General features: G+C 42.1%; 1 protein-coding gene across 1 annotated transcript; it reads left to right on the top strand.

The window, feature by feature from the left end:
- The first annotated feature begins 17,616 nt into the window (after positions 1-17,616).
- On the top strand, positions 17,617-57,442 carry ARL8B (ARF like GTPase 8B). Its single transcript, XM_075004812.1, has 7 exons — positions 17,617-17,760; positions 32,488-32,568; positions 37,387-37,460; positions 37,898-37,991; positions 42,549-42,616; positions 42,891-42,961; positions 45,973-57,442. The coding sequence occupies exons 1-7, from the start codon at positions 17,638-17,640 to the stop codon at positions 46,020-46,022; spliced, it is 561 nt and encodes a 186-aa protein (XP_074860913.1). The 5' UTR covers positions 17,617-17,637; the 3' UTR covers positions 46,023-57,442.
- The last annotated feature ends 269 nt before the right edge of the window (positions 57,443-57,711 follow it).

The following is a 57,711-nucleotide window of genomic DNA, read 5'->3' as shown; positions in this document are numbered from 1 at the left end:
TTCTTGTTTGTTTGGGTGTGCGTTTGTGCTCATGACCTGCATTGGGCGCAGCCCATAAGGGAAGCCAGTATGGATAAGATATGGGTGAGCTAAGTGCTTGGAAACCACTCCCAGCACAAGTTGAAGCAGTTTTAAATCAAGGTGGAGTGATGTACACAGGGCTAAGTGCTTGGCAGCTACACCCAGAATGAAGAAAGGGATTTAAATTCAAGGTGGTTCTGTAGGCAGAGCATCAAGCATACTGATTTGGAAGTAAATAGGTCCGTGGTTTGCCAATTCTTTTGTCCTCTGTCATGAGAGAGAACCAAGTAGGGTTTACTCACGCTCCAAATCCTCCCACCTTCTGCACAACATTTTCTTTCTGTTTTGTGGCTCACAAGATAGACCATTGGTGGTCCCAGGACCATCTGTTGAGAAACTCTGACACGTGTGATGCCCACATCACTAGTTCTGCTCTGCCTTCTAGTTCTAAAGCCATCCTCCACAGCAATCACACACCATCTGTGGCCACCCTGAAATTTTCTTGATAGCAAGTGGGTCTTTTTAAAGATGAAAAAGAGAGTAGAAAAATCCTGAAATGACAGCTCTGGCTCCAGCATTTATCGTCTCTATCCCCAGAATTAATTTCCCTCCACACAACAGAAGCATAGACAGGTGCTTTTTCAATCTATGCCTCAGCAACATGCCACAAAATTGTTCTTGCTGGACCTCAAGAATAAGAGAATAGTTCATGTGCTCATGCCAGTTCAGTTGTTGGCCTGCCTAGAACTGAGATAATAGGTACCAACTGCACAAGCAGCTTTGATGATACAGACACTTGTACATCAGGAACTGAACTGAGGCCATCTGCTGAGTGCATACAGGCCATCAAACAGGCAAACATATTCAGTCACTATGGGTCTGAGCCACATCTGAACTAGTGATCAAGGGGTGAGAGGTTCAGTGCTCCTGTTTCAAATCCCCTGGTATGTCCAGTTCTCCTGATAACGTACTGGAGTTGCCATATTGTGTTTGGCCCAGGATATTAGAGATATATGGGGGAATGTAGAAATACACTTTATTGGACCAACTACTCTTGATGACAGAAGCAAGCTTTCAAGCTGAGGCCTGTGGTGTATGTTACCACAGGAAAGCAATCTAAATTACACAACTTCAACTACATGAATAGTGCAGCTGAAGTCAACGTACTTAGATCTGCTTACTGAGGCATTGTCGCTGTGGTGCGTCAACAGGAGATGTTCTCCTATCGACCCCCCTTGTGCTTCTCGTCAGGGCCATCCTGAGGTGGAGCTGGGCTCTGGGGCAACTCCCCTCCAGTGCCCCAGACGAAGGGCCCAGGGCAATCCCCCAACCCCCGATGTTCCCCTGGCCCTGACCCTCTCCTGCCCTGTGCTGTCCTGTTCCCTAGCCTCCTCCCCCAGCAACAGGGCTGGTGGATTACCTGGGGCTGTGGGGTTGCGTGTGGCAGTGGTAGCAGCTCCTGCCACTTATGCAGTGAGTGCAGGGGGAAGCTGACCCCCTGCTGCAACCAGTGCCATGCTCAAGCCCTAGGTAATTCCGCAGCCCAGCCTGGCCCCAGGGTCAGGTAATCCTTCCTCCCTCCTATCCGTAGGATGGCTGAGGCCACCCCTGCCAGGCCCCCAAAAGGCTCTGCTTCTCGTTCTGTTGAAGAAACTAGATGGGAGAGAGATCAGTGGTTGATTTATTATGTCTGCACTGTATGTGACAAATCAAGCCCTGTTGGCTCCTTGATCCAGCTGGTAGCATAGCTATTCCCAGAGAGCCCTTCTTCCCCTGAAGAAGACCTGAAGAAGAGCTTTGTGTAAGATTCTCACCCACCTTGTCCCTCTAACACACTGATGTGTCACTACCACGCTTACAGAGCAATGTGCTGTTGTGCACTGCCCCTATCAAAGAGGGGATAAAAATCAGTGAAATGTTCTAGAAACACCCTTCTGCATCAGAGAAAGAGGCATCTTGTCTTATTTTCAGTCTAAAGTTGAAGTTCCTGTTAGTAAAGCCAGACGGGTTACAGGAAAGTATAAGTCATTTATTGCTGTTTTTGTCTTTGCGTGTCCATTCTTCCTTCCTCTGGCCAGGGAAGTAGAAACTAGAATATAGTTAATCCAGTTGGCAATATTTGTGAACAGTGAAGCAGGACTTGATTTGATCCCACTAAACAGCTGCATTAGGCTTTGGGTAACAAAGACAGACATCTCCCTGCTAATGCCAATTACTCTCCAGTTCTAGTTGCAACATGCTCTGAAAGGAAGGTGCCTATCTGATGCAAATTCAATGCTGCTTAGCACTGGCTCTTGACTCTTACTTCCCTTCTCTTTCATCAGACTTCAGGGCTGCCCCTGCAACACTGGGGTCAAGGGTGGGTCAGGTTAGACTTGAGACAAGAAATTGTGAGAATGGTTTAGATCTGCCTAATCCCTTTCTACCTTGTAACTAATGAAATGTCCTAGTGATAGGGTGGCCTGAGCAAACATTTATTTGATTGGAGCAGGTCACCTAAATTAATCTTTCTGACTAGCAGAGGCTAAGTACTAATTAGTCTGTTGTTTAATTTGTTGAAATAGGTTCCAGGCTGTGTATTTTTCCTGAAAGAGGAGGCTCATTACATTTTGTGGAAGGAAAATTCTAGGGATGACTCCTGGCAGGTGCCTAAAATACATCCCTTATCATTTCCCAAAAGGAAGGCATAATTGTAAGTTGGCAAGGGGGAAATCAAGATCTGCTGGTGGGAGCTGTTAACTGAGGCCCTTGGAAGTGGCTCTGGTATAGGGATTCAGCTGCTGATGGTTATGTGATGTACATGCTCAGTGAAACATGCAGTTTTACTAGTACCTTTGCATTAAAGACTAACAAGGTAGGATTTATCTGGTGGAAAGTGTGCTGGTGGGTGGGTTTTAAGCAGTGTAGTTCATATGCCTGGTGATGTACGGCTGAGTGGGAGGAAGAAATGCTGCTGCTAAGGTTGATTGTACCCCATGTGCTTGTTATTCAAAATGTATGTTGAGGGCATTCAGAGCTGTGTATGTGTTCCCTTAGCGATGGAATTTGTTTTAGACCACAGTCTAAATAAATAAATAGCTGCACAAGTGGACCAGGTGTTTTCAGAACTATCATGCTACTTTGCATGTCACATCTCAGTAGCTGCACATGGAGCCAACCAACTCTGAGAATAACTAGCCAATGGAGTTTGCCAATACTATGATTGCATGAGCCACCAAGTAATTAGACAGTAACTGTGCATCCATGTGAGGGTTTGCCCAGGTGCACATGCAGTTCTAAATTTGGGGGGGGGGTGTCTTCCTCACAGCCATTGATAACAAGGAATAATGGATCAAACTGTGCTCTTGTTTACAACCCCAGTATTTGCAACCCTACTGAGTCTAATGCAGCAGTTCAATTCTCATGTCTGTTATGGGCTTCCTGTGTAACCTTGGAGGAGTACTTTATCTACTTTGATCCTTATCTGTAAAATGGAGATGGCATTTTGCTGTCTCACAGAGCCTGTGGAAGGATGAAAACCAGTAATGAGTGAGAGAGGCTTAAATACTCCAGCAATTAAGTTCATATAATTTCCTTGGTGGATAGAACTTGTGAAGAGATTGATGCAGCGTGGTGTAAAGTAGGTATGCACTATGTTGTCTCATAGAGACTTTACTTTTGTTCTTTTGTTGTTTCCATTAATCTGAAATAAAAACAAGCAGGCTGAAAGGATATGGCTGCTCTTTGTTCATGTGTAAGTACACCCAATGTCCCTGTGCTGACACAGCATACGTAAGGTATCATGAAAAAACAGAATGTCAGTGAGATGGCCTCTCTTTTCACTTGTTAGCCGAGAAGGAGAGATTTGTGTCAACAGCGGAATAATCACAGAGAGGGAGCCGTGCTATTCTACATACTAGCAAAACAAAAAAGCAGGCAAGTAGCACTTTAAAGACTAACAAAATAATTTATTAGGTGAGCTTTCGTGGGACAGACCCACTTCTTCAGACCGTACCCATACCAGAACAGACAATATTTAAAGCACAAATATTTAAGGCACGTGGTTTGAACCGAGATTGGAATTTTCTGGGTCACTATAGGGGCTTGTTTGCATACTTAGCTTAATCTAAGTCTTGACTCCCCCCTTCCCCACCCCTTCTGCCCCTCTACTCTCTGATTTGCTCACCTTGATAATTTTTTTTCTGATTTGCCCACCTTGATTACTGTTTTTGGTTCTCTGTGCCTTGAGTTTGTTCTGGTATGGCTATGGTCTGAAGAAGTGGGTCTGTCCCATGCAAGCTCATCACCTAATAAATTATTTTGTTAGTCTTTAAAGTGTTACTTGACTGCTTTTTTGCTTTGAGCGGAATAATCATTTGCCATGAAAGTAGAATTTAAGATGCAATTCTTCAGCAAAAAATTAATTGTTCAAAATGGTGTGGTAGGGCTCTTGAGAATACTGCTCGCTGTAAAAGAACTAGGAACACAAAGGTACTGAGAAACTTCCGACAGGCTATATGCTGCAAAGAATCAGAGATTAGAGGTTTCCTCCTAATGATGGTTTCATGTGTAGCTTTAGATATTAGGCATGTCCCAAGAAGAACGCTATTCACACACTCAGCGGTGGGGTGCTTACGTTGGGTTTGAGGTAGTGGTCCAGATCTTTGACTGGTGCAAATTAGAATAGCATCGTTTTCACTACCATGATTGCAGTGGAGCTAGGCAGATTCACATGGCTGAGGTTTTGGCCAGAATGTTCCTATCTGTAATGCACGCTGTGGTACAGTTGTGTGGGTGGGGGTGGGCTGGCATCAGGGAGCAGATGACTGACCCAACCCTCAGGTGGAACAGCCAAAGGGACCTTTGCTCACAGAAGGACTGATGGAGTACAATTAGGGTGACCATCTGTCCTGTCCAGTCCCTTATTTAAGTTGCCTCACAGGTATCCCGGCTTTTTTTAAGAAAATGAGCAAATTGTCCTGGATTTTGGGGGGCACTTGTTCCCCATTACCCAGTTTCTCGGGGCAGCAGCCTCTGCTGCAGGCAGCTTCCCAGTTCCCTGGTGCCCTATGCCTTGGGGAAGCAGCTCCTGCTGCAGAGAAGCTCCTCCACGAGGCAGCTACTCCATTCCCCAGCATGCCAGTAACAGCCCTCTCTGCCAGTAAGCTCCAACACAAGGTGGCTGCCTCATTCCCCAGCATCCTGTGCCTTGGAGAGACAGCTCCTGCTGTGGGAAAGCTCTGCCATGGGCAGCTACCCTGTTCCCCAGCAAGGCCAGGAGGCTGCTGAGCCCCTATTTTTGGCACCCCCTCCCCTACTGCCAGGAGCTTGTGGTGCCCCCATCCTCTACTCCCAGTCATTAGAAGGCTGTGGTGCTCCCATCTCCAGCGACTCAGTATGGAGCAGTAGCCCCCATTACCAAGGAGCCCTGACATGGGACAGCAGCTCCCCATCCTTGGAACCTGGTGTCCCCCATTGGCCATAGGGCAGTGTAGTCACCCTAAGTACAAGTTGCTTCTACCCTTAGCCATGCAGTGGTGGCTGGTGCAGCAACTGCCTCTGCTTGGTTTATGCCAAATGGGAGAAGGCGTAGGTCAGTGCTTGAGCATTGCCCTTATAAACCTAGAGTTAGAAGCTCAGTCCTTGAGGACGCTATTTAGGGGTCTGAGGCACATAGATTTAAAAACACAACCACACAAAACTGTCAGGAGTGGTGCTTGGTCCTCCTGAAAGGACAGGGGCTGGACTCTGTGACCTCTCAAGGTCCCTTCCAGCTGTAGGAGACGTGCTTGTATCTAATGGAGTGTTCTTTGAATCCACACCCTTTCTGCATCATCAGAGTGGCAACTGTGACTCAGGGGTAGATCCATCCCCACGTTCAATGACTACTTTTAATAGTGCCCCATGTGCTTTTCCCTTGAGAAGCTAGTCTGGAAAGTAAGTACATCTCGTGATCAGGATGTTTTCCCTCATGATCAGCCTAACTTTCCCACTTATTAGCTTTATTCCCATTCTATATACAGGTGGGATCACGTGAGCCTTGGGCTGCATGCCTGAAGTAAGGCTCATACCTGTAATAAACAGTTTATTATTATTGGGGTTATAGGCCAATAATCCACCTTTGGCTTTGCATGAGAAGGCTTTATAAACTTTATGGGTCTCAGGCTCATTCATCTAATTAAAAATGTTGAAATATGTTACTGTTTTTATGTCTATGTATTTCCATTCATATACCGATTAAGAAAGTTTTTACATTCTACATATTTTCTTACACATGCTAAAAGATTTTTTTTCATATGAATATAACCAAACTTTGCATTGGTTTGGATTACATAAGACAGGTGGCAGGGGTGGGGGGGAAAGAGGGGCTGCTAATTGCAGGGATGAAAAGTGGGGCCTGACATAAAAAACTTGCTCAGTCCTGGTCCAGTGGCTAGAGCAATGGGCTTTGGATCAAAAAAGCTGTTCTGCTAATCTAGCTTGCTGAGTGACATTGGGGAAATTTATGTGCCTTATTTTCCTCCTCTGTAAAACAAGGATAATGAAATGTCCTTTGTAAAGCATTTTGAGATCTACTGATGAGAAGCGCTATATAGCAGCTTAAGATAAACTGTAAATCTAGTAGTATGTGGAATAAATGTCTCTCTGTTTCTTTCCCTTGTGTCTGAGCAACAATCGTTTTTAAGAATTACCTCCCCACCTGCTTGTATGCTGCCTTGTCACAAATAGAAAGGTCACGCTGGGACTGGAATTGGCACCTAGAAAAAATGTTACCATTGTATTCATTCCTCATTTGTTACCAACTCTTGTAGAGCAAATAATGTAGTTTGCATTTATTATGTGCATTAAAAGATAAGATTTATTGAAGCACATGCTGGCCCAGTGTCAGGGTGGCAGCAGTATATTGAACTGGGAGCCTGGGAGTTCCAAAGTCACAAGTGAACCACATTTCCGGATGAGAATGAGGTGGTTTGTTTATGAGCTGGGGGAGGGGGATGAAAGGGCTGGAGGTAGGGGAACAGAAAGGTGGAAATGTGTGATGGACTGTAGCTCCCTCTGCTGCACAACCCATGCAAAAACAGAAAGCCACTTGGTGCATAATACAGAGAGGGAGCCGTGTTAGTCTGTATCTTCACAAAACAAAAAAGCAGTCCTGTAGCACTTTAAAGGATAACAAAATAATTTACTTGGTGTTGCGCTTTTGTAGGGCAGACCCACTTCCGCAGATCTGGAAATAGTGCTGAACGTGAACTGGCATGTCAGATAGATACTGGAGAAATAGGAAACAAACAAATGAAATGGAAACTGACAAATGAGCTGGGGGTGGGCATGAAGAGTGGGGAAAAGAAGAAAATTATTTACTCCAAGTGTCTAATAAATTAAGTGACTTGCCTGAGATCACTACAAATATTTTTGATATTCCCCAATTTTGAAATTTGTAGTAATATCAGGCAAGTCACTTAATAGACACCTGGTATAAGTAATTTTCTTCCTTTCCTCCTCACCTTTTGCGCCTTTCTCCCAGATGATCTGTCAGTGAAGGCCATGCCCGATATGCTAGGACAAGTAGTTTCACCTAGAGAAGGTCTAGTGTGGCATCTACATCAGTGTCATAACCAGTTGTTTCCCAGCTGGGCTCCTCTGTGGGAGAGTGTTCACCTCTTCCTGGATTGAATACAGTGCACAGTGCAATAACAACAAGTCCTGTGGCACCTTATGGACTGACAGATATTTTGGAGCATAAGCTTTCATGGGCAAAGACCTGCTTCATCAGATGCATGAAGCAAGTCTTTGCCCATGAAAGCTTATGCTCCAAAATATCTGTTAGTCTATAAGGTGCCACAGGACTTGTTGTTGTTCTCAAAGATACAGACTAATATGGCTGCCTCTGCTATACTTGCCACAGTGCAATATGTACCTGCCCATTTCACCAGCCCCTCACCTAAATATGTAGATGAGCAGTGGCACAATCTCCCAAATCCCAGGAGTACTTGTATGAATCCCATCTCCATGTTTGAAAATCACCTAGCAGTGTGCAGTCATCTGTGAGAGGACAACTACAGAGTTCTAGTGAACACAGCCTGTGCTTTGAGGTCAAAGGAATACATCTCAGCAGCAGAGAAGCAAACACAAACATCAAAAACAGTAAGTTCAGAAAGAGTGCAGTGAAATCCATCTGCCCTTACTGCTAGTGTGTGTTTATATTGTGTCAGTTACACACTCCCGCTACCAATGAGAGTAGTTTTGTTGCACTAGGTGCTGTACAAATCATTGGAAGGCATGTCCCTACCCTGAGTTGTGCCACAATAAGAAAAATGTTACTTGTGATTTTAGTTTCAGGTTCTCCTACCATTGTTTCCACGCTGTCCACCATTCCAAGTATTTAAAACTCTCAGATATAATCTTTGGTGATGGGAGGTGGTGTGGAAAGAAAAATAAACTTTTGGCTCTTCCCAGATAAAGGCAGGAGAACAATACCTGCCCTGTGTACAGTCCTGTAGTGGGAGGAGGAAAATTGTATGATTGGCTTTGCTTTGCCTTATGCCACCTATGGCAATCTGAATAGCATGAAATCATATGAGGAAAAAAGATTTGGAAACCTAAACTTGAGGCCAGAAATGAGCTTAAGTCAGCATGGCTTGGCAGGACCTGTAGGTGTGACTGAACAGGACTCACCCATCTGTAGGCTCACATTGCTGCTGCATCCTGCTTTGAGCTGTGACCTAGGGTGTAGGCAATGGGAAAGGCGGTGGATGTGATATACCCGCAAAGCTTTTGATACAATCTCTCATGGCACTCTTGCCAGCAACTTAAAGAAGTATGAGTTGGATAAATGGACTGTAAGGTAGATAAAAAGATAGTTAGATCAGCGGGCTCAACAGGTTGTGATCAACGGCTCAGTGTCTGGTTGGTGATCGATATCAAGTGGAATCCCCCAAGGGTCGGTCCTGGGGCCAGTTTTGTTCAACATCTTCACTAGTGACCTGGATGAGAGGCTGGATTGCACCATCAGCAAGTTTGTGGATGACACTGTGCTGGGGGAGAGGTTGATACACTGGAGTGTAGGGATAAGGTCCAGAGTGACTTAGACAAATTGGGAAATTGAGCCAAGAGAAAGCTGATGAAGTGTAACAAGAACAAGTTCAGAATCCTTCACTTAGGACATAAGAATCCCAAACACGGCTACAGGCTGGGGACAAATTGGCTAAGTAGCAGTTCTTCAGAAAAGGATCTGGGGATTACAGTGGATGAAAAGCTGGATCTGAGTAAAAAATGTGCCCTTGTAGCCAAGAAGGCTAATGGCATATTAGGGTGCATTAGTAGGAGCATTGCCAGCCAATCAAGGGACGTGATTATTTCCCTTAGCTCAATATTGGTGAGGTCACATCTGGAGTATTGCATTCAGTTCTGGGGACAACCCTCCAGTATAGAAAGGGTGTGGATGCATTGGAGAGGGGCCAGTGGAGGGGAATGAAAATGGATAGGGGGCTGGAGGACATGGCCAAGAGGAGAGTCTGAGAAATAGACTTATTGGGTCTACAGCAGAAAAGACTGGGGAGGAGGGGGAATTTGATAGCACCCTTCAGCTACTTGAAGGGGGATTACAAAGAGGATGGAGAGAGGCTGTTTTCAGTGGTGACAGACAACAGGAGGAGCAATGGTCCCAAGTTGCAGTGGGAGAGATCTATGTTGGATATTAGGAAAATTATTTCCCATAGTGAAGCATGGGAATAGGTTACTTGGAGAGGTGGTGGAATCTTGTTTCCTAGAGGTTTTTTACGTCCTTGCTTTACAAAGACCTGGCTGGGATGATTTAGTTGGGATTGGTCCTGCTTTGAGTATGGGGGTTGGATTTGATGACCTCCTGAGGTCTCTTCCAACTCCATGATTCTATAATTCTATAGGCAATCATGAAGCTCAGACCTTCCCATCATCATGTCAGTGTCCCTGTGGAACTTTGTTAGAAAATGTAGGAAAGCAGCTATCTAGTGTAAGCCATTGGTATCAAACGGGAAAAGGTGAGGGGTGGGAAGAAAGAAAAGCCGCTTCAAACTTTGGCTTTAAATTGCAAACTTGGATAGGGACACCACCTGGTGGACATGAGAAGTAACCTCCCACATCAAGGCACAACTCACATTCTAATATTCATTTAGCATCACAGGTGTAAGTTGTTCATGTCTGTGTTGATGGACAAGGATGTCAACCGTGAATATAGCTCAGCTTGTACCTCCCGAACCCTGAATATCCCAGGTTTTATACAGCACCATAATTTATCTCACGTGCTGCAAATTGAGGAGGCCATAAAAACTGCCCTTCAAAGCTGGATTGGAGTCACACATGAGACACTCAGAAGGGTGTAATGCAAATAAGCAGCAGCTCTTGGGATAATATTGATGTTTTTGCTTAGTGTTACAAAAAATGATGGCATGATTGTCACAAGGCAGATTTTAATGAATAATTAAATCAATTAGTCTATGTCTCTGCATTAGCTCATGGCAGGCTTTAGCCAATCACAAATCAAAGAACAGTCCAGTGAGCAGATGCATTGTTTTGAGAAGAGCTGTTACTTCATCCCAACACCCACACAATGAGAAACCTGTGCACAGTTTAGTGTTATATTAGGACTAATTGGTGACAATCATTTCACCCTCTTTGAAGCAGCTAATTTTGGGTATGAAATTATCTGAATTAATGAACCACAAGATGGATTAATACTTTCTAAAGTACAAGCCCTGGGTTCATGTTATGCCTGTGTCGAGGGTGGGATGTTAGCTTTATTTCCTGATATAAAGAGAAGCTACACTGCAACATTAAAAAATAGGTATCTATCTTCCCTCTCCACTGCTGAGGAGTGGAGAGGGAAGTCTAATTCCACTACTACCTGGGAGTGTCACTTCATCATAGGCATCTGCTGTAATTCATAATATACCACACTATAACTCATCTCATCATGACTGCTGAAGCAGAGATTTGTGGAAACAGGCATTTTTCCCTCCATGTAATGCCTATAATCCCTTGTGTGTGGATGGGAATCAGTTCAGAACTGCCAACAAAAGGAGTGGGATTGCTGGCATGTCTGGGACAACTGATTCAGAGCTTTTATGCCTGATGGTGCGTTACTTAAAAATGAAAGCCTAGATTAACACTAAAGAAGTGTTGGAGTACTAGTCAGGGTGGGCTGATGAGAGTCAGGGTCCTATAATGCTACTTTTAGCTTTCTGTCTTACCTCTAACAATATCAGTCCCCAGTAAGCATGCACAGTATAAAATAGCCTTCGGCACTGGCCCTTCATAGAGACTTTCTACAGTCCCCAAGTGCCAAATGGACTTGTATGTTCGAGCTGAGAATACTACAGGACTACCCTGTGCTGTATTATTATAGGGAGTTAGCAATATAACAGGCTCAATAGACTTAAACGAAATCTAAGTGTTCTGGACCTAGTTAGTGTTATTGTGTTAGCCTAGTGATTCTCAACTTGCAATTTGTAACCTCCAGGGAATTTGCAGCAAAAGTCTTAGGATGATCAGTAGTGATCTTATTCCTGTTTTTTGTTTCCTGTCTTCTCCTAAAGCAGCAGTAGGAAACAGATCCTTCTCAGATACCTGAAGCATCTTGTAAACCATTCTACCCTTGACACTTCTGCCATGCCAAGGTAACCAGTGCATGGGATTTCTGTGGATGGCTGAAATTGCAAAGGTCTGCATGTGGGATCACGGTCCAAAAAGCTAAGAACCACTGTTAGTCTATTGAATAGTCAATTAAATTGTTTATCTAAGCCAAAGGTGAGCAAATTTTTTACGTCAAGCTCCAATTTTCATCAGCTTCCCCTGCATCCTCTCTAATATAATCCAAACTGATGGAAATTTTGGTTATGTTCATAAGAAAAAAAAACCCTTTCAGCACATATAAGAAAATAAGTATATGGAAGGTAAACCTTTATTAATTGGCAGATAAATGTGAACACATATATATAAAAACAGTAACATTTCAACATTTTTAATGAGATGGATGATCCTGAGACCAAGCAGCCGATTGTGCTGTGCCCCCTGCTTTTGAAATTTTTTGACCCCCCCCCCCGAGGGGGGCCTGCTCTCCCACTTTGCACACCCCTGATCTAAGTTATTGTCCAGGTCTGTCTTTCCTACTTTTGAATGCACTATAAACAGAGCAATGCCTAATGTGTTATTAAGGTAATATAATGAGCTTTAATAGTGGAGTTAAATCACTGCGTCCAAACCTGCTACACTGGCCTTCAGATAACGCTTTGCAGCAGGATTTTATATTTAGTGTTCAAACACAGGCTTTGGAGAAGCTGTTAGTGTCTGAAGTACTTTATTATGGTGCTAAACTTGAGAGAGAAATTGCATCATCCACAGTCCATATCCTGGCACTGGAAGCAGCTTGTGGTCAGTCCCCCAAGCCTATTGCCTGGAATCATGGAACAGAACATTTCTTGTCGACATGGAAAGCCTTTGTGAAGCTTTTACTATCTCAAGACAGATGAGAATTTTGTGTTCTTCCAAGTATTAACGTGGTTGTTTTCCAGTACAAAATGCCCTGTATCTTTGGCTCTCTCCCTCTCTCTGCTTTTTTTTTTTTCCTTGAGCGGTTGTTAGTAAATTTTACTTGCTTCCAGAAAAAAAAAAGAAGCCCATTTTATCTCATTTTTGGGGGAAATGTGCACAATGTGTGTCTGCTTGTCTCTTTTCAGCTTGTACAAAGATATATATCTTACAAAATTGTTTATTAAGCCAGTAATGATCTACAGCAACTGAGAGAAATCGCCGCTGAGATTAGCTCTGCCATGTCATAAATGTGAGTTTCTGCATGCACAGACTGTACTGTTGCTTTTGGCTCTTGCGATATCTTGTCCAGTGTTCCTACACAAATCACCAAGCAGAGGGTATTGCTGTGTATATTCTTCAGAGATCCAGGACATAATGCCAAACAATAGAGTTGCTGTTACTTGCTTCAAGAGCCTTGTATGAAGGCTACCATATTAGACTATTAAGCATCATTTACCTGATCCTGAGAGGTGCTGAGCATTCCCAATTCACTTTGAGTGAAATGGGAGCTGTAAGTGGTCATTACTTCTTAAGATGAGATCTGATTATGATGATTTTATTGGGAATATGCTAATCATTATGTAATAAAATAAATACAACTGTGTATTTCTATTAAATATGTGACATCTGGTGACACATTGGAATGAAAATGTTCAGTCAAGTATTGCCACAGTATTTAGTTAACAGTTAAAGAGAGACAGGGCCAACAATGCAGGAGTGACATAAGCCCAAACAAAAGGTTGAGAAACTGCAAACCTTTGAGAAAGACTTACAGAAACTGGAGCCCAGAACAAAGGAAATGGATAGGACTGAAATATGCGGTGGTCTCCTTGCATGCTCATGGTCCACTTGTGTCATTCAGTCACTGGTTGGGGCAATGGGGAATGTGTGGAGCTGCCCTGCTACCCCAGAAGTTCAGATAGGGCTTCTGCATAGGGGCTAGTACTGCACAATACAGCAATCACAGAATCTCAGCGCCTTTGTGAGGTCACCTGTGCAATGGGTCTACAGCCTAGCTGACAGTATTGTTAATGAACTAAGAGCCTGCACATGGCTGGCTTAGGACACAACAGACAAAAAGGGTATAGAAACCTTCTTCTCCCTACAGTGGAAGCTCCTGCATAGGGATCTGCCCCAGCTGGGTCAGGGCACAGGCAATACCAGGAAGTGTTGAGCCTGCTCCTGCTGAAGTCCCCATTGCTTTTGATGGGAGTGGGGCAGGCACCAGGCTAGCTAAGCTGGTATCTTTCCCATAAAGAACGGCACTGTATGGAGTGAGCACTAGGCTATCAGCCTGTTTCATTCCTCACACAGATAACCCAGTGCAATGGGGAATGTGTACTTTGTTCTTTCAAAGGATGCCAGAGCTCCTGTTTCTGTGGATTGTCCTGAGGAATTCTGGCTGAGTCAGAGGTCACCTGGTGCTGTGCGGCTTATTCATAGCCTTTCATCCCCATTGTGACTCACTCCCTCTGGAAATCTGAACGGGGGAGGGGAAATTGATAAAATTTCTGTGGTACACTTAGACAGTTCTCGCAGCACACCGCTTGAAAACCACTGCTCTAGATCGGGGTGAGCACACTTTTTACCCTGGGCCACGTTTTTCATCCCCACAATTAGCAGGGGCTCTCCTGCTGGCCCTGGAAATGAGCAGCCATCTCCTGGAAGTAATGTACTGTGCGCCCTTTGTGGCAGAGGTTGGGTGGAGAAAGTGGAAGCAGAGGCCGTAGCCAGAGGTGGGGATAGAAATGATTATGGGGAACATCCATCTGGGCCAGATTTAAAAAGTCCCCATAAAACACACAAGCCCAATGCTGGGGAGCCAAGGTAAAAGGGCTTTTTTCCTCCCCACTGTGCACGCAGACCTCCCTGGCTCAGTGTCATGCTGAGGGGGCTCCCTAGAGTAGTAGCAGCAGTGCGGGTAGGGGCAGGAGCAGTCCTGCTGGCACACCACTGGCTACCTCAGTGTGGTCAGGTGGTATGGAGGGGAGAGGGCAGAGGAGGCAGCCCCCCTGCCCAGCAAATGCAACTGGAGGACTCGCAGGAGCAGGCTGTACACTGGGCTTTGTCTGTACACGGGACAGGAGTGGGGTCAGGTGCCAGGCTGGGAAGAGGTGGTGATGGTGCAGGTGCCTCCTGGCGTGGAGGGGAGTGTCCCATTGCGAGTGTGCCTCACCTGCACGCTGTCCTGCAGAGCCAGCTTGTCATGTTAATGACATTGCAGCTGCAGGGAGCAGGACTTTGCTGTGCCCCCCATAAAAAATTTCAACCCCTCCGGGGGGCACACCCCCACTTTGCACACCCCTGGTCAAGATAACTGACATAATTTACAAAAAGCAAATCAGCTCGAACTAGCGGATAACAGCTCCCAAGAGTCCAGAACTTGACGTATCCGAGAACTATAAAATTCTCCACACAAACCTCAGCATATTTCATGTTCATGCCTCCCCCAAGGCCCAAACAAATAGATATGCCTTATACTGCAGTGTTCAACAGATGGAATATTTTGGATCAATGGGCGCTCAGGGGAGCAGGCACCAAATCCAGAGACCCCTCCTTCAATACAGTTCACTCCAGACCATTCTTTTCACATTTCTTTACAAATAAATTCGGCAAGTTAAACTGCAGATTCTTGCCTAGACCTATACTGAAACCAACCTAAGTCTGAACAGTTACTCTGGTTTCCCCTAGTGACACAGTGGCTGCATCTACACTAGCAAGTTGTTTCAAAAGATTTTTTGAAAGAAGGGGGCTCTTTTGAACAATTCTGCGGAGCATCTAACACCAAAAGTGTTCTTTTGAAAGTAAATCAAAAGAATGCAGCGCTTCTTTTGAGAGCGCTCTTCCAGCCCCATTTCAGGAAGAGCATCTTCTTTCTGAATAAAACATATGTAGATGCTCTGTGGTCCTTTTTTTTTTGAAAGCGCAGTCCTCCTGGCACCTGATTTTTCACTCTCTCATCCATTATTTCAAAAGAGTGGGTACTGTGTGGCCACTCTCTTTTGAAAGAGCAGATTGCTCTTTTGCTCTGCTTTTTGGGTGTGGACACACTCTTTCGAAGTTAGTTCTTTTGGAAGAGATCTTCTGGAAGGGCTTCTTTTGAAAGCTCTCTGTAGTGTAGACATAGTCTATTTGTTTGCTTCCTTTATATATGTCACTCATTTTGGCCAGGGATGCCAAGCTGATCAATTTTACTTTTTCATTTTCAAACATTAGCACTGGGCTCCAAGGGTAAGTAAGTTTCAATGCAATAAGCAATCTCTTTCCAAGGGGTAAAGTTACCAGGGATAATGTCTGCAGTACTGCAGCAGGTGCAGGGTTCTTTGCTGGAGGAAGTGTATGGGGAGGAGTGGGCAATATAGGAGGTAGGATTAGAGGATTCACTGCCGGAGCTGGGGTGTTAACAGGGCAGTGGGACTGAAGAAAGGAAAGTAGAGATATAGGGAGCAACATGGAAGAGTAGAGGGGAGCAGAGTTGGGAGCATTGGAGAGGTTGTGGGGCAATGTGTGTGTGTGAGGTTTGAGGGCAGCACAGGGCCAATTGTGCGGCAGGTTTAAGAAGGGATATCACAGGGCAGGGGGTTTTGCAGTGAAGATAACAGTGGATAGTAGATGGCGGCAGTATGAGACATCAGAATGTGATGGGATATTAGAACAGTGGAAGTATTGGGAATATTGAGAACAGTGAGGTGGGCAAGTAGTATGGGAGACGGGTGGGTAGGAGAGTTGGCAACTCTGCTGTGCCATGCTCAAGATTTATCATAAATCTTCTGAAATTTTATGTTTAAAACCCTGGTTCCTGGGGTAAGTGCCTGTGTAAAAATCTTAGCTTTCATTTTTTGGGAAAAAAAGTTTCTATCCCTAATGATTCTGGAAAACAGCTGGGAAAAAAATGACCCAAGTGCACCCTAAAGGCACAAAATACAAATAAAAATAATGAACTAGGTATATTTCGTTTTTAAAAATCACATGATTTTTAAGCCAGTTGCATAATTGGAAGGGGTCTGAACACCTGAAATTGCCTGGGCAAAATTCAGTGTTTATATCTTTAGAATTCTGACAGATTAAATCAGTCTATTTTTAAGCATTTTATTTTTTATTTAAATTTTCACAGTTGTGGGTGTCAGACAGTGGGGGGAATGAGTCAATAATTATTTAATGATAGCAAACAGCGTGATTTCCAAAAGTTAAACCTTACAGCATTAAAACACCAGTGGTAAAAACAGAAAGTAAATATCCCTAAACCAATTCTCAAAAGTTCTTAAGAAGCATTTTTCCTACCTTGCTTCTCTATAAATTTCCATGATCACCCCGGAAATATTTAACTGACATCAACCAATAAAAATCGAACCCTTCCAATCCCAAATATGGGGTGGGGTGGGGTGGGGGGCGATGGGGTCAATAGAGGCAGTGGAGCCCTGTGGGTGCTTTTGGGGGACAGCAGGCTGAGGGGGACTAGGGAAGAGGGTGGCAATGGGGTGCAAAAAAGGCACTGCTCAGAACCCAACTTTCACTTGTCCTAGCCCCTCTAAGCCCTCTGTCCCTTTATCCCTGCCCCTGGACAGCCCCTTTCCCTGCCTTAGGCCTTAACCCCATCACTGCCCTAGCTCGAACTCTCAGGGCCCACGCATAAGTTTTGGGGCCCAGCACAAACCTGTAGCCCCCCGCCATACTATAACACAATGTGCAACCTGCGCGGGCTCCAGTGCACTCCGCCCACTCATGTGGGGGCCCTGCCTATCCCCTACGCTGCCCCAGCCCCCTCACTGCCCCTACCCCAGCCGGGCAGGTACGCAAGAGCGAGTCCTCCCCGGCCGCAGGGCGAGCACCCCGCCGGCAGGGGACGCCGTGGGTTGGGCTTGCGGCGGCTGCCAGCTCGGCCGCTCTTGCTCGCCCGGCCGGCGCGTGGGTCGGGAGCCGAGCCGTCATATGACCGTGGCACGGCGAGTACGGCAGCGTTGGCCTTGGCCGGAGCTGCAGCTGCAGCCTGCGAGTCCGCGCCCGAAGGCTCCTCTTGCCCGTTCGCTAGTCTCGTAGTGCCGGAGAGTCTCGGCCCGCTTCGCCGCCGCCATGCTGGCGCTGCTCTCCCGCCTGCTGGACTGGTTCCGCTCGCTCTTCTGGAAGGAGGAGATGGAGCTCACCCTGGTGGGGCTGCAGTACTCGGGCAAGACCACCTTCGTCAACGTCATCGCGGTGAGCTCGGGCGGGCAGGGGGTGTCTTGGCGGGAGGGCGCCCATGGGGGCGGGGTGGGGCTCTCTGGGCCCGGGGGAAAGGGCGCAGTGGTCAGGTCCATTGCTTATGGTTACCATATTAAGAAAAAGGCTGCCCCTGAGAGAGACTGTATCTGTCTCTACCAGCCCACGTTGTATTAATGGGGTCTAGTATATGCAATACACTAATACAACCTGAGCTGGTAGATACAGATATAGCCTTTTTTAAAGGCTTCATATTTTTTTGACAGTTCAAATATAGTAACTCTGCCCTTGGCCAGTTTCCCACGGGGCCTCGGGGGATGGGTGTGGAGTGTGAGGGTGTAGGGGTGACCAGTTCTCTTGGCCCACCTCCCATTAGGTGAGGTGAGGGTGGGGCTCTCTTTGCCCTGGAGGGTGGGTCCTGGGGTAAGTGGAGTAGGAGTCATTCAGGTCCTTTGGCCTGTCTCCTACTGGGCCTGTGCGTGGAGTTCTCTGGCTTTTTGGGGTGGGTACTGGTGTGAGGAGGTAGGAGCCATCTAAGTTCTTTGGTTTCCCTCCCACTGGGCTCGGGGGTGGGGGTGCCTCTCTGTAGCATGTAGGTAATGAAGGGAGAGAGTGTGTAAGAAGGAGTTCAGGTTCCTAGGTCTGTCACCTAGTGGTTTGGAGGGATGGTAAAGGAGGTGTGTTGGGATATGGTTTTTCTTTAGATTGCGTGAAGAAGGTTTCTGGCAGTGGTTGGGGGAAGATTTGTTGCTTTGTCTATGGGATTGGTGGGTGGCGAAGGAGAGGGCCATCTGTTTGAGCAATCTTTGGGCAGGTCTGGGAACCTAATCCTCAAAACAGGAGGTTGCAGGAGAATAGCAACCTGGTTGCTGCATTATTGCCAATGGAAATCTCCACTCAATCGGGTACGGAGAGCACTGCTTCTTACCTGCTGCTCTAAAGGCTATGGTACAACTCCGTTATTGAGTAATGAGAGGTTGATAGTTATCTCTGAGTGCGATTTGGTACCCACCTGTCTGAGCTTTCATTTGGTTTGTAATTAGTGATAGTCTATGACCTCTCCAAATCTCTGTAATAAACAGTTCTTGTTGCATTTTACAGTGTCCTACCTTGCATCCTTGCAGTTGGAACACACAAGTACAATTGCATTAAATGGATATTTTGTATTGTGTTTGGGGGGCTAAAATACTGTATGTAATAATGGTGTCTCTATAGCTGATGATCCTTTCACACACTTCCTTTAAACCTAAGGTTGTTGTGAGGGCATCTCCAGATTAGAACTATAACTACAGAAGGGTGCTTTGTGTACTAACAAATATAGCATGGCTTCCTTGGTGTGTCCACAGACCCTCCTATTGACAGACACATGCTTGAGTTAGCCATAGCTTTTTCCCATAATTTTAGGGTGTCTTCCCATGTTAGTATGTCTAGGTAAACTATACGAACAACCACAGAATGTGAAGAGTGCTTTCAGTCACTTCTATTTTATTTCTATTAGTCTGCCAATAAACTGCTTAAAGCTGCTTTCTTTGCCTGTCATGAAAGTCTTGCTACTGACTGTGCATTTGCCCATTTCTCCACTCTGTTGCTTATTCTCAGCTGTTAAAAGCATTCTGATTCCAAAAATCTGTACCTTTTTCTTGTTAATAGAACATTTCAGGACATACACTTTCTGAACAGCTGAAGAGAAGTCTCTGCGTGGTTCATTATTGTGCTTTGATGAATTCACTAAACCAGTTAAAAGTTTGTCTATCTGATGTTTTTGTGACTCTCACTGAGCAAGGGACAAATTGAATGAGTTGCCTGGATTACTAAATTGCATCCGTTTACTTCCACTCAACTGTTGGTACCCAATACTGCAGTTAGGAAGGATCATATGACTTGGTTAGTTTTCCTTCACATGCAATAACGGGCGTAACATAGTTAAAAGCACTTACAGGGGAGCTGAGGCAGGAAACCAGTTTTGATCTGAGGTGGATGTGGCAATTGCTTGATATATTCAATAGCTGAGTGCAAGGTGAAGAAGCTTATCTTGGAATAGAGACAAGACAACTTTTTGGCTGCACAACAGTGGGTACGGTGGTTCTTGTATCGTTGCACAGATTACATTGTGTGCGCCATTAAACTTGGACAGTCCTCACTACTTAAACTACTTGCATCACCCTTCTGCGAAAAAGAATTTTCATTGGCACTGTAGCTGTTTTTAAAAAAAAAAAAAAAAATGTATTGGGACTTTCAGATAGCATATTCACCAGTTCCAGTAAACCAGATTGTCCCTGTCTGTACAAGCCTTAGTACTCAGCTGTTGGGCACTTCCACAGTCTTGGTGCATTTCAGTGTTTTGTTTACAGTTCACTGATTGTGGAAGGCTTTGCTCAAATCCATGTTTATATTTTACTCTGTGTGTGCATACCACCTGATCAAAGCTTTATTTGACCAACACATTGGAAAAGAGATTTTATCAACTTTTCAACTTGCAGATGTTATTGAAGAATTTAGGTCTTTATATTAAAGTGATTGTGACTTTCTCATGTTTTGACAGTTTTATGTTGCCTAATCAGGAATGTCACTTTACACAGTATTAGCATGACACCAAGTTAAATAGGACACTCCTGTTGTTGGGTAACACTTCCTCTTTAAATTCAGCCTCTGTCCTGTTGGTTAAGCACATCATGGGACGAAACTTAGTGTTTGGGGAGAGAGGCTTCTTTTTTTCTTGGTCAGGAAGGTGGCGGTTCTAAAAGTGAAGCTCTCAGCTTTAGCCTGCTGAAAGCAAAAATATTAAAATGATTGAACAGATTAAGACAGACCCTGCAGTGCTTGTTTTTTTTTTCCCCGTGTGTCAGAATCCTCTCTGCAGAAGGCCAGAACAACCAAACTTTGAGCAACAGGATTAACCTCCCGAAAGTGGTAGCTTGGTGACTTTTTATTTGGGAGATATTTGACCCACTAGGCAGAGTGGCAGTTCTCTTTTGAGCCAGTGCTGGCCAATTGGTGATTTATTTTTAATTTTCTTTCCCTCCTACGAACTTTCGAAAAGAACAATCCTGTGAACAAGTAGTGCTCTAAGGTGTACTGTGGCAGGAGTTCGTGATGATTGAAAGGACAAATAGTGTGTAACTGGCTGAAGTGGTAGAAGTACCCCTTACTGGGAGAAGAAATGTTAAGTAAACACTTTCCATCTCTAGGGCAAAAGGGTGTACCCTGTGTGTCTAATAGTCAAAGATCAAAAGAATGTAAATCTTAATGAACAGTTGCTTAATCTTTGGCTTTTAAGTGCTGAAACTTATAGGAGTGAACACTATGACATTGCTGGCACAACTGGGAGTACTGAGAGAATCAGAAACAGTTGGGCTGTGCCAGAACTGCTCCATGTTTCCTTCTTTATCTGACCAGGTAGAGGTCAGCTTGCTCTTTTTCCAGCAGTGCTACACACAAGTTTTGAGATTGGTTGAAGCATTTGAATAACTCTTCATTACTTTGGGATGCCATGGTAAAGCCACAGTCTAAAATATAACAGCCTGTTGTGATCTGTGGTTTGTTTTGTAGATATGGGGTCTTAGCACTGATTGCATATCCAGTGTTTTTTGCATGGCTTTGAGAAGAGGGTGCATCTTCCATATTCTCTGCAAATGTGATCATGTTTGTAACCAGGTCCCTCATAATTCTTTGTAATGTGGGTAATGCATGAAGGTTTCTCATACCAAACAGGTTCCTATAATTTCATTAGGTGAAATGTTTGGTGACAGTTAGTATTCTGCTTATGAGTCGATGGCTAATCATGCTTAACCTGGAAAGTGCATCAAATAAAATAGGTCCTGTACCAAAGCAATATAATGGAAAAGGAGGGATGTTTCTTATAGTTAACAGCTTCTGTCAGTGCTACTTAGTCTTTTGGTACAGTGGCTCAGTGGGTCTTCCTCACTAGGTGTATAAACTCAGATTCAACCTGTTTAGTCACAAGAGTTTATAGCTAGGCTTTACTATAAAATCCTTTTTTTTCCCTCCGATTCCACTTTACATTTTCTGCTTCACATGGTAGTTAAGAAGCAGACAACTTCTACGAAGGTTCCGCTTAAGCCCCTTTAGTTAGATACTAACATAATGAATATAGTTTTCCGTGTATATGAGTAAACCTCACAGGGGAGGGAGTCATTCCATCATGGGGCCCATACTTTCCAGAATCTGAAGAGGCTTATGGTTTTTAGATGTAACATCTGCTGTGGCTGTGTAATCAGATACAATCTAACTGAACTGGCCTTGGATTTTAATTGGAGTCTACTGTTTTCTGTTCCCGAGACACAGAAGCCTCTTTTGCACTAACTCCTGCTGACTTCATCACTGCAGCAAGTGTTTGTCAACAGTTTATCAGGCTTACTGTCAAAAAGCTGCAAGTCATACTGCTATTATAACTGAGTGGGCAACCAATCTCTTTAATCATGTGACACAGTTGAAACAGAAATATTTCAAGTGAGCTGTTTGGATTCTTATTGAGCAAAGCCTGAAAGTCTTGAACTAATTTATGGTAAATATAGGTTCTACACTTCAGCTTCCAGAAGCTAATCTATGCATTGCATTTTACAATAAAATCAAACTCTTGTCTGAAGCCTGACTGATATATGATCCAGCTTGTTAATACCAGACATACTTGTCAAATATTCGGGTCCTTGCCTAATAGTAACCAACTGTTAATAAAAGTATGTACTGTCCTCTTGCTAATGGTGTAGTTTAAAGTATATTCAGGCACTGAAAATCTTTCTCTTATGGGCCACGTTTACACGAGCATCTTCTCCCATCAAAGCTAGACTTTTGCCAGGAAACAAAAGCATCTACGCAGCAAGTGCACTTTGTCAACAAAACCTGGCATGTCCGCCAATAGCTTGATACTGCTCCCTGTTCAGGTCTAACACCTCTCTCAACAGTGTTCTGTCTACAAAACAGATTTGTAGATGCTCAAGGATCCTTTTGACAGACAGGACTTTTGGTTCACCAGGCAGCCCTGTTTGGAGAGCTTCCGGTCAGCCGTTCTGTCAAGAGAAGGCTGGGCAGTCTGACTGCTCTTTGCCAACAGAGTGGATTGCCCTTTTGATCTGCTTTTATGTGTGGATACGATCTGTTGACAGATGTTTTGCTGGGTAATCCCTTCCAACAGTTACTTCTGTCTACGCAGGCTTCTCATGTAGATGTGGCCATGTTTCTGCTGTCAGTGCAGAATGAAGATTACTAAACAGACTATCCCTTTTTTTTCCCCTCTTCCTCCTTTTGTGTTATATCCAAAAGATAGCAGCCTTATGAGAAGACTTAAACTTGTAATAGATTAAAGTCCTCTTGCAAACATAAATGTTAAATTATTTGACGGTGTTACTTAATGAGACTCTTAAGCTTCAGTTTCTGGACACTTTAAACTTTTTAGACTTCCTTTGAACAAAACCCAAATAAATAGAGATAATATTCCACAGTGTCTCACTCACCCAGTGAGTTGATCGTACCTTGAATGTTCTACAACAGGGCTGGACAAAACATGGCCCCTAGGCTGTATGTGGCCTGTGCATGCAGCAGGAACCTCCAGGCAGGCTTCCTGCTTGCCCTGCACACTGCTCAGAAAAGGCGCTCTGGTGCCCTTTTATGTCCTAGAGCAGTTGTGAGCCTGGAAGGAGAATGCTGGCTGTGGGCGCCCCCCCAGCATGGGACACAAACAATGTCATTGGCTTGCTTCTGGCTAATGGAAGCTTCATTTTTGAAGCACAGGCGGCCTGCAAAGCACCCTTTCCCCTTCCCTCAGGCTCATAGCTATTCAGAGGGCACATGGTCCCTGTTTGTGGCCTGGCAGGCAGGAAGCCTGATGGGGAAGGCTGGGACTTGCCCATGTAAGTTTCCTGGCCAGAGCCTGCCCCTGGCATCTCAGCCTTTTTCCTTTTGTCCAATACCCTCCCCCCCACTTCTGCCTTCCTACCCCACATAATCCAAAACCCCTGCCCCTCCTCCTGCACCCATACTCCCTCCCAGACCCTGTACTACAATCCCCTGCCCTAGATCACAACCCTCTCCTGCTGCTCCCCATCACAGCCCAAACCCCCCTGCACCTCAGTCTTATGCCCCAGGCCACAGTCTGCTGCACCCAAACTCTCTCCAAGACTCTGTCCCCTGTACACCAATCTCTTATCTCAAGCAACTTTCTGCACCCAGCCTCTGTCCTAGACCCTGTGCCTGCTCCATTAATATCATTGAAGGGTGTGGCCCTTGGCCACTTTCCAAATTCTTGGAGTGACCCCCCCCATCAAGAATTATTGCTCACTCCTGTTGTACGGAGAATGGTAGTAACCATGAGAGAGTCCCAGTTTGTGTGGCTCTTGGATAAAATGCATATCCAGGCTTCATTATGTCATTCCTTTGAGTTGTACTACTTCTAAATTTGTTTAGAAGACAGTTTATGAGCACTTTCTAAATCCCTTGAGGTTTCTGCTTGTTTCATCTCAAGGAGCTGCTTTGCAGCCACGTGCAAATATTGCTGAGCCACAGAGAGAATCTCTGCACTGTTCTCCTTTTGCTCAGTTTTTCTATCTGTTACATGTTGGTCATGCCAATTCATTTTCAGCACTGCTTCCAGAGCTGAAGAAATGGATCTGCCCCATGAAAGCTCATCCTAATAAATTATTTTGTTAGTCTTTAAAGTGCTACATGACTGGCTGTTTTGTTCAATGGTAAAAGTTAGTGAATAAAACCAGCTGTAGCTGTGTCAATCAGTAGCTTCACAAAGCAGTTCTCTAGCAGCTTAAAGACTAACAGTATTATTTATTGGGTGATAATCTTTCATGGAACATACCCACTTCAGATCTGGAGAATTACTGAGAGAAAAACATCTAAATTATCTTACACATTTTAAGGACAGTTTCCCCACCTTTTGATATTTGTGGTGATGGCAGACATCCCACTCAATAGACCCCTGCAGAGGTTTTTTACCTCACCCCCTATTTAGCTTATTCCTCATTTTTTTTTTTTCTCTCAGTAATTTTCCAGATCTGAAGAAGTGGGTTTTTCCCACAAAAGCTCATCTAATAAATAAGATTATTAGTTTTTAAGGTGCTGCAGGACTGCTTGCTTTATTTTGTAACTAAAACCAGCCCAGCTTGATTGCCAAGTGTCATTACTATGGCCTCATGTAAAGATCACTTGCCAAGTGTTTGCTTGGATGGGGGTTGTACTCTGCTGTTTTGAATAAAAGCAGAAAATTGTAGGGTGCGATCTAAATGTCAGAAAACGACCAAAGCAAGAATAAATGGCCTTGGTACCATCCTAATGTTACCCTTCCTTCAGCTTCTGGACAGTGCAGTAGTTTACCTTCAGAACCAAGTGTTCCTAGCGATGAAGCAAGTGTCCACACTTAAGCATGTGGCAGCTACAGTTACCTATTCAAATATCTGAAATGTGTTGTGCATACTATCACTAAGTCTGCTAGCTGATACTGGTCAAGCATTCAAGATTTCTTTAAAGTGTTCCAATTGATACTACATAAAGTAGTGTGTTACTTTAAAAGGCAATGATAAAACTGTAATGGCATTGCCAAAAGAGATCTGCTAAGTTTCTGTAGTCTACAACAAAGTAAAAATATTTTAGAGAGTGCTTCAAACTTGAATACAAGTATTGTAGATTGACATTTATTTTTATTAATACTACAAATCACCTATCAAAAATTAAAATGAGCTGTTGAAGCAGATGCACGGAAAAGCAGCTCTAGAGCTATACGCTATTAAGATGCTATGCTGGAGTTTTACGTGACATATAAGAGTGATCTTCAGACAAAACACGGCATATCTAACAGGAAGCCAATGTTCTGCATGCAGTCTGCTGCCTGTCGTTCTGTTGTTAACAGCACTGCATATTATGGAGGCTTCCAGCCCTTAATTGGTGATGGAAGTGTTTAGTAAATGGCTTGCTTAACACACAGGCTATGTCTACACTAGCCCCCTTCTTTGAAGGGGGCATGGTAATCATTAGTATTCTCCATTCAGGCTGAAGTGCTGCAATGAATATGCAGCATCTCATTAGGATAACTTTTTCCCACAGCAACTTCGAAGTGCTGCCATGCTGTGTAGCCATGGGCACTTTGAAATACCCATGCAACTTCAAAGTGCCCTTACTCCTCAGAATTTTTAGTAGGATTCAACTTAACTAATACCTGTGAGACTCTCAAGTGTAAAATAGTGTAGTGCTATGGCAAGTAACATGAATCTCTCTTCGCAGTTAATATGTCTGATTATATAGTATAAACCAAACTTTTATTTCACTGTGTTTCAGTAATTAAGCATACAATCATCATATTTTCCTTGCTGTGGTAAGGAGCACCTCAAAGTCCCAGCTTTCAGAGAAAAAAATTGTTCTAAATATCAATTTCCTTTTGACACTTTTTCCTTTCCCCATCAGATAACACCAGCATTTTTTTTTCTTTAGTTCATGGAGCAGCTGTACAGTGAGACTGAAAAAGAAATTGAAACTGCAGGCTACCTCCTGTGTATCCTGTACAGTTTTCTCCAAGTTCTGATTTAGTTTGTGGGATAAAAACTTATTTGTTTGGGAGACGCTCGTTGGCTAACTAGATGCTCAGTTGTAGTAAAAGTGATGTTTTGAGAAGCCTTGCTGAAGGACAAAATGTCTAACAAGTGTGGTGTTAATGAGCACTGAAAACAAACACTAGTGTTAGACTCAAGGCAGCATATCGTGCCTGCTGTCCTCCAAGTGATACAGCATTCATCAGGCTATATAAATGCCACATTACGCAGCAGCCAGATCCTCCTGCCTCAATACTGAAACCTTAGATCACACATTGCAGAACATGTCACCTGCTTTGCATTATGGGCTTAGAACATGATCTTGCCAATTAAAACTACTTCTCTATTGCCATCCAAACAAAATTCACTGCAAGTATGAAGTAAAAGGCAATTTTTTTGTTGCCAAGAGGGTGTCTGGTGCAGGAGTGGGAATGATAATGAGCAGCCCAAAAAACACTTCAGAACAAAAGGCATTTTTTCAAAAATTCACACAAGCTTGCACTGTCAGAATGATTAAGCTACAATTAGTTTCTTACATGTTCTGTTAAACATCAACATATATATATAATCTCCAGTTTTTTAAAAACAAATCTATTTGGTATTTTTGAATTCCTTAAACAGAAGGTGCCATATGCCTCTGACAAACAATATTGTCATCCCTCAAGGCAGGTGTGTAAATTCAAGGTCCTGTTTTCTAATCTCAGCATTAGAATGTGATGTTCGCTCTAGAAGGTGCAGCAAATTCATGCCAGTTGTCTTTCAAGAGAAAGTTGAGGTCTTACGGTAACCTTTTCTTTCATTCTTGTGCCTAGATGTATATATTGAAGGTCTGTGATTGATGGCCACTTCTGGTGGAGAAGGACCCAGGCATTGGCAGTAGCTCATATGTTCAATCAGCCCTGTGTAGCGGTGATTGGCTTTCCCCAGTTTGGGGAAACGCCTATAAAAGAGGCTAAAAGAAGCACCCTTCATGTCTTCTGTCATGGCTCTGTTAATCATTGCTTATTGGAATGTTTGCGCTGTTTTCACAAGACTTGAACTGAAAGACCATGAACTGCATAAAGAAGCCATAATTGTTTTGAGTGGGTCTAGCAAACTAGTGTTGATATTGCAGTTCTCGGGAGATGTCTTGGAAACCAGGTTACTAAATAGCAGTACACTACTGCCTTTGCTGAAAAGGAACCAGTGCTACAAGTTGTCAGATTTGCTGTCAAGAAGTTTGTCCTCTGTGCATGTACCCCACCAATATTTCAGTGAGACAAGCAGGCTGACGAATATTAACTTAGGAGCCATCTTCAGAACTTTTTTTGGTCAATCTACAGAAGTTTTTGCTGTTTGGAGTAGTCAGGTGTCGTTCTATAATCAACTGGTACAAATATTTAAGAATGCTCCCATAAGGAGCAGAGGTGCGGACTTGCTGGCCTTGGTGATTTCAGTGCCAGCATGGGTAAGGACTGGCAACATTGGGGTGACACCTTTGGCCAATATAGCACAGGTAGTTTCAGTGAAAATGGCCAGCATATCCTTGAGCTGTGAGCTGAAAGTCTTGAATACCTATTTGTGGGCAGCAGCAGCAGGATTACAAGGAGGTATCCCTGCTCAGGACACTGGCCGCAGCTTGACCTTATCCTGATCATGGCAGTATACTGTTCTCAATCACTGATTGCAACACTGCTAGGTCCAAGTTCATTAAGGTCAAACTCCACTTGTATCTTAAAGATTCCTCCTGAGAAGACAAAAGGCAGGCTTTGCCTGAACATTCCTAACATGAAGGACTCTGAATCTTGTCCAGAGTTGCAGTGTGCACTAGTGTGTTTCTGAAGACTATTAACTTGATTCGCCGGAATCTGACACCTTATGGGAAAATTTAAGAATACAATACTACAGTCAAAAATGTCTGGGACAACCAGTCAACAACAACTGGCTGGAAGCAACTGAACATCTGCTGCTTCCGTGCATAGAAAACAAAATATAAGCTTGCCTAATTTTACTTCAGTCAACTAAGTCCATGCTTTACTTCAGTCCTTTATGCTTTATTCAAAGAGGCTAAGGCTGTGGTCCACAAAGCCACCAGAGAATGTGCCCAAATGTACTTGTCAAGTGGGACCTTTGTGGGACGTATGAGGGACGAAGGATCTCTTTGATACCCATTTAAAAAAAAATAAATAAAACTACTGCAAACATGAAAGCAAAAAGATGGTCATGACTGACAGGTAAGAAACTTGACCAGTGGCCCACACTGTTATAAAAATGGCTACTCAAAGGATACCATTATTTGTGATCCTGCCTTAGCTGTTATCCCTCCAGCTTGCAAAAATGGCCCAAACATCAAGGCCAGGAAAAAAAAATTTGGGGGGGAATCAGAAAGATGGATCACCATGCCTAGGAAAATATCAGATACTTCCAGAGCTACTGAAAGGCTGGTGGAGGGGGAAGCATGCAAGCAACATCCCCACACTTCTGAGCTTGCACAGATGAAAGCAACATATCAGAGACAGATGGCAGATTATACTAAAGAGAACCTGTTCTTTGACATTGCATTTATCTCTAAGTTACTGGATTTACAGATCATAAGTTTAGCAAAATATCAAGAAAACAGTTGCAATGTCACAGGTGATCAGTTGGTCATGTCACCAGTATCCCATCTAAAATCTACAAATATAATGAAGATCTCGAGGGTGTGGGTCACTTCTATCTTAAGTTGAACCCATTCACTTAGCCTTGAAAAGGCAACAATGTCAAGCAAGGTCTCAAATTTGGTACTCCCACTTGACACATGGGAGAGTGAGTGGTTGTGAGCAATAATATTGAGAAGCTGGTGCAGTCATTGAAGAGAGCCCAGACTGATGCCCATAAGTCAGCCAGAAAACCGCTTATGCTTCAAGTCCACACAGCAATGGATGTTGTACTCGTTTTGGAAAGGTCTGCCACTTACATATGAGCTTCACTGTTGTGTTACTGTCCAACGCCATTGACTGACTTTTGTGTTTCCTTTCCCCTGCAAGGGACTAGATGGCCATAGTAAAGTATCAGTGTGGTGTGTTTTTTTAATCTTCAGATAGTTCTTACTTTGAGTACGTTTGCCTGACTACTTACTTCATTTAACGTCTGCTTTATGTGGATTATGTAACTGTATTCTGCAGCCGTAAACTCAAACCAACCATTTCTCCATATTAGGAGTATGTAATCTCTGCAGTTCTCTCTCCCCCGCATCCCCCGAGGGTGAGGGGCATAGCTATGGTGCAAGATATCTCACGGGCTTGCTTTGTAGGAAGAAACTGCTGCAGGGGATATTGTGCACTATCAACACAAGCGTTTAAACGCTGGCTACCTCAGTGGTTTAAACCAAAAATATTTTCAGCAGAATAACTGGTCTTGTTCTGTCCTGCATGGTAGAACTGCTTTAAGCAGATTGAAGAATCCTCAAATATCATTCTAACCATTCACCTGATGTAACTATGGATGATTGTGAAACTTGTGGAAAAGCTAGGAAATAGTCCAATAAGGTTGCTCAGGTCGTCGATACAGGACAACTTCCACCCCCCAATGAGTGGGTTTCACTTTGTCGACAAAGCAGCATTCATATGTGCACTTGCTCCCACCCTGCAATGAGTGGGTTTTGCTTTGACAAAGCAGCATTCACATGTGCACTAGCTGAGGCAAAACCTCATTCGTGGGGGTGAGGGGGGATCCATGAATAACATGTTTTTATTGAACAAGTGTAGACAGTCTCAGAATTAAAGTGAAGCAATCTTACGCAGCCCACAAGGCACATTACAAAATGTTGAAACACAAGTCAGAAATGAATCAACTGCACTGATACTTGTGACTTGCCTAAACAAGTCTTGCCCTTTAAACCAAAACTAGGGTACAGATTTGTTTTAGAGACTCAAGTGACATCTAAGGTGGAATAGGTGCTTTGGACCTTCATCTGAGGTAAGAGCTTGCTGCTGGCATACACAGTACTGAACAAATCGATCCTACCCAGAAAGCTTACGATCTAAAGGCAAGAATAGAAGACTAGTCTAATGGCTGAAGTGCTTGATGGAATAGGAGTGTATTTAGAAGCATCTTGGAAGAGAGGAGAGGCTGTAGCTTTTCAAGTATAAGGCATCCTGAAATTACATGGGGTGTAAAGGACTAAAGAAGCAGTTATGAGAGGGTTGGGTTGGAGGATAAGGAGCTGAGGAATTGCATTACAGGACTGTGGAGAGTTGTGAAATTCCTGCACCTACTTGCACAGTACCTCAAAACTAAGAAGCCTTGCCTTTTTTTCCCTAAGCCACTGACAGAACAAAAGCAGTTGGGTTGAGACTGAAAATAACTGTTGATGGCTTGAAAAATCTGTAGCTTAAATCTCCACTGACAGGGCATCTTATACATTTTTCAAATTCACTTTAAATTGCCAATTGCAGCAACTGTCAAATTACAAAAGCACTTCAGAATTATGCTGTAAAAAGGCCATTAGCTTTTCTGGTCATAGTTTAAGTCCCAAAAGACCTCAATCAGTATAAATAGAACCTGTAAATTTTACCCTGGTTCATTACCCATGTTTCCCATTCATTCATCTGTCACTTAAACTATACCTTTATAGGCTGGTCTCTTCATCTGCATTTCAGAGTTCAGTAGTAAAGTCAACATACAACACCCTTTTGTAACAGCAGAGGTCTTTCTGTGCAGTAAGATGACCAAAGATGAGCTTGCAATAGTCTGTTTTAAAAATCAACTTAAGTAACAATGTGTTTGCCATAGTTGCTGGACCTCATATGAATCTGGTTTTGAGCTTTCCAGTGCCTTTAGTCACTGGTTCAAAAATGGGTGCATGCATTGCAGGGATAAATGACTGACCTGTGAGAGGAGCATTACTCTGAACCAGGACAGAGAGGCATAAGGTCTGGTGGTTGTTTCTTTTCACGCCTACCTTGTGAGCCATGTTTAAAGCAGTTTTAATGCAGTTACTTCATGCAAGATTACAGATAAGTTTAGCTACTTAAGTCAGGGTTATGGAAAGATGCATGCAGTCTTGTGGCAAGATGCACTTAGAGATTGGATAACTCACAGTAATGAGAGCCTTCACATATGAGATGTGTCCCCAAGAGCCATCTGACTTGGTTTGGTAATAGTGAATGCTGATCCATTTTGCAAACCTGCTACAGCCAGTATTTCAGCAGAGAGACCTGAGTCTCTGGAAGAAGACATTTACTTTTGCAGTGATAAACACTTAGTAAAGCTGAGGCAAAACAGCTTGGAAGAAATCTGTACTATTGCCACTTTTGTGGGTTTTTTCCCAGTCTTTCGTTTAAAGAGAAAAGGCCTCTAACTGCTGGTACCACGTAAAAGAGCTGCTTTGGTCAGTTCGGGCTAACACTACACATAAAAGTAGGAACTACATCATTGCTGTAAAAGAGAGCCCCAGTTGACACACACATCAGGTGTCGTGTAAGACAGTGACCCATAACTAATCTTTAATACTAAATGGTAAGGTGCAATGGCATGAAGATTCTCAAATCTTCATTCACCCTGTAATACTCACTTGCTGTCACAGGCCCTGACACGCCCCACTCCCACTTCCTGAGTACTACAGAAATTGTGCAATTTCAGATGCTGATTTTGTTTTCCAGGAAGCTCAGAAGGCTTTGCAAGCTCTTCCAGTTTCCATCTCATTGCCCCACGGAGTTGAGGCATAGCTGCGTGTAGCCAGTGCCACTGGAGTGGATGCCCTCTCTACATGTTGCCTCACTGAGTTATGTAGTTCAGGAAAAAGATGTAGTACAGAGTCATGCAGGCGGTTCCCATTGTACATAGCTACTAGACAAAGTTCTATCACAAGAAGTGCTTGTCACTCTTCTTTAAGAGGTGTTTTTTGTTTTTTTTTAACTAAGACATTTGAGTTACTTCACATGGCTTAATGTAAACTAAACCAGAAAGGAAAAACTTGCTCATTGGACATTTGTTTTGATTTGTTTGAATGAAACATTTCTTAAGCCTGAGGGAATGTGTGAAACTGTGATTGGAAATGAGAATTAATAGGCCTCCATATAAAAATTGCTTCAACTATAAAATCTCTCATCTGAGGATGAGTAACTTTTTTTACACCTGAATTGTAAATGGCGCCAGTTCTGGGATTATACATTCTCTCCTTCTTGTGACAAGATCTAATATACTGTTTTCTATTCAGTCAGGTCAATTCAGTGAAGATATGATTCCTACAGTGGGATTCAACATGAGGAAAGTTACAAAGGGTAATGTCACAATAAAGGTATGTCAAGAACATTCTGCTCTTCATGGTGGGTGGGTGCGGGGGGCAAAAGCGTTAAGTAGCTTTTAAAGGGATGCTCTCAGATTAGACCATTCTCTAAAATGTAATTATAGATTTCCCTGAGGGAAGTATAGTGACCTTTCACACGTCCGGTTTTTATCTTGCTATTAGTTGGGCCAACCCCTTTTTCTCCCTAACATCAAACAAGCCTGTTTTGCTTATTGGGACTTAGTCATCAGTGTAATGCTGCTTGCCTGTGTTGCAAATGCTGGGGGGGGATTTTTAATTGTTCCCCTTTTTCAAGCATTTAAAAACACATGGAATATTTGAACTTCTTGTAAACTTCAGGCTTAAGAGCCCCTCTCTCTATTAACGTGAAATGTTCAACTGGAATTTGTTGTGACTATATTCAGCTCTCTCTTTTTCCAGTGATCAGTAGGAATATCTGTGTTTTTTGCATTGATAACAATGTAACTGCAGGATTCTGTCCATACAACTTTCAACTCTGCATTAAATGAGAAATATGCCAAAAACATATGGGCTAAACAATGAAATCAGTTAATTCTTTGGAAAGTAAAATTTGAAACAAGAGCTAAATAACCTCTTATGTCTAATAGAAAGCAAATTTTAGTTTGCTTCCTTCTGATGACAAGAATTGGTACTCTGAGCCAAAGAGAGGCATTAGTTCTTCAAATGGGGAAAGGAGGGTAGAAGAGGCCCTTAAAGTGTTAACACTTGAGAATCCATCCTGTTACTTCTAGGGAGCTAGCAAAAAATGGGTGACTTCTCCAGTTACACTTGGGATACTCCATATTCCTGAATGGTTGAGATCATGCTGTCATGATCCAAAGTTGCAAGGTGACTGCCTTACTATGCTGCTGTTGTCTGTTTTGCATCTAAAATACTATGGCACATGTAGCCCTATGTGGCTGCTCTTTTTAAGATGTTATCCACACTCCTGAGGGGCACTTCTGGTTTTGCTTGGATACCATGTATGGTTGACATAATTCTAATCTGCCCTGTCAAAACAAAAAGCAGTCAAGTAGCACTTTAAAGACTAGCAAAATGGTTTATTAGGTGAGCTTTCGTGGGACAGACCCACTTCTTCAGACCATAGCCAGACCAGAACACTCTCAATATTTAAGACACAGAGAACCAAAAACAGTAAGCAAGGAGGACAAATCGGAAAAAGATAATCAAGGTGAGCAAATCAGAGAGTGGAGGGGTGGAGGGGAAGGTCAAGAATTAGATTGAGCCAAGTAGGCAAAAAAGCCCCTATAGTGACTCAAAGTTCCCATCATGATTTAAACCATGTGTTAATGTGCCAAATTTGAATATAAAAGCCAGCTCAGATGTTTCTCTTTCCAAAACGGTGCAATAATTCCTTTTCAGTAACGCACATACCTTTAGGTCATTGACAGAATGCCCCATTCCGTTAAAATGTTGACTAATTGGTTTCTGGATCTGGAGTGTTTTGATGTCTGTTTTGTGCCCGTTGACCCTTTGTCTAAGGGAGTTAGAAGTCTGTCCAATTTACAAAGCATCTAGGCATTGTTGGCACATGATAGCGCATATGATGTTAGTAGAGGAGCATGAGAAAGTGCCCGTGATTCTGTGAGTAACCTGGTTAGGTCCAGTGATGGTATTTCCAGAGAAGATATGTGGACAAAGCTGGCAGTAGGCTTTGTTGCAGGGAAAGGTTCCAGGACTGGTATTCCTGGGGTACAGACTGTGGCTGTTAGTGAGGATCTTCATGAGGTCGGGAGGTTGTCTGTAGGAGAGAACAGGCATGTCTCCAGGGCCTTCTGGAGTGTGGCATCCTGATTAAGAATAGGTTGTAGGTCTTTAATAATTTGTTGCAGTGGTCTGAATTGGGGGCTGTAGGTGATGACCAGTGGTGTTCTGTTCTTGGCTTTTTTGGGCCGATCTTGGAGTAGCTGGTCTCTGGGTATTCGTCTGGCCCTGCTGTTTTTGTTTTTCACTTTTCCTGGTGGGTAATTCAGGTTTATGGATATTTGGTAAAGATCTTGTAGTTTTTGGTCGGTCAGTTGGATCAGAGCAAATGCAATTGTACCTAAGAGCTTGACTGTAAACAATTGATCTAGTCACGTGTGCAGGATGGAAACTAGAAGGGTGTAGGTAAGTATAGCGATCAGTAGGTTTTTGGTACAGTGTGGTACTGATCAGGCCATCCTTGATTAGTACTGTAATGTCCAGGAAATGTATCTCTTGCATGTTGTAATCGAGGCATAAGTTGATTGTGGGGTGTATATTGTTAGTCTCTGTGAAAGTCCTCTAGAGCCTCTGTACGATGGGTCCAAATCATAAAGATGTCATCAATGTATCTTAAGCAGAGGAGTGGTAATAGGGAACGAGAGCTGAGGAATCGTTGTTCCAGGTCAGCCATAAATATATGAGCATATTGTGGGGCCATGCGGGTGCCCATAGCAGTTCCACTAATCTGGAGGTATAAATGTCCCCAAAACGGAAATGATTGTGTGTGAGAACAAAGTTACAGAGGTCAGACACCAGATTGGCTGTGGTGGCATCAGGGATGGTATTCCTGATTGCTTGTAATCCGTCTTTATGTGGAATATTAGTGTACAGAGCCTCTGCATCCATTGTGGCAAGGATGGCGTTATCAGGAACTCTTCTGATGTTTTGTAATTTCCTCAGTTTCCTGGGAAGTGTGAACCAGAAGTGTAATCTTTTTCTGATTTGTCCTCCTTGCTTACTGTTTTTGGTTCTCTGTGCCTTAAATATTGAGTCTGTTCTGGTCTGGCTATGGTCTGAAGAAGTGGGTCTGTCCCACGAAAGCTCACCTAATAATAAACCACTTTGCTAGTCTTTAAAGTGCTACTTGACTGCTTTTTGTTTTGATAGTGTATAGACTAGCATGGCTTCCTCTTTCTTACTAATCTGCCCTGGATCATCAATTTGCAGATAACTGCATCAGGATACTTACTCTGAAAGGGTTTGGTTAGATCAAAAGCTGTATGCTGCAGAGACTCTATGGGCCATACAGCACTTACGTATTAAGGCTCTTCTCAGCTAATGAGTAATGTCCAAAGAAACTTTCCAAACTTAATAAACAAATATTTTGTCTACAAACTTTTCCACTTCCCTTATCTTTGCCACTGTGGAGGTAACAATGGTAAAGCTCTAACTGTTCAAAAAAATAAGTCACTTTGATTTTCTTGGGTACAGAAAGTTTCTTTTACCTAATAGATTATAAAGTTTCCTGTTCATCTACAGCACTGTAAAGTAAACACTTGCAAATAATTACAAGCTATGAAAATACCTTCTAGTAAGTTTTATGTATACTCTGGTGGTAGAGCAGAAATACATTATTCCATGGGAATTTGTCTCCTAGCTTTTCAGAGAACCTTTGTCCATCCCACGTTCCTTCAATCTCCAGAAATACCAAGTGTGTATCATAGGGCTAAAATTTTTTTGCCTGTAAGTTGGGTGTTTGTGACCCCTAAGTGTACGTGTACGTACACACACACACACACACACACACACACACACACACACACACACTTCACTGCAGAAACAATACAAAGGTATTCTAGCTAGTCTCTTTTAATTTAATCAACTAATTAAACATAATACATTCTGATTTACAATCCTGATTTAGCCTTCCACTTGTTCTTGGTGCTTTGTGCCCCTGTGTGTGCTATTCCCTGTGCCCCTGATTCTTGAGAAATCTACAAGCTTGAAAGCAGGTGATTTCAGTTGCATTTAATTCTTCAAATGGCCCATAACATTATACCTAAAATTATGCTGGTCATTTCTCCTGCAAGAAATGAACTGAATAGTTCTGTGTTCCAGGATTAATATATTACCAGAGCAACTTAAAACTCATCCAGGAAATGCAAGTGTTGATCCTGAATCAGAACACTGTATTGCAAAGCCCAGTTCATGTGCAAATGTATGCAGTTGTCATTGTGTAGATTCAGGAATGAAGTGGACCCTGTTTGAAGGTACACATGATATAAAACTCCACAGTGATGTGAAATGTGGATGGCCTGAGGTTCTTCAGCTTCTTGTATTGATTTGTAAACTTCAGAAATGGTTACATTTACAAGCATTTCCCCTAATAATGCTGCATTCTGCTTAATTGGAAACAAACTACAGAAACACTGTGAAATACTACCACAAAACAGTTTACTTCTGTTTTGTCAGTCATTGTTCAAGGGTCCAGTAAATAGTTAAATATTTACTGGGAAACATGCAGTGAAACTCTTGTCAGTTGGTCTGCAGATTTGTGAAGACGTTTGTGGTAAATTGTTCTCCTATGCATTCTGCTGTAAAGAGCCTTTAACTAGGGAGGTACAACTTGAAAGTAATCGTTCTTCTTGATTTATATACCAGAGTTCCTTTGGTCAGTCCTCAGTGAGACACTCAGACTGCTGAGTTCAGCACATCTGCAGAGTGCACAGTTGCATACTCTTGCACATGGTTCTAAAATACAAAGACGCTGCATCTTGTTTTGCTGTGTGAAGGGCAATACCAAAGTTCTATAATCTCTGTGAATTTGTTGAGGCATCCAGCTTTCAGATGTAAGCATCTATATTTTTCCTTAGTGCCTTACAGTTGGGGAGATTGTGGCTGACTGACCCTGCTGATTGGCGATAGCTCTTTCCAAAACATTACATTGGAAATAAACTGTAAAAGTCACTGAAGACATAAGGATTGGATATTTTTAAGCACTTCACTTCCCTCTTCTTAATAGTTCTTTTATACTATGCTTTGTGGTGACTAAGTTTAGGTTTAGCATAGTACCTGGCTAAACTTGCTTTTCCTCTTTTGAAGATCTGGGATATAGGAGGGCAGCCACGATTCCGAAGCATGTGGGAGCGATATTGCAGAGGTGTTAATGCTATTGTGTAAGTACAGACTCTCAGCTGTAGTTTTTTTTTCTTACTCTCTGCAGCTGAGAAATAAGCCTTAGTTTGCACTCTAATTAGGAAACTAATATGTTGTCTAAAACTTCTGTTGTAGCCACTCCAAAGTAGCTTTTGAATGCTGTTGGGAAGAACTAAGGATAGATTGGTATCTTTTTTTTTTTTTTTTTTTTTTAAAGTTACTTATGGAGCGTATGATAGTCAAAATTTATATGCTTGACCTTCGTTAGTCTGTAGTTATATTGTAATGAAAGTCATGTCTGGTAAACTTTAAAAGGGAAAAGTATCAAGCTCTACTTGGCTGACGAGTATTTGGGATGGTCCTGAAACTTAATACTTGCCATTTCCTCAGTTTCCACAACTTTTTTATAAACCTGCTTAAGTTGTTGAATAACTGAATTTCCAACATCTTTTTAAAGATATATGGTAGATGCTGCAGATCGTGAGAAGATAGAAGCCTCTCGAAATGAGCTACATAACCTTCTAGACAAACCACAATTGCAAGGAATCCCTGTAAGTAGTATACCCCGGCTTGAACATTACATGCACAGTATCTGAGAGAAAAGGGTAGGTTTGATAATACCTTTTTATTGGACTGGCTTCTATGTTGTAAGGTACAAGCTTTCATGCTATGCAGAGCTGCTCTTCAGGTTTGGAAGGAGCAGAGAATCTGAAGTAAATGTAAACTGGGCCAGGTTATTAAGCAGATAACTTAACACAGTTTTGGGGGCATTTAATGCATTGGTTGAGGTATGCCACATGTGAGTCAGGTAAACCCAGGAATTTTGAAAGGTGGGTTGGGGAGAGGAATTGATGGTGGTTTTATATCTGTTCTGCCAGCCTGTGGTATGGCATTGATATGGTGTGTCCTGGCCTGTGGGGAGCTTGCTTGTGGTGATGAGCTTGAAGAGGTTGAGAGGGTTTGGTTGCTTCAAGACCAGAAGAGAGGGGTGTAGGAAAGACTTATAAGATGTGAACGCCCACAAGCCCCGGAGGTGGTAGTCAGACTCAGGGCATGGAGCCTAAATGTGGGGTTGAGGATGTAAGGTGGGGGCGGGCCTCTAAGCTGGAGTAGAGGTGGGGTGCAGAATGGGTTGAGGGCTCTGACTAGAGGTGCAGGCTCTGGAATGGACCCTGAGATAAGGGTTGAACTGTAGGCTCTGGGCTGGGGCCAAGGGGTTTGTAATTCAGAAGTGGAGTCAGGGCAGGAGACTGGGGGCAGGTGCCAGGGTTTGGGCAAGAGTTTGAGTATTGGAGGGGCTCAGAGATGCGGGGCACTTACCTCAGGCATCTCACAGGTGGTGGCACAGCAGGTTACTCCTTGCTGACCCTGGACGCAGCCAGCCTGTCCCTGTGGGGTGACAGGTAGTTGGCTCCATGTGCTGACCTTGGGATCAGGGCTGGATCAGAGGGTTATGCTGCAGGCAGGGAGGAGACCAAGGCTCAGCCTTCTGGCTGGCAGAAGGGAGACTTACCACAGGACAGATTAAATTAGCAGCTGGCCAGGCGTCATGGGCTAGAGGGTCTCCATCCCTTGTCTATCATGTCAGGCTTGCTGTTAGCCGGTGGCCGGGTAATGTACGGTGAGGTACCAACTATGCCCTTGTTATCATCTGAGTTTAAAACTGCAAGAGCAGGGAGCTCCTTGCTGCGAGCAGCCAACACAGACTGACGGATTCCCCTGGGTCCTAAACAATCCAGTTTTTTACTGTTAGAGCAGGGAGCTCCTAGCACTCTCACCTATGGCCAGGCTGTGGTAACCAAACGGTTAAAGTTTTTTGTTGTAGTGACAAAAGGGTAACAGCAGTCAGGCTTAGATCTTAACTGGTTACAAGTTTATTAAGCTACAGTTATAAGCGTGTGGTTACAAAAGGCTATTGTCTACTTATGCTAGCAAAGTACAGGTGTTAACAAGTTACGTTACAATCCAATACAAAGATATCTGTTACCATCTAACACAATGATATCTTGATACAACGACATCTAGTTACAGAGCTCTAATTCTTTAGCTGTGCACAAAAAGAAAGGAGACCTAGCATGGGTATATCTTACCCTCTCTGCGTCTCTCGACCAGCGTAGCCAAGCTGGATCGGTCACTCAATTTCGCGGAAAGACAAATACGAGGTTGGGCGTCCCCAGTTGCGGACCTCGGGAGGCAATCACCTGACCTGACCAGCAGGTAGTTGGTGGAATGCACTCAAAGTTAGAGTGCTGCTGGGCCCACCTTTTATACCCCTCTTTGGGTTACGTATTCCCTTTCTTATCTAAGGTGCCAGATCATACTGGTCTGTCTTTTGTGATGCCAGTTTGTTACAAGGGCAATTTTTACTTAATTTGCACTTGTAAGACAGGAGATAAGCAATTTAGGAGTACAGGACATTCTTTTTGTGTGGGCGGAGACTTCCTCTTCTGGGATGGCTGTGTGGTCATCATATCCATCAATGCCAGCTGGGGTGATTTCTTGAGGGTGTCCCCCCTCTTGTTGACAATTTGGCCTGTTTAGCCTTTTATCTGTACTTTGTTTCTCAGGGTTACGATAAGCTAGCACATCTGGGCCTTAATGAAAGGCATCAAAGACTGTGCTGTCAACAGCTGTTTCCATGCCCTGTGTGCTCCTCAGTGGGGCAGGGGGCAGTGAGCAAGCTGGCTTGGAAGGGGGAGACTTTGTCTGGCTACACTTGCCCAAGTGACAAGATAAAGCAGTGTATATAAAGGTATCTATGAGTGTATGCAGAGGTATCTGTTATCATGTTAAGAATGTTGGAGTGCTTATGAAGTTCACGCTTGATACTTGGTGAAATCCTAGGCATAGACAGCACAACCAAGGATTTGTCCTCTTTCTAAACACACTATCTTGAGGTTGGTACTCAGGGTTGTGAGCTGTTCTTGACACATGTGGACTCTAGTGTGGGATGTTAAGTGACAATTAGGGGTGTGTTGTCTAAAGGGTTTTATCCTTCATTGAAGCAGATTCCATGGAGGAGTTTAGGTTGCTCTTTCCATGATGACAAGTATCAGAGAGGTAGCCGTGTTAGTCTGTAGCTTCAAGAACAACAAGAAGTCTTGTGGCACCTTATAGACTAACAGATATTTTGGAGCATAAGCTTATATGTAAGGGGAAACACTTCAATCTCCCTGGACACTCAGTAGCAGATTTAAGGGTGGCAGTCCTGAAATAAAGAAATTTCAGAAATCAAATGGAGAGAGAGAAATCTCTGAGCTGCAATTTATTTGCAAATTTGACTCCATTAACCAAGGATTAAACAGAGACTGGGATTGGCTCACAGCTTACAAAGGCAGCTTCTCTGCCCTGGGTGTTAAGATCTCCCCATTAGATTCTGACAATGGCTCATATTCCCGTCTGGTCTGACTTGTGTTTTAACTCTTTTTTGATACCTACTGTTGATAATGGGCCATGTCCACCTTGCTGAATAGACCTTTTTAGCTCTGGCCCTCCCTTTTTCTAGGATCCCACTCTTTAGATACCCCTCTGAAACCCCCCTGCCCCACTCATGCATCTGATGAAGCAGGCCTTTGCCCACGAAAGCTTATGCTCCAAAATATCTTAGTCTGCAAGGTGCCACAAGACTTCTTGTTCTCTTTCCATGATGTGATTCACTTATCCAAAGTGTCCTTGTTATGATGAAGGTGGTTTTAGATATACTAAAGTATGTATCCAAGACTTTCTCATTGAAGCATATTTTTTGGTATCTGAGTACCTGGCTGTAGCTCACACTACTTTGGTGTGCGTGTAGTGGTTGCTCTGTCCAGAAAGGCAAGTGTGGTGGTGGGTGGGTTATTGGTGCTTACTGATGTTGGTAGGGTTCCGTTGCTTCAGCAAATTTTGGTGTCCAGGAAGTGATGTTGGCATAGGAGTAATCTGGAGAGAATTTGGTCAATGCAATGTGGTGGTTTGAAGTTGTGCTGCAAATTGGAGAAAGTTCACATGCCCTGTATAGGGAATGAAAATATAATTGGTTAACAGTCTGTCCCAAATTATATATTACCTCAGACACTCTACTTCTTTCCCCAACCTGGAGAAGAGTTCTGTGTAGCTAATGCTTCTAATGGAAAATGGTCCAATATAAGAGTGCTTCACCTACCTTTTTGTATGCCTCATCCTGGAACCAATACAGCTACAACACTGTAAACCTATTCAGTTTTAGGCAGATTTGTAACTCAATGCAACTCAATGTCAAACCAGTGTGAGATCCAAATTTGTGGATTAAAGGGCAGAATTATTTAAGCAGATAAGGTTAGTTCTTCATGGTCAAGTTAGCTTGTGAAAGTGCTAATTGCCAACAATGCCTGCTGTAGCATATCACTGCATTTTTTATAACTTATCTGTCACATGCTTTAGGTACGTCGTCATCTATAATGTCATCTGAATTGTGTGTTTTTTTTTTTTGTTTTGTTTTTTTCCAGGACATACTACAGGTAAATCTGTTAGGGTAGGGGACAGGTATACTGTGTACAAGAGCTAACACAATGGGGCCTTGTTATGGCTCAGGCCTCTAGCCATTAATATTGTGTTTATGCCAATAAATTACAAATGTGGTGCAAAGCATAATCCGCAATTTAAATTTAGAAACACAAGCAGAAATCTGGGAAACTTGGTATGAAGGTAAACCCCATAATCATATAGACAAGCCAGGAGAATCCACTCTTTAATCAACAGATAGAGGGCAAGGGGTGGAAAAATGGCAAACATCCAAAAAAGGAGTCCTAAAGCACAGGAAATTGACACAGGATTTGCTGATCATCTTAAAGCCAGGCATAAAGGACGTGTGAGGGAACCTCTGCAAGTGATTTTTCCTAATCTTGCCTTGAGGATTCTGGTTTGACCTTTGGTGTTATAACAGCTGAAACGTTAATGATAAAGTAGACTAGACTCTGTGTGTGCGCATGCGCACACACAATCAAATCCAACTATTTCTACAGTACCTCGAATGTGACAGGCCAATGTTTTGTGTCTGTTCAAAGTAAAATGTACATCCCTACCTGATCGCTCCCTGTTGTTCAGAGCAATGGTGTAATGCTTATCACTGTTGCTTATATCCATGGTTTTAGGTTCTTGTACTTGGAAACAAGAGAGACCTTCCTAATGCTCTGGATGAGAAGCAGCTAATTGAAAAGATGTAAGTCTCAAAGAAAATGTAATTAAGGGAGATATTAGTGGAATTTTAACTTACTAAAATTCTTATGGATGTCACTTAGGCCATAGAAAATAATTAGTACATTTCAGCTTATTGCTCTGATATCTTATTTGCAGTTGATGGCTTGAAACACAGTAAAGAAATCAGCTTGCATGCAGTAGATTTAGTGATAGTTGTGGAAACCTTGAAGTGACTGATGTAGAATAAGATCCTGCTTTATCATCACCAAATGTTAATGACATCTCCTCTCTTCCAGGAATCTGGCTGCTATTCAGGACAGAGAAATTTGCTGCTATTCAATTTCATGCAAAGAAAAGGATAATATAGGTAATACTTAACACTGAAATGCCAGATTAGACATGCACGAAGACTCTTACCTCTTATTGGTGTTGGACACAGGCAATGAGTCTGAGCCATTTTCATCGAAGTACTGTACAGTAAAAAATTATGATAGTAACATCCTCAGTCTCTAATGTAAATTTATGCTTTTTAAAGGAATTAAGTCAACTTCAGTGCTTCTTTACAATTTTTATTCAGTTGGTGAAGTTTATTGCATTACTTCAGCTAGTCTGTAATTACAAGCTGCAAACTAGCAATAAAAAATTGAGCTAAATACTGCTGTGTAGAATACAGTAGTTCATATATTTAAACCAAGGGTCGGCAATCGAAATAGCAAAATCAGACTTTTTTTTCTTTTTTCCCAACAAGTTAAGAGCTGCAATGCATGTGAGTTTGAGATGGTCCTTACGTCAAGCCATACTTTTTTTGTAACCCCTATTTTAAGAACAGTGTGCACACGCAATGATTTGTAATGTGATAAATGTTTACTGTAGGATTTTCACAAACTTCTTGCATATTGTATTTCCTTACACTTTGGGTGTTTTGTTCCACTGTCTTCCTGTGTCTCACTTCTGAAACTTCTCTCTGGAGGATGCTAGGGGGAGTATCCAACCTTTCAAGATCACATATTATTTGTTGTTTTGATATGAGTTGTTCATTTTTGGGCTTTTTAAACATTCACCATTTATTGAAAATTAGGAAGTGTTTTAACTTTGCAATTATAGTGTCCAGAGCCACAAAAGTCCTTCAACAGCTGCTTGTCGCTCCAGAGCTGCAGGTTGCAACTAATTTGTGAGGCTAGGTGTAGACTGTGGTTGCTGTTTTGGGATACATTGTTATCCCAAAATAGCAACTCTGGCTACTCCCTGTGCTCGAAATAGCAGCACTATTTTGAGTGTGGTATTCTGGTTTCACTACCCCTCATCATGAAAGGGGTAGTGGAAATTTCAAAACAGGCACTTATTTCGAACTTTGGTACTGTTTGTACAGCACCAAGTCTGAAGAAAGGTAACTTGAAATAATGCATGCAGGTTTATGAAAAGAACTGTTGCTAGGTTCTAGTGCTCAGGAAACAATTGATTTCATTGACACTTATCCATTATTTTTTCAGAGGAAATGAAACATGAATGCATACTGAAATTTCTTTTTGCATAACAAATCTCACTTGTTTGGTGCAGTAGTGGGTGTTGCATTTATTTTCCTTCTGACCAAGAAGCATCAGAGGAGAAGTGTGCAATCTGCTTTGCTAGATAAAGTGTGAAGTGTTCCATCTACTCTATGGGTACAGGTCAGCATTTTGATGCTAGAGGATTACATGACCTTAAATGATTAGTGTTGCAACTCCTACAGGGCTGTTGCAGTACCATGATCTGGGAGAAGCTAGATTGTCATATGATGCCTTTAACCATTTGAGGTAACAGATGACCAGCATATAAAAAGTTCCTGTACAGAAGTTCTTTATCATTGTTTCCACTTCAGCTGAATGTAGCTAACATTTATCTTCAAATTGCATTTTCTGAAATCAGGCCTTCTAACTGGGGTTCAAGCATAAGGATGTTAACGTAGATTATCTGCATGTTGCCAAACCAATAAACTTGGTGTCCTGGCTTTGTATTTCTGGCTGTTCATACATCTTCCTGTGATTGCTTAGGGTATTGACATAATAATCCCTTTGGATTGTCCTTTCACTTTCTGCTTATGACAAACAATGACTACACCTGTGTCTGTAATATCACTTGCCTAAAATCTTTACAGAGAGAAAGTTCCCAAGAGTCTCTCTCCTACCACAGAGACCTCATGTGGGCCTCATATGAACAAGCTACAATTCTCTCCTGGGTCATGACTTCACAAAGATTACAACCATTGGCCGTTCCTACACAGGCCACTTTCTTCAAAAGTGGCATGGTAACACATGGTCTGAAATATGCTAATGAGGCGTGGGTGCAAATTCCCTATGCCTAATTAGCATAACGTCATGTGATTTGGAGTCCAGAAGACCGTTCTTCAGACTCCAAAACGATGTGTAGAAGTGCGGCCCTGGGGGGGCTTCTTCCGGAGGCCCCTTCTTCCCTTCCAGAAGCTCCCCCCGGGGCCACGCTTCTACATGTTTTGGAGTCTGGAAGAACGGTCTTCCGGACTCCAAATAATGTGGTGTTATGCTAATAGGTGTAGGGAATCTGCATCCACACCTCATTAGCATATTTCAGGCCCTGTATTACCATGCCACTTTCGAGGAAATGGCCATTGAGTGAAGTTTGCTCAACTGGCTGCAGTTTCCCATAGTACTCTACTTTGTTACATAAGCTGTTCCCTTTTGCTTTCTCTATTGTCTCAGTCTCATATCTTAAGAACAATATGATGAGCATGTACCTGAAATGTTGCATGTATTTTACCAACTTTTACCCACAACTCCAGACTAAATCATCCAGTTAGTCCATCAGGAGGTTAAAGTCCACAGAGGAAAAAAGAATTGAGGGATTTAGTGTTAGATAAGCAGACTTTGTAGTCTGTATTGCTGTTTTCATGTGTTCTAATGGATCAGGCTTGCTCTAATAACTATAGTGTGTTAAGCAGTTGACTCAGTTCTCTCCCCATGATGTTTCTTACCTTTCCTGGAAACTTCAGAGGCTTTTTGTAGTTGACCATCTGTCCATAAATATTCAGACTGCTTCATCCATGTTTAGAAATGTAGAATTTCTGGAAGAAGTTGCGTGAAAACTGGAAGTTCTTCCAAATATGAATGCTAAAGTATGCATTCTGCCTCAGGGGAAGAAAGCTCATGTAATATCTTCCCATACCTACATCCTTTTGTGGGGGAGACAGGGAGCTGTATGCATCTTGCTTGTGGTATTATTGAAGATCTCTCACGTATGTACTGAGAACAGGATCCTGGAAGAACTTCTGTCACACACATTCATACAAGCTTTTCAACGGAAGCTAAATGTTCAGCTGTATTTGAAAAATCTTACACCAGTGATTCTTTTGGTTCTTTTCTTTAGATATCACGCTTCAGTGGCTTATTCAGCATTCAAAATCTAGAAGAAGCTGAAGTCTTCATGGAATCTCCCAGCTGGCCATAACTTCAGAAATGTCCACTCCCTCCATGATGAATTACTACCCAATAGTGCTCTTTGTATCCAAGAAATGGTCTTTTTCAGTTCATTTATCATGTGCACTGCTGAAGACATATATTCCTGTTCCTATCACAAAGAATCAACTAGAGTTGTCATGATAGTCAGCACAAAAGGGTTTATTATACAGCTGTCTAAAGAATGTGCATGTGTGGGGCCAGGGGAATCTTTTTAAAAAAAAAAACAAAAAAAAAACACTATACCATATTAAATCAGAGTACCTTTCTGTTCTGGTCTTTCTGGGCCAGACTTTTATATTTGATTATTTTCAGAAGTGGTAAACTGTTTTATTTTCTAGGGTTTAATGGCTTGAAGATGCTGGCACTGCACAGCATTAAGATTCTAGTGCCATATAAGGCATTTAGAAAACCTTTGTGTGACATGTAGAATGCTAACTTATTTTTATCTCACAAATGCGTGTGAGGTGCATATTGTACAATTCAGAAATGGAAACTCTTTGCCTAGGGGAGCACTAGGTCATCACTAATTCTTCTACAGGTGGGACTTTATGTAGTCACTTTTAAACAGACAAGCCAAATCTTGTATTTGTCCATATCCTTATTTCTATTGTCCTTTTTGTGTAACGTTTTATAGGTTTCAAAATGGAATATTTTACTAAATGCTTTCAAGAGGTGAAGTGTTCTAGCAGGCTAAAGAAATTGCTGAGTATCGCTTTGCCACAAATGCTTTCCTTTTCTTTCCCCCCCCCCCCCCCATCACCCAGATGCTTAAATGATTGAAACACCAGAACAAATCTGAGCTGCTGCATGATATGCAAACTACTTTATTTTGGTAACCAGTCCTATTATTGACTTTCAGTACTGCATGTGTGTAACTGTCTAGTCAAGTATCTGTTGTTCATGGAGTAGCTGGGCACAGTTTCACCTGGTGCTATGGAATAGCTATTGTGACAACTCTAGACCTGCCTGCTTGCTCAATGTAATCATGTGCAAAGTCTACAGGTTATAAGTTGAAATGTTTCATTTTGTCTCAAAGCACAAGAGAGCCAATGAATTGACCCCATTTCTTGATTAGCTTCTACAGTATAGAGAAGTATGTATAAACTAAAGATTGTAATGTCTTTGTAGCTATACTTTCTCAGTGACTTCAGTATATATTTAAAGGGACAGATGACTGGACTGGTTTGTTCACATAGTAATGTTAATGTAGCCCACTGTATTGTATACAACTATGGTACACCTGCTTGTCTTGTCTCACACTGTGTGTGATTCTTTTAAGCAGCACCTAAACACAGATTGAGATGGTGCACTTTTGTCCATCTCATAATTAAGACAAACCAGTTATTAATTGCTATGGCCTTACTGTTCTGTACCAACTACTGCACTGTGCACACATCTCCATTCATAAAGCTACCCTGCATTTTAGTTTCTTTTCATTCTTTGAAGCATGGTTTCTATTAATCCCATACTAGTGTTGGTGCTGTAGAGAAGGGTATATTAACTTGCTACTGTAGACACTAGTTCTGGGTGAACTGCTACAGTTACTTTATTTAGCAACTTTGCTTGTGCCTAAAATAAGGAAACTGAACTAGATTGTGTGAATCTTTCTGTGGGGACCAGGTCACTCTTTAGTTAACTGGCCTATAGCTGAACTTGATGTGTTTGGTGTGTATCTACTTGACTGCTTTTAGAATTTATGGCCTCCAAACACTACTACCAGCTGTTAACCTGTGCATTAATCTCTGCATGTGAACAACTTACATAATTACTGAACTTTGTAAATAATGACTTTTTTTATTTAGGTGGATGCATATTGTTGGTTTATTGCTCTTCAGCTTTATTCAATAAACTTACATTTTGAGGGCTGTATTGACACTGACTCCTCAATTAGTCTGGCTTAATGTCTTTCTATGGGCCATGGCCAACTACTAACTATATTAACTTCTAAAATGAAACAATCAAAATATAGCGATGGACAACATATCATGGTGCATGGAGATAATGGTTGGTCAGTCTGAGAGCCCCCTTACTCACTGCTTCTTTGTACATGGAACTCATTGCTTCTTGCTTAGATTCAGGGGAAAATCACAACAGTCCAGTCTGTTATCATATTGTCTGTTTATAACACAGGGCAGGCCACAGAACTTCCCCAAAATAATTGTTAGAGCATATCTCCTTAGGATGATGTCTGATCTTGATTTAAAAGTTGTCTGATGGAGAATCTACAATGATATTGGGTTAACTGCTCTCCTTGTTATATTCAGAATAGAAATAAGATGTAAATTTGTCTGTCTTCAATTTCTAGCTGTTGGATTATAACACCTTTCTCTGCTGGATTGAACAGCCCATTATTCAATATTTGTCCCTCATATAAGTACTTTTTAGCGGGTTGCCTCTTACATCCTCTTAGTCAAGGAGCTCAATCTATTAGCTTAACAATTTCTAAGGACTGGGTTTGCTCAGACCTTTAATTGTTCTCATGGCTCTTCTCTGCACCCTCTTCAATTTATCAATATCCTTCTTGAATTATGGATGCTAGAACTGTTGAAAGTCATATCGGTGCCAAATATGAAGGTGAAATAAACTTTTTTACTTCTACTTAAAATTGCCCTGTTCAGACATCCAAGGAGTGCATTTAGCCCTTTTGGCCAGAATATTGGTGATCTCTTTTTGCTATTTACTACACTCCCAGTTTTTCTCATCAGCAAAAACTGATTTTTTTTTCCCTTCCAGATCATTAATATGGATTTTAAATAGAGTAGGGCTGAGAACTCATCCTGTGTCAGAGTAGCAGCAGTGTTAGTCTGTAGCTACTCTGAAGAAGCGTTCTCACCCAGAAAAATGAATGTGTTAATCCTTAAGGTGGTACAGGACTGCTTGTGTTTTTTCTTTTGGGTCATTCCCTGTGTGACATTCCTCCCCTCCCTCCAAAAAAAACCAAACAAACAAGAAAACACAGCTTTTGAATGATTCCCAGTTTACCGTTAAACACTGAGATCCATCAGTTAGCTAGCTCTTAGTCCATTTGTGTGCCACGTTAATTATGTATTTCTAGTTTCCCTTCATCAAAATGTCATGCATTACTAAGTCAAATGTCTCATGGTTTTCTGGATATATTTAATGCTATTACCTGTATTGGCTAAACTTTTATCAAAATATCAAATTACTTTATGATCAGATTTCTATAAACTCATGTTGACTAGCATTATGTATGCTCCATTTGTTAATTCCTGTTTAGGCACTACACTTTTTTTTTTTTGGGGGCGGGGAAGTGATGTTAGACTGAGCCTAAAACTGGCTAGGATGACCTAGTCACTCTCTAAATATTGGCAGAACAGTAGTTTTCTTCTGGAACTTTCCTGGTGCTGAGACTTGCTGATGATCAACATTACTGCTCCAATAGGCTCCTCAATCCTCTCAAATTCTTATATGTAAAATACCTAGACATATTGATTTTTAAAATATTTATCTTTAATAGTTGCAGTTTTTAACATCATCCTGAGATGATTCCCAATTATTCACGTTACTGATTAAATTTTCTCCCATGTGACGACGACTTCTTGTCTTCAGATTTGTGAAATTAGCCCTTATAAAGCACCTAGCATATGATCGCTGATCTAGAATTTTTGTTTGCATAGTCTAAATATGGTGACTTGTCTCTGGACTATATTGATCCAATTGCCCTCGTTATGTGAAGACAAAGTCTAAAACAGAATTCCCTGATGTTGAATCCAACACCTTTTTTTTAGGTAGGAAGTTTTTGAATATATTCAGAAAATTCCAGGGATGTTTTAATACTGGCAGCATGCGACCTCTAGTGTGTGACTCAAATTTGAGTCCCTCATAGTTGAGCTGCTTTTTTTCCCTGCTATACATTAGAAATAAGGATAGATGGAACTATTCATGTTGTTCCCTGGTGTTGGTTGGTAGTCTGTAGCAAATGCCAACTAATCTTCTTTTTGTTCTATCTGATAAGACACTGATCCCTACACACTTCAGATGTTATGTTGAATTATCAGTGACACAAACAGGTAATACCATTATCTGTCTCTTCCCCCTTCTCTTTTGCACAGTTTTTGATTCCTACACAGATTATGGTCCATGATTTTAACTTTACAATCATGGGCATCATTGCACAATTTTTCATTTATACCAGTTTATGCTCAGACGAACAGTTCTGATTCTTGTTGCACCAGCTCCTAGCATTGGTGTACAGGCAACTGAATAATTTCTCTTCCTGTCCTTCGGTTTCTTAATTTTCTTAACATCTTGATTCTACTTGGAATGCTCATGTGTTCCTTCTTTACCCTCCTCTGTTGTGATGAGTTTAACAGCAGCCAGCCTGGCTCATGAAGCTTTACTTCCACATCTGCTCAGGTGGTGGCCTTTCGCACAATACAGCTCCTGCTCCCCACACAAGGTGGGCTAGTGTTTTTCATCAAACCAAAATCCTGTGTCACTTACCTAATTAGCAGTTTGCTTCTAGCATCTTCAGCATTCTCTCTTGCCCTTCGATTTGTGCGACAGGAAAAACTTTTTGCAAGTGATCTTCTCTAAGAACATGCTTCTGAGGCATCATGAGCTGTGCCCATATGAACAGTTACCAACTGGATTCTTTCCCATTGACCTCCTGTTGTCCCTCCACGAGCAGAGGAAGGAACCATTGATCCCAACAAAGCTCATTTTTAATAGCTATTGCTTTCAACCATCCTCAATGTAAGATGAAAAAATTTTGGTACACGTCAATTGCCTCTGTTCTGGTCCTGTTATTTATGGGCTTTTGTAGAAGGACACTTTACAGTTCCTGTTCCATTACCCCATCAGTTTAAAGTGGTGGGCCACACTTATCACCAAATACCCCTATGTACCTGCAGTACTACAGGCATCCTTGCCAAGTGTTTTAGGGTCAAGTTGTTCACTTCAGTGGGAGTCCACCCCTCCACAAGTAAGATAATACAGTATATTTACCCACTTGCTCCAACTCCATTAAGGCAATGAGTGCTGTGAGTACTTGGTTTGTTGCAACCATGTAATATGGATCCTACTTAAGATGGCTTTTATCTTTAGGGCTGTCCACTTTAGCACTACTTTAAGTATGATAAGCCTGCAAGATTTAGGGGAGGGAAGCAGAGGTGGGCTATATGAGTGCTTTTGCTGTATTGCTGGGAGGTGCTGTACGGTAAGATTTTAAATGCTGTAATTACAGCAGCTTATTATGAAGGATAAATATATTCACTGTTTGTTCTTGGCTATCTGTGTAACTAAGTTTCCATTCTGAAACTGTATAGCATATTGATGGGGGGGCGGGGGGGGAAATGGCACTGATCAAAATAGATGTGTATCGTAAGCTAGATGCTTGAACTCACATTTTTACATGGCTAAGGCAAATTTCTGTAGGCAGGCACTCATAAATTGCTGAGTCAATCAATGACCCTCCTATTAAATATGAAGTGCAAGGAAGGGATTAACAATGCCCTGTTAAATCTATAGGGTCATGGCTACACTGGTTGCTATTTTGGGATACGATTGTATCCCGAAATAGCAACCCACCAGCTAAAGCTTGTCTTTTGTTTCCCCTACTCTTTGTAAGAAGGGTAGCAGAAACTTCAACATAGCTGCTTATTTTGAACTTTGGTACCATTTGAACAGCACAGTTCGAATTTAAGTTAACGCAAAATAACTTGTGTTGCACAAATTGCATAAATGAGTTATGGCTACAGTGTCACTGTAGGCTAGGAGTCAAAAGAACAAATCTACATCAGTCTTGCAAGGTAATGAGCAAACACCATTGAATCTGTTTGAATACATCAGCTGTTTCTGCCTTGAAACCTTATTTCTGATCCAGTTCACTGACTGAAATGCGTGTCTATTAAAAAAAAAAAAAAAAAGGGGGGGGGGCATGTCAAAAGGTGACTAGTCTGGTCTGTGCAGACGGAGAGAGGTAACGTTGAGTACACATCTGTGCTGATCACACTCTTCAGTCTTGGAGCAGTCCTTGATTATTGGCATAAGACAACCCCCTGTCTCCTATTGAGAGGAAAGGTAGCTAAGTATTATATGAAATTGGCTATTGATTTTAATCTAACTTTTATCTGGTACAGTTAAGATTTGAGACCAAGTGCCCTTCAGTAGTAATGAAATTTGGAGAAAGGATAAGGTTAAGTGCGTGTCAGTAGTTCATTGTATACAGTGCTATCTTATGTTTCATCTGCATTGGCCCATCAACAGTGTCTCTTCGGTGCCTCAATTAAATCACCAAATTTTAAACATTTTGCCAAAGGTCTTTACCCCAAAACTAACAGATTTTTAGAAACTATTCCTGGAAAGTATGAGTGGCCTAATCTGCCACTGGTTTGATGCACTGTGTTTAGGAGGTAACCTAAATTCTCTCTACATTTAAGGTGTACATATTTGTTCTCATAAAGCCCAGTTAGAATATCCAGTACTGCATACTCTGTCCTCTTTAGTTTTTAGATTTGTGATCTGCCTTTTTGTTAACTGGCACTTGCAGCAGTTTTCAGGTTGAAATCATTTTAAAGGGATGCCTTGTGTTAGACAGAAACCTCTTGGCTTAGGTGCTATAGTCAGCTCTGGCAATGAGAATAGCTGAGCTCGACTAATTGTCGTAAGGTAACCAAATGATAAGGTTGTAAATGCTTTGGAGGAATAGTTACCTCTAAAAAGTGCAAAACTTAAATGGAAGAAGGGTTATTTTTCAGCCATAAGTTCTGAAACTTCTAAAGTTGTACATGTTGGGTCTTAGCATTGGCATGTCCCTAAGGAAAACCTGGTAAGATATAGAGCCAGCGAATTAAACTCCTACAAATATGCATTTAATTAATGTGGGGCGTTTAAACATGCTTTCATTGTTGCTTGGTGGCCTTTTAGTGTTTGTATGGTATCCTAATTATTTAGAGCCGATGGCCACTCTAGAGTCTTTGTAATTTGTCAGAAATCTCCCAACAGGGCACGAGGATTGATCAGTGGATGTTATCCTACTCTCTATCAGTAGCTGTAGACTGTGGTTTAGGGGGTTGCATGTAGGCATCCAAAGAACTTGATGGTGTGAAACTTCTTTTAAGTTGTGGGAGATTCACACCTCATCATTTTGGCTTGAGAAATGCTTGTCTGGCCAGTACTTCATCTGAATGAAATTAAAGAAGCTATATAGTTCCTGCTGCCAGGATTAGTGATTTTTGGGGAATATATCCTAGTAGGTGGAGTTGTCTCAACAAATTTAAGGGTTGTGCATGTGTATGTACGTGCACACTTGAATACTCTGTTTGGCTGATGTAGAATATGTTGTATCATAGTTACAATATTTTAAAGAAGACTTCTTTTCCTTAAAGTTGATAACCCAGTAATCGTCAGGTTGCTAAATCACTGACTTAATATTTTGCCCATTTACTGCAGATGTCCTGTTATATGGTACTGTTTTTGGTTTTGTTTTGCTAGTAATCAAAAATAGGAAGACAAATTTTTTTCACAGGTGGCATGCCTGGACAGTGCTCCCTACTGGCTCTATTTTACTTTGCACTCAGGCCAAACTTCTAAAAAGATAATAGTAAAAATGTAGGTGGTAAGGGAAGTGAGTTTTTCCTCAAGGAAGAAATTAACCATGTGACTGGTTTAAAATGGATGGATTTTTTTTTTCTTGTTTAGTCTTTCAACGGATGCACCATTTTTTAAACAACTTTTTTTTTTGTCCCTGAAATGTTAGTTTGCTGAAGGCTGGTCTCCACTAAACCACAGTACATTTTATACGGCCATATCTTTAGTGGTGCTAGAGCTTAATAAGTATATGCTGTGGTAATACATTATTGATTGTCACTTAAAGGTAATAAAATACACATTCATTCAGCAATCATGTATATACATACTTATTTTTAAAGGGGCACGCAATGTGATTAGAGGGTTCTTACCTCTATGCCCCCATTGGTAAAAGATAATAGATTTTGTACTTGGACCACTAACTTTTAATCACAGTTTTGCTGTATACTGTTTAAAAGCTACATCTGCCACTGGGAAGATTTAAATTGGGCATTTTTCTTATGAGAGGTTAACTTTGCAACTTCTCTTATTATAGGTTTTCAGTGTAATGTTCTAAATATTTTAACAGGTCCTGCCACATGTGCAGTCTCAGTGGAACCACATGTGTGTTTTGAGATGTGTAGCTAGACAGGGAGGAGAGAGCACAATGTGACTTGCCTCCCTTCCTCTCTCATCCTCTTGTATCGCTACTGCAGCTGATCCAGTGGTTTCCAGGGTTCCCATGGGCCTGGCCTGTTTAGAATGTTCATATTCAGTTTATTTTGGTATGCAGTCAAAAATGTTCCTGAGCAACATCAGTGAGAGAAAGTGGTTTAAAAAATCGCCAACATATTGAGATCAACCTGGGTGGATTTCCATAGGACAAGGAAAAAGGCAGTTCTCTAACCAAGGGCTTTGTCCCTGTTCCATTTAAAAGTTCAAGTGTTAGTGCTTTTCTAAAAAGGTCACATGGATCATCTACAATGGAAAATGCTAGGCAACTGAAATGTCCAGGGTTACTCCCAGTTTTGCCATATTCTTTTATGGATGCTTTTTGTAATCAAACTGGTGATACGCTTAGTGTTTGGAGTACTGAATTAGAAGCCAAGATATGTGGCCTCTGTACCCAGTTTGAAAACTGACTTGCTGCATGATGTTATGCACATCACTTAACCTTCTCATTTATTCTGGTGTTTCAATATCTGCCTATGAAATAGAGGAAACAAAGTAACTCAACAATGAAAATGTTGTAAAAGTGCTATTGTCTGTGCATTATGTATGTATATAAAGTCTTACTGATGCATGTCCCATAATGAGCACCTTCTAGATACTGATGTAATTATTGGCTTCTAAATGTTAATAGGTAAGTGTTTAAATTAACAAATAAGATTATGAATAACTTTGAAGTTGTCTTCATCTGCTTTTTGTTTACTGGCCTATTGTTGAGTGGATGGAAATCCCATTGTTGAATACTGCAGGAACAGTAGGCTCTGTATAGACTGCATTTCACAGCATATTTAAATACTTTTACAGTATGCTCGACAATGTGTGATCACTGAAAAGTACCTTGTGGCTTGCTACAGAGAACAAGCTCTTATTTTGTCACTTTGAAGTTGGGTTGCATCCTTTACAAAAGGGAACTGGGCCAGCAGCAAATCAGCAGTTATTACAAATGCAGTTTGATGGATGTGATTTCTCATGGAAATCAATAGAAGTTGCATCAATGTAACTTGAGAGCTGAATTTGAAAGCTATCGTCTGTAAATCACAGGGTCAGAATGGAACCATTTCTGGTTAGTGTTGGATCAGAAATATGCTTGGAATTTTAAATTTCAGTGCTTGTGATGGATCCTGTGCGTCTATCCCAGCCAGAGGGATAGAGGAGTTTGCTTGCCCTCCCCTTGTATGTTCCCCTGTGTTATGAGGAAACCATGCCCTGCCTGATACTTGCTTCAGTAAGTTTAAGCCTTGAATTGTAAGCTTTCTTGCTCATTTTTTAATTTCCTAGAGATCTGAAAATTCATAGTTATCAGGGCAGATTTCATAGATCACATTAATTGGCAAAAAAGGTAAATGAGAGACCAGAAGAACAGCAAGCTGTTATAATGGGTGTTTTAGTAAAAGCCAAACTTGATAAGGGAGGACTGAAACTTGCTTTAGTACAAAAATACCCAGGTCATGGTCCCATTTTCAAAAGTAACTTGAGGTATGAGCTTTGACTTAAGTGAGACTAAAGGTTGGAAGTCCAAAGGCACTTTCTTTGGAAACTTGGATTAAGGCTCGAAGTCAATTTAAACCCAGATTCCCAAAGGTATTTAGATGTCTAACTCCCATGCATTATTGATTACACTTACCTCCATAGTTTCTGGAACCAGCATCTTAAATATTTATTTTTTTTTAATCCTAAGGACTTCATTGCTGTAGTGAGTTGAGTAGCCAAGAAGGAATTAAAACTGAGCACCTGACTCCCAGTCTGGACTATTGTATCTTTCTGAACTAATTCAACTAATTTATTTTTAACTGGAGAATAGCAAGTTTCGTGCAGGAGGTATTAGAGCATGGCTAGAGTTTGTGCTGGAAATTGGCAGGAGCTGACAGTTTATTTGTTCAGTCTATGGCAGCTGACTGTCGGAGCGCACACAACCATTGTCTGCATTTCTTGAGATTAAAAATGAGTGGAAAAGTGAGATTCTTTGAAGCACTAATTGCATTATAAACAATAACCCTATAAGGAGACTGACAAGACATCTGTATTGTTTGAAAAGCTGTCAAATGCACTAATTACTGCAGTCATTCCCAACCTAATATGAAAACAAAAAAAAAAAAATCAAGTAGCACTTCAAAGACCTAACAAAATAATTGATTAGGTGAGCTTTGTGGGACAGACCCCCTTCTTCGGACCATACCTATACCAGACTTAATATTTAAAGCTCGGAGAACCACCTGAATTACCTACCAGGAGAAATAAAAAAAAAAAAAAAAAAGACAAATTTGACAGGGCCAGATGAATACGCAGACACCAGCTACTCCAAGGTAGGCCCAAAAAAGCCAAGAATAGAACACCACTGGTCATACCTACAGCCTCCAACTCAAACCACTGCAGTGCATTATTAAAGACGTACAACCTATCCTGAATCAGGATGCCACACTCCAGAGGGCCCTAGGTGCCAGGCCTGTTCTCTCCTACAGACATCCTCCCAATTTTATGAGGATTCTCACCCACAACCACATCCTAATACGGCAGGAACACCAGTCCTGGAACTCTTCCTTGCAACAAAACCCGCTACCAGCTTTGTCCACGTGTCTATTCTGGAGATACCAGCGCTGGACCTAGCCAGGTTATTCACAGAATCACAGGCACATCCTCATGTTCCTCAGTTAACATCATATGCCATCATGTGCCAACAATGCCCAGATGCTTTGTATATAGGACAGACTTCAAACGCTCTTAGACAAAGAGTTAATGGGCACAAAACAGACACAAAAGCACGCCTGAGCCACAAACTTGTTAGCCAGCATTTTAATGGATTGGGCCATTCTGAACATTTGCATTTTACTGAAGGGTAATTTTCACAATGGTCTAGAAAGAGGCTGCTGAACTTTTATATTCAAATTTGACACATTAACGTGGTTTGAAGTGGGATGAGAATTTTCTGGGTCATTTATAGGGGCTCTTTTGCATACCTGGCTTAATCTAATGCTTGACTCCCTCCCCCCACCCCTTCTGTCCCTCTACTCTCTGATTTGCTCACCTTAATATCTTTTTCTGATTCGTCAACCTTGATTACTATTTTTGGTTCTCTGTGCCTTAAATATTGAGTCTGTCCTAGTATGGCTATCGTCTGAAGAAGTGAGTCTGTCCCATGAAAGTTCAGCTAATAAATTACTGTTAGTCTTTAAAGTGCTACTTGACTGCTTTTTTTTGTTTTGTTTTTGTTTTGATACTATCCAAAATTAGGGCTGTCTACACTAGCCCAAAACTTCAAAGTGGCCATGCAAATGGCCATTTCAAAGATTACTAATGAAGTGCTGAAATACATATTCAGTGCCTTGTTAGCATGTTACCAACCATGGAACTTCGAAATTGCTGTGGCCTGTCCAGACAGGGCTCCTTTTCT

Source organism: Carettochelys insculpta, chromosome 11 (assembly GCF_033958435.1).
Source record: "Carettochelys insculpta isolate YL-2023 chromosome 11, ASM3395843v1, whole genome shotgun sequence".
Taxonomy (NCBI): domain Eukaryota; kingdom Metazoa; phylum Chordata; order Testudines; family Carettochelyidae; genus Carettochelys; species Carettochelys insculpta.
Note: the sequence above shows the minus strand (reverse complement) of the source record. Positions and strands in the feature narration are given on the sequence as shown.

Bases quoted from the DNA above. Each gene is read 5' to 3' on its own strand.
- ARL8B (XM_075004812.1), top strand. From the start codon at position 17,638: ATGCTGGCGCTGCTCTCCCGCCTGCTGGACTGGTTCCGCTCGCTCTTC. The intron at 37,992-42,548 runs GTAAGTAGTATA...CCATGGTTTTAG, and splicing joins CACAATTGCAAGGAATCCCT to GTTCTTGTACTTGGAAACAA. The intron at 42,617-42,890 runs GTAAGTCTCAAA...CCTCTCTTCCAG, and splicing joins AAGCAGCTAATTGAAAAGAT to GAATCTGGCTGCTATTCAGG.